Source organism: Myotis nattereri (assembly GCF_964212035.1).
Source record: "Myotis nattereri genome assembly, chromosome: 18".
Classification (NCBI taxonomy): Eukaryota; Metazoa; Chordata; class Mammalia; order Chiroptera; family Vespertilionidae; genus Myotis; species Myotis nattereri.
The window spans coordinates 37,238,363-37,309,451 of record NC_138093.1 but is presented as its reverse complement, the minus strand read 5'-3'; the positions used below and the strand labels follow the sequence as shown (position 1 = coordinate 37,309,451).

Below are 71,089 nucleotides of genomic sequence, written 5' to 3'. Positions count from 1 at the left end.
AGCTCTCCGCTCTGAGGGCTGTTGTGGTCAAGCCCAAGGAAGAGGTCCTGGGAGTGGGATGGGATGTCCCTTCAGTATCTCCACTTGAATTAAGGATGGAGAAGGAGACAGAACAGTGGTGAGTGTGTGTGTGTGTGGAGGGAGAGAGAGAGAGAGAGAGAGAGAGAGAGAGAGAGAGAGCTTGCATGCAGGGAGGAGGGTGAGAATGGCAGCTCCCTAATGAAATACAGATGGCCCTCACACAGCCCTCTATGAATACCTGTTTCCCCTCCCCCCACCTTCCCTGGCGCCAAGCCTCGGCCGTTCCCCCCCCCCCCCCCCCCAGGCTGCCTAATGTAAAGAGTGAGGATTTCTCAGCTGTCAGGGCTGGCTAGAGGCTTCCTAGGAAATTCCAAGTGGCCATCCTTTCATAACCACATACAGGGGTGGGCAAAGGTAGGGTTACAATCGCAACACAAATAAATAATACAATAATTAATAAACAAGAATAATACAAGAATAAACTCTGTGTTTCACATACTCACAGCTGTAAACTTAGTTGTGCCCACCCCTGTATGAAGGCCTTCATAGCAGCAGCCCAGATCCAAAATAAACAAATAGTTCCTATTTTTAAAAGCTTCCTAGAAAAGACAAATCCATAATCACTGTTGGTTATAGGTTCCGCTATGCCAGTTCTGAGTGCCTAATTTAAGTCTTTCTTACCTCACCTTCAGCTCACTTATTTTTTCTATTTGATTCCCAGATATATCAAGGGGCAATTGGCCCCTATGTTCCAATGATAATGCGTTAATTTAAAGCCCTTGATTCAGTATTCACCACAGCACTCCCACGCAAAAGGTAACAATAGAAGCAGAAAGCGGGCTCAGACTCCTTCCTCTTTCCTCTCAGTGTGTGCTTCTATGGCCCACAGCTCTGGACACACCAATTGACTTCAATCAGAACACAAAATAGTTCCCTCTAACCCAGCGGTTCTCAACCTTGGCTGCACATTAGAATCACCTGGGAGTCTTTTTAAAACCCTGATTTCTGGGCCTCATCCTCCAGAAATTCTGTTTCTTTGTTACTCATGTTGTGGCCTCACCCCATAACAAAGAAACAGACTTTCCGGAGAATGAGGCCCAGAAATCAGGATTTGAAAAAGATTCCCAGGTGATTCTAATGGGCAGCCAAGGTTGAGAACCACTGCTCTAACCTGAGATCAGGTGCCGGCCAAGTGAAGAGCAATAGGCAATATGAAGAGCCTCATGTGACAGATTTTTAAGGGCCCTTCTAACTCTAAGACCATCACAATATCTCACACTTCCCTACCCACTCATATGGCCCCAAGAACGAGATCTGAGAGAGAACAGGACCAAAGTGGTTCTGTCAGGTTGGGATGCAAGGAGGAAACTCTAACATCTGGGGAAAAGCAGATTCCAGCCAAACTTGCCTTTCACCCAGGAGGATCTAGAGAGGAGCTCAGAAAAGCAAAGCTGCCCTAACCGGTTTGGCTCAGTGGATAGAGCATTAGCCTGTGGACTCAAGGGTCCCAGGTTCAATTCTGGTCAAGGGCATGTACCTTGGCTGTGGTCACATCCCCAGTAGGGAGTGTGCAGGAAGCAGCTGATCAATGTTTCTCTCTCATCGATTTCTCTCTCAACGATGTTTCTAACTCTCTATCCTTCTCCATTCCTCTCTGTAAAAAAAATCAATAAAATATATCTCAAAACAAAAAAAAACTTTGTTTTAAAAAAAAAGAAAAGCGAAACTGATGGTGTATGTAAAAAACCTACAACCAGGACACAGAGAATAGGCCTTTCTTAGCACACGGACCCTAGACAACTCCAAGAACCTGACACCCAGAACGCAGTGCTAGCCAGAAATTGTATTGCTTTGAGTGGCTAGTGACAAAGAGCTTGTTAGGAGGCCCCTGTGTCTGTAGAAAGGAAGCTCTACTCTATAGGCCGCCATGAATCACTCAGATGCAATACAAGTGTTCAGTTCACTTCCCACCAGGTGTGGTCAGTGGCCTCTCAGATGCAGACACACACCCTCTGCTTTTCATAAATATATTGCCCTATGCCTAAGAAATCCATTAGACCAAATTTTGCCCAAAGCTTCATTGTCTCTTAAGAGATCATATGTTCTCTTGTATGCATACAAGCATAACCCGTGTACACAGACAATGGGGTGGTAAAGGCCTGGGGCGGAGGGGATGGGACAGGCTGGAAGAGATTAATATGAAGAAAAGGAGGACCTATGTAATACTTTTAACAATGAAGATTTTAAGAAGTACGGAGTAATAATTTTAAAAAAGAGAGATTATGTGTTCTCCACAAGCTGAATGAAGAGGCCAACTCTTCATCTCCCTCCAGCAGCTTCATTCCTTGTGTGCAATGTTCTCGCTTGGCATTGGGGATACAATAATAACAGATAATAAGTGACATGGTCCCACCCTTAAGGATCCTGTATGTAAATACCATGTAGCAACTACCCTGAAAGACATATGGGAGAAATGACAACATTAATCTCACTGCCCACCAAATAAGGTGTCAATTTTTCGGTTAACAACCAAGACCCTAACTCTGGAAGTAGAAAGATCCAGCTTCAATAGCAAGCCGTGCAGCTTGCTTGCTTGCTTGAAAACTCTGAGAAAATGACTTAACTTCTTAATCTTCCTTTTCCAAATTATAAACTGGGAGCAATAATAAATGCTATTCATAAAGATGAGCTGAGACTCCATGGTACTTGGTGTTGTCCCTTCCTCTGTTCATGAGTTACAATTCTCGATCCTATTGCCTGGGTTGCCCTCTTCTTCTTGAATAGCCTTCCTTTATCTTCCCCTCACAATCCCTCTAACACCACCATCCCTTCCCACAATAGCAATGTCTCCATTGTAGCAAAAAATACTCCTCCTGACCAAGTTTTTCCAGGACTCCTATATTAACAATCTGTATCTACACACTCAAATATGTTTTTATTGATTTTTTTTAAATATTTTATTGATTTTTTACAGAGAGGAAGGGAGAGAGAGAGAGTTAGAGACATCGATGAGAGAGAAACATCGATCAGCTGCCTCCTGCACATCTCCTACTGGGGATGTGCCCGCAACCCAGGCACATGCCCTTGACTGGAATCGAACCCGGGACCTTTCAGTCCGCAGGCCGACGCTCTATCCACTGAGCCAAACCGGTTTCGGCAAATTTTTTTTTCGAGAGAGAGAGAGGAAGGGGGAGGGATAGAAAGAAACATCAATGATGAGAGAGAATCATTGATTGCCTGATCCTGCAAGCCCCTGACTGGGAATCGAACCATGACCTCCTGGTTCATAGGTCGACACACAACCACTGAGCCACACTAGCTAGGCCCCAAGGCCTTTTTTTTTTTTTTTTTCAAATAAGAGATGTCTCTCTTGTTTCACTCTATCATCCATAAATCAGATGAAGCTTCTTTTTATCTTTATTGTTGAAAGTATTACTTGATAAGTGTGAATAATGTCTCTAAACTAGGTTTTCAATTAAAAATAAGGAGGGAAACAAAGAAAGTGAAAGTTTTAAAGGGACAGGAAAGTTGAAGTCAAGCCATTCAAAATGATGGAAGGCAGTACATATTTTCCCTCTTTTAAACTAGGTATGCCATTTGTGTTCATGTAAACCCTTAAAAAGGTGAGTACATTTCCCCTCCAAAAATTTTTTGTACTGATTTAATTCTCCAAAGATCTGTGACTCAAACATTGCTCATGTTTCTAATTGAATGCAGGTCTTTGACCCCACAGACTCACTGGTGATGCTGATTCATTATTTCATTCATAAAGCATTGCTGGGATACATATAATAAATGCCAAATGTTTCTCCTGTTGGCCCAGAAACAAAAACAATTACATCCCACATCCGGCTATGGCCCTACTCACAGCTTCCCTAAAGGTAACAACTAGTTCATGTTTTGTGGAGGTTTTATAAATTTTTTTTAATCTTTCAATTATAGGTGACATATTATACTTAGGCATAAAACATAATAATCAGACATTTATATAACTTACAAAGTGATCACCCAATAAGTCTAGTACCCATCCGATAATATACATAGCTATTATAATCTTACTAGAGGCCCGGTGCACAGGGGGTGGAGGTGGGGTGAGATCGGGCCTAAACGGGCAGTCAGACATCTCTCTCACAATCCAGGACTGCTGGCTCCCAACCGTTCGCCTGCCTGCCTGCCTGACTGCCCCTAACTGCTTCTGCCTGCCAGCCTGATCACCCCCTAACCACTCCCCTGTCAGCCTGATTGACGCCTAATTGCTCCCCTACTTGTTTGGTCACCCCTAACTGCCCTCCCCTGCAGGCCTGGTCCCCCCCAACTGCCCTCCCCTGCAGGCCTTGTCCCCCTCATCTGTCCTCCCCTGCAGGCCTGGTCTCTCCCAACTGCCCTCCCTTGCAGGCCTGATCGCCCACAACTGCCCTCCCCTGCCGGGCATCTTGTGGTGTCCATCTTGTGTCCACATGGGGGTGGCCATCTTGTGTGTTGGAGTGATGGTCAATTTCATATTACCTCTTTATTATGTAGGATTGACTATATTAAACTAATTACTCCAGGCTCAAAGCCAAAGAATTAGACAATGAATCCTTAAAGAGTCAGTGATTCTGTGATCATAGACCAAGGGATTAAGAGCTTTGGTTTTACCCAATACTGGGAGATAATGGGTCCTTCTTCTCTCTTGTTCATCTCAGCTCTACTTCCCATTCTACCTGGAAGGACACTTGAGGAGAACATAGAAAAGTAGACTCTGTAATGGCAATAGAAGAAAGGTGTTCACCTTTTAAAATGGATCAGTTTAAACAAAAGGTATGACTATGAAGTGCTCAATCCCAGGGACTATGCCTGTCCTGACATAGGAACCTCTGGCTGACAAGTCCTAGCAAGGTCAACACACAATTTATCCGACACAAGTCAGTCACTGTCTACACAGGACCGGGCCTTCCAAATTCTGTCCTAAAGAACATCCAGTCCACCCTGAAAGCAAGGCCAGAAAGAAGAGGAAGCACTTTCCCTTGACTAAACCAGTTGATCTCCTTCAGGCTGTTTCTCCTCATGGAAAAGGTGGTAGATGAATCTCAAGGTCCTTCATGCTGCCTACAGTTCTAAGAAACAGTATGAATAGTAGTCATAACAATGACAAAAATATATATTTTTAAATTTTAATTTTTAATTAGATTATTTTTTTAGAGCAGTTTCCAGTTCACAGCAAATTGAATGGAAGATTTAGAGATTCCCCACGTACCTTCTGCCTCCACAGATGGTTAGCCCCTCCCCCCCTTACCAACACCTCCCACCAGATGGAACATTTGTTTACAATTGATGAACTTATATTGATACATCATCACCCAAAGTTCATCATTTACATTAGGGTTCACACTCGGTGTTGAACATTCTATGGATTTGGACAAATGTAGAATGACACGAGCCCACCATTTCAGTATTACATAGAGTAGTTTGCCCTTAAAATCCCTCTGTACTCCACCTATTTCTTCTCTTTCATTCACCACTGACAACCACTGATATCTTTACTGTCTCCATAGTTTCGCCTTTTCCAGAATGTATACTTTTTAGACTGGCTTCTTTCACTTATTTAGCAATATGCATTTAGATTTCTTCCATGTCTTTTCATGGCTTGAAAACTGGTTCGTTTTAGTGCTGAACAATATTCCATTGTCTGGATGACAAAAATATTTTTAAATTTTTCTCTCATTTTATCATCAGAACTATCCCAGCTTGTAAAAAGAGTGATTATCATTATTCTCCTTCTACAAAAGGAAAAACCTTGATCAAAGACACTGAAGTGGAGGGGCCGAGGCGAGCCCCAGACACAGTGTTCCGACTGCTGTCACCAATGCAAGCAGGTGTCACACAGAAGGTATTCACGAAGAGGTATAGGTGCCCTGGCCAGTTTTGCTCAGTGGATAGAGCATCGGCCTGTGGACTGAAGGGTCCTGGGTTCAATTCTGGTTGAGGGCACATGCCCAGGTTGCGGGCTCGATCCCCAGTAGAGGGGAGGCAGGAGGCAGTCGATCAATGATTCTCTCTCATCATTGACGTTTCTATCTCTCTCTCCCTTTCCCTTCTTCTCTTTATATTTTTTAAAGAGGTATAGGCTACCTCATTACAATTTGTCCCAAGAAGTGAGATTTTGAGACTTTTTCTTACTTCTCTTCCCTGACTTTGCAAAACATAGAAAACGGATGTCCAGAATAAACAAAATGACTTGTTCAAGATCAGTCAGCTGGTTATTCACAAAGCTGGTACTCAGTTCCAGGTCCTGACTCTTACTCCAGTGCTCACTTATTCTGCCATAGTATCGCCAAACCACTCTTGAATACCCAATGTAGTCTCTATGCACAGTGCAGGGAAGGGGAGGGAGTGGGAGAGCAAAATGCTTAGTATTTAGTCTTAGCTGATAAAGAGAAAAATTAAAAAGATCAAATAACCTCTTCCTGGAGTCACTGAATGCTCAAAATGGAAAAGAAGATTTTAAAATAATTAAGTCTCATTTTTAACCTAATGCATCCGTTGAATTTTTACCATATATTCTAATTACTTGTATAAATGAAAAAAGCACTAGTTTGAAAATTAAATTGATAATGCTAAGTGGTGAATGTTTGCACTTTACTTTCCATATTTCTGCAGTCTATAATTTTTGTCAAGCCTCTTCATCTATAATTACATAGATTAGTAAACTCATACCCATACAAATTAAATTACTTATCAGTATTATAAAAATAGACTGACTGTTATGGTCCAATTGGCAAACTACACAGACTTCACAGTCAAGACTGACCATGGTTTGAATCCCAGCTCTATAACTTACTGTGTGATAATGTACTGAAGTGTTCCTGAACAAACTCTGAGCTCAGATGCTCAGCCATAGCCCATTTTGCCCAGTGGGTAGAGTGGTGAACTGCGGACTGAAGGATCTCGGTTTAATTCCAGGCAAGGGCATATACCTTGGTTGCAGGCTCCTCTTTGGCCCGGGGCCCTGCTTGGAGCTCATGCAGGAGGCAACAGGTCCATGTGTTTCTCTCACATTGATATTTCTTTTTTTTCCTCTCTCTTCCTCTCTCTCTCTCTCTCTCTCTCTCTCTCTCTCTCTCTCTTTCTCTCAATAAAAATAAATAAATAAATAAAAATCAATGGAAAAATATCCTTGGATGAGGATTAAAAAAAAAAATCACAATAGTAATAATGCCTACCTTGTAAGGTCTTTATAAGTAATAAATGAGTTAAAAGATTTAAAAAATCCGTAGTACATTAGTGCCTGACAGCCTCTATTTTTAGAGAGAGTAGGTCCTGCTCAGGCTCTTTCCCTTTACCCTCACCCTTTCCTCAACTGCCTTCAACCTTGCAAATGCTAAAATGTCACTAAAGTCACTAATAGCTTCCTAGTCATCATATTTAGTAGTCACACTTCACCTTCCGGCAGCATTTCACACTAACAACCACACCTTCCCTCCCCCAAATGCTTACCCCTCTGATTTCTGACAAACACTACCCTCTTCTCACTTCTCTCCTATTTCTTGGCTCCTCATATCAGTCTCCACCAGCATTCCTCTTTCTTCTTAAATGGCAGTGTTGCAAAGAGCTGTATTTATCACACAGGACAGGTAGGATAGGATAGGATAGGTTAGGATAGAGTAGGACCGGACAGAATTTAAGAGAGAGAAAGAGAGAGAGAGAGAGAGAGAGAGAGAGAGAGAGAGAGAAAATAACAGGAGACATCACCCTTTAATAATAGCACACACTGTTTCATAAAAGGTTTGTTTCAGGTACACATATGTATTTGTGTGTATATGTGTGCTCTTGATTGATTTCTTCTGTGGGTCAAAACATTGCCCTAGAGCAGTGATGGCGAACCTATGACACGCGTGTCAGAGGTGACACGCGAACTCATTTTTTGGTTGATTTTTCTTTGTTAAATGGCACTTAAATATATAAAATAAATATCAAAAATATAAATCTTTGTTTTACTATGGTTGCAAATATCAAAAAATTTCTATATGTGACACGGCACCAGAGTTAAGTTAGGGTTTTTCAAAATGCTGACACGCCGAGCTCAAAAGGTTCGCCATCACTGCCCTAGAGGGTGCATTGGTTATCTTCTATTTTCTCCCTGAATTTGATTTTAAGTAGTAGCGCAGCACACGCTACCAACGATGAGTTAAAAACTCTCATATCTGTCCCTGAAAACCAGACACTTCACCTACTAGTAAAAGCCAGATTGCTCTATTTAGCGGCTTTGACATAGCCATCCCTATATGATTCACAGGCATCCCAATTACAAAATGTACAAATCTGAACTTCCATAAAATTTATTTATCATAGAATCATAAATTTTCCTTTTTATTCCCATAATTCTTCTACTTTTTGTAATACACTAATTTAGTTAATGGTAGCACCACCCACCGACACATTTATTAATTTGTTTATTCCACAAACCCTGTGGTATATACCAAGAAATGTGCTAGGCATGTGAGACACAAAGGTAATAAAGACATCATATCTGCCCTCAATAAAATCATTCAGAAACAGAAAATAAATAGAATCATAAAACGAAGTTGCCCAACTGCAGAGACACATCCAGAATACTACAGTAACAAATGAAATGGGCAAACTAACCTGGTCTGAGGGGTCTAAGAAGGTTTTCTAGAGCTACAGACCTAACCAAGCTTTAAAGTGAGAACAGTTGTTAATCTGAGGGGGGGGAAGAGATTGGGGTGGGGAGTGTGTGTGTGTGTGTGTGTGTGTATGTGTGTGTGTGTGTGTGAGAGAGAAACGAGGAAGAAAGGCACTCTATGAAGAGAGAACATCAAGAGCAAAGATGGCCCTGCCGGTGTGGCTCAGTGATTGAGCGTCAACCTGTGCACCAGGGGGTCGCTGTTCGATTCCTGTGGGGCGTGCAGAAGGCAGCCAATCAATGATGCTCTCTCATCATTAATGTTCCTATTTCTCTTTCCCTCTCCCTTTCGCTCTGAAATCAATATATATATATATATAAATAATATTTTTAACATATTTTTTATTGATTTCTTACAGAGAGGAAGGGAGAGGGATTGAGAGTTAGAAACATCGATGAGAGAGAAACATCGATTAGCTGCCTCCTACACGCCCCCCACTGGGGATGTGCCCGCAACCAAGATACATGCCCTTGACCGGAATCGAACCTGGGACCCTTCAGTCCGCAGGCCGACGCTCTATTCACTGAGCCAAACCGGTTAGGGCAAAAAAATATGTATATATTTTAAAAGCAAAGATATAGCCCAAACCATCTTGTTTGTATAAGAAACTACAAGAAATGAGGAGTTGCTGAAGTCTGAAGTCCCAGGCAGGGAGTAACAATGTGTCTAGAAAGACCAGACCACGGAGACCTCCATGTGTCGTGTAAAGGCCTTGGATTTTAATCCTGCAGGCGATGCAGAAGCAGGGAAAGATTTCAAGTAAGGGAGACCTGTGACTTTATTTGCATTTTAGACAGATTGCTCTGGTTGCTGTGTGGGGAATAATTTCAAGAGTGCTCTGGGAGAGGCTTTTGCAATGGTCAAGGTAAGTTTTAATGGAGATCGGGACTCCAGTAATAGAACTGGCTACACACAGTAAATTGAAACGGGATGATTGATTTGATAAAAACAGTATTAGAAAGAAAGAATTGGTCACCCAGGCACTTAAACTGGAAACTTGAAGCTTGTCAAAGCTTCTTGGCTCACCTTTATCCTCCAAAATTAATCATCGACAGAGTTCTATCAATCCTGCTTACCGCTTTCCATTTCCCTGGCATTGGGCATAGTTCAGGTGGTTCATCCTTTGTAATCAGAGCAATTTGAATATTTCAATACCCATTCCCTTGTCTACCTGCAAGCATTCCTGCTGTCTTCCTACTGATCTGCCACACCACAAACAGAACGATGGTGATTTTTCTTTTTTTTCCCCTCTTTTCTTTTTTTAAAATATATTTTATTGATATTTTACAGAGAGGAAGGGAGAGGGATAGAGAGTTAGAAACATCGATGAGAGAGAAACATAGATTAGCTGCCTCCTGCACACCCCCCCAGTGGGGATGTGCCCGCAACCAAGGTACATGCCCTTGACCGGAATCGAACCTGGGACCCTTAAGTCCGCAAGCCGACGCTCTATCCACTGAGCCAAAGCAGTTGGGGCTATGGTGATTTTTCTTAAAGGCATCCCCACTCCATGTTTGTCCATCCACGGCCCAGAGAAGAGCCTAAAGGCCCTCTGTGGTCTGATTCATGACCTTCTTTTCAGCTTCATTTATTATTGTCTACCACTCCCGCCCCTGGTCTTATGTTATGTAATGCCGAAGTACTTACAGTTCCGTAAACAAACAAACAAAAAACTGTTCTGGTTCCATAGTAACCTGCCTTGGGAGGAGATAGTTCCACTTTCTGGAATGCCCTTCCCTTCTCCCCACCCTCACACCTGTCTGGAAGACTGCTACTCCTCTGTGAAGGCTCAGCTCAGTCACCTCATTTTCTACATCCCCTCTGACATCCACCATCACCCTGCCTGGATTGGATCACACCCATCTTCACACTGTTACTCACCCTGTGCCTGTGGCTACTGGCGCACTGAGAGCGAGCACTGTATTGCAATCGATTCTGTGCATGTCTGTCTCCTCCCAGTTCGTGAGCGACTTGAGTTCCTTCCACCCTTGTCAGTCTGAGTGACTAGAACAGATCTCCATCTCCCAAGCACAGAGATGGTTCCCATCGTGCCACAATTACTTATTTTTATAACAGAAATATTAGATGGAAACTGTTCAAATGCGGCCTGAGAATTTGAGACTTCCGTTGTCCTACCTCAGAGTGGCAAGCTGAAACATCCAGCTTTCTCCTGTCTACTGAATATGTCCCTTTAGATGGGTTCCCATAGGCTTAAACTCAACATAGTCCAAACAATACTCATCTTCCTCCGTCCTAAAATGCTACACCCCTCCAATTGGTTCTCCTGCCTCCACTGTTTCTGTCCAGGGTTCAGCATTTCCCAGCCACTCAACGCCCAAGCTGAGAGCCACTCTGCCCTCTCCCTCTGTCTGGCTTCCCATAACCAGCATCAAATGTTGCACCTCCTTTCTTCCCCAGTGCTCCTGCCCCAGCACAAGACTGTTGGACTTAGTCCCTGGATTTCTATAATCATTCTTTAACAGCCTCCTTAGATAAGCTTTTAAAAATATATTTTAGTCACTCGACACATAGCATATGGCCACTTTAAAAAATTAAGCATATAATATACACAATTATAGCCCCCTCTTATGCCTTAAATCTTATTCCCACCACAGGAATAATAATTTCTCTGCCCAAGTTTAACATGTACCTGAATAATAGTGTTATCGGGAAAATTGGGGTACCCCTTTCCACACTGAGTGCTGGGGTTGGAGACCTTATGGTATCTCAAGAAAAAGAATTTTCTGAGACTCACTGGGAGGATGAGTGATTTTTATTTTTGTGGGATTATAACCCTGGGTTCCCAGAGTCCCATTTACCTTAACCCAGTCCTGGAAGAAGTGTAGCTGGGGTTTCAGCACCACTAGAAGCAAAGCCAGGGTCCAGAGTTTCCGTTCCATGTTGCAGCCGGGTCCAGCTCAGCATGAGGCTAGTTACCGTCCATCAGTCCATGGTGTGTGGGGTCCACACGGCCGTGGGGCATGTGGGCAAATACAGGGGAGCCAAGAGAGCATGTTCCCTACAACAAGAGGCCCAAGAGAGTCAAGAGCATTAGAGCACAAGAGAGCTAACTCCTTTGTTTAGGGGATTAAATATCCTAAACCTCATGCCCTTGCAGTGGCCATGTCTATTCTGGTCAACGGCCTGTTCCCAGGTGTGACTGACAGACAAGTACCTTCCCTGTGTCACCCCAACTTGACTGGGCAAGCTTCTATCTCCCCTCTGTTGGACCCCTGGGGAGTGTAAAGTTGCAGCTTCTTGGCAAAGCTGCCCAAATGACCAAATGTCATGCTTATAATATCTGGCCTGCCCTTTGCCCCTTTCCTGTTATTGATAACTAGGTTAATGACAATGGTATCTATTGGATATTATCAAGTGCCTACTATGTGCCAGGCACTATTCAAAGCACTATTTAAAATTTTTTAATTCTTTATTGTTGAAAGTATTACATATGCCTCCTCCCCCACCCCCACCCCCATTTCAAAGCACTTTAACTAGATTAATTTATTTAAGCCTCATCATACAACCCTAGTGAATATGTACTATCATTATATTCACTTTCCATACAAGGAGAATAAAATCCTGAGAGGGTAAGCATCTTGCCCCAGGCCATGCAGCTAGTAAGTAGCTATTCGTTCCCTGAAACACACATTTACATATATATGAAATGTAACGTATGCAAATGTCTGTTAGTAACAGCCTTTTCCCACCTATTTTAGGCAAAGAGAATAATAGTATGTGTATTTTCTTTGTATTTTTACTTACCAATATATTTATCTTGGTTATCTTTCCATGTTGGCACATAGAAATTTACCTCATTATTTTTAATGGTTATGTGTTATTATAAAGTCTGAGTGTGGTATAATTTATTTAACCAATTCACTATTGAAGGACATTTAGGTTGTTTTCCATTGCTCACTACTAAAAACAATGACGTGAATTACCTCTTTCTATGTAAATCACGGCATTTGTGTGTGAATAGATCTATAGAACAGATTTGTGTAAATAGTATAACCGGACAACCAGAGGGTCCAGGCTGCCTGTCACCACTTGAGCCAATTAGGCTGAGACAGGGTTGACTCCTATATGAGTGTTCATTCCAATACTGCCCTCAGCATGGAGAGCAGTTGGTCACCCACAAAAACCTGCTCTGCCCCCCTCGCCAGTGGGCTGGTTATATACACATACAGGGGGGAGAGGACAGCTCCGTGCAGCTGGAGCCGCACGTGTCACCGGGAAGGGGGAGGGGAGGGTCTGCAGTCCGGCCTTCAGGAGGTCAATGTCCGATGACAAGGCGGCTAATCTATGATGTTACAAAAGGCGCAGCCCGTTCCTGGCACCGGAGAATGGTCAGCGCTCCTGAGAGAACTCCCAGAGGGGGTCAAGGCCCAACACAGCCACTAGATCAAAGCGTGGCCTGTCCTTGGTCTGTTCTCAAAATGTAGTTCCTTTCCGAGTAATGGACCCATCGAGGCATCTGATCTTTCTACAGCCTTGCTGCATCCTCCAGTGTCCGGGGTCTGTAAGAAAACTTCTCATCAGTGGTTAGTGAGGTGAGTAATTATTAGGCAGCTGTGGCTCCATTCTCATTACATGTCCTTCCCCACGCTCAATAGCACTGCTGGTATTTCCATATTTAATTCTGATGCGTACTGCCAAAATGTCTCCAAAGATGCTTCACAGATTTACATTTCCACCAACAATAAATGAAGATGCTTGTTTCCCCAAATACTTGCCAACACTGGATATTACTCATCATTTTAATTTTTTAACCATCTAGGGTCTCTTCGCTGCTTTAACTTGCATTCAAAATTCAAATGCAGTTAATCTTTTTTTTCAGATATTTATTGGGCAATTTTATTTTTTCTAAGAATTCCTACTTCTATCTTGTGTCCAATTTCCTCTTCAATTGTTTTTCTTTTTGTGTTGTGAAACATTCAAACCTGTAAAAAAAAAAATTGTGAATTTATTTGAGCCAAACTATCAACAATTTCCGGGAAACAAAATCTCAATGGATTGAGATCATGCTCCAAAGAATAGCAGTTTTGCACCTTATTCTATATATTACAATTAAAAGAGAAGACTTGCAATCATTGGTGATAGATCAGGGAGGCAGAAGAAAGCCAAGCAGGGAAACCTCTGGGATTGGATGGAAAGTGAAATGGTAGACACATACTTCTTCTACATAGGTGGGTGCAGGGTACTTAACAGTTAACAATTGACATGATAACAATAACAATGAGATTTATGGTCTCCACCCTGGAGCATTGGTTGTGCCCCGAGGGGTCTGGAAAAAGGGGGCGTTACCCTGACAATATGAAGATTGACTTTTGTCAGGGAAGATTCCAGCCTAGGATATAACTACCCATCACAAACTGCTTTTAGTTAAAAAGTTTTCATTTCAGACCATCTTTTGTAGTTACTTTAGATCTCTGAGTTTTCAAGGTCATCATACAGGCCCTCCCTGAGCTTGTCAGGTTAGCATATGGCCCCTTTTCATCCACAGATTTTTATTGGATATTCTGCATATTATCAATTTAGTGCATTGCTAAATATGCTGTATATAAAAATTGCCCACTCTGTAATTTACTTTCAAACTTTATCTAAGGTCTCTACAATATGTGTCTTGCTTAGGAAGGCTTTTCCCACTCCAAGATTAAACATTTTTCTGCAGTTTTTAAAAATGTCTTTTAGTGGTGTGTTTTTTTAATTTAATTTTACTTTTTATTTATTTTATTTTATTTTTTAGTCATTTATTTATTTATTTAATATATTTTATTGATTTTTTTACAGAGAGGAAGGGAGAGGGATAGAGAGTTAGAAACATCGATGAGAGAGAAGCATCGATCAGCTGCCTCCTGCACACCCCCTACTGGGGATGTGCCTGCAACCAAGGTACATGCCCTTGATGGGAATCGAACCCGGGACTCTTCAGTCCCCAGGCCAATGCTCTATCCACTGAGCCAAACCGGCTAGGACTTTAGTGGTGTTTTGTTTATAAAATTGAACACTTCAGTACATCTGAAATTTATTTTTGTATATGGTTGGAGGGAGGGCTCAACCTACCCCACCTCAACTGGCAAACAGATAACCAGTTATTCGAATGACATTCATTAACCAGTCCAAGCCCTGGTAGTATATGATGAAGGTAGTACTTTTCTTATACACTAAGTTCTCACATTGATTTGTCACTATGCTCTCCTGTCCCATGCAACTATTTGTATATTCCTGTGTGATACTTCAGTGTTTTCGTTGCTTTAATTTAAAGTAACTCAGGATAGCTGGAAAACCCTCTTCCACCCCAAACCCCAAGTGTTTACAATCGTGGCTATTCTTTTGACTTTATTTCCCACAGAATGTTAGAATTGACTGGTCAAGTTTCATAAAATGAACTGTTGGGGTTTAGCAAAGGAGTACATTGAATTTACAGAGTAAGAGGAAGAAAAAATTAACATCTTTACCATCCTGAATCTGAACGTTAGGGGCAAGAAAGGAATATTGGGGACTGGCTATGGTTATGGGAAATATTGATCATGCGCTGTTAACCATGATTGCCTTGTGTTGGTTAAAGAAAGGACATTCCAACCTGCCTGGGAGCTGTATGTCCTTGGGACCTGGGAGTCAACCTTGGAATGCGGTCCATTCTCATGGAAAGATTAACACCCTTGTTGCCCAAAAATGGAGTCCCACTCCAGCATCCTACTTCCCCTTGCCTGTAATCCAATTTCCCTGTGTAATCTTTGTCCTACCCTAGATAAGCAGCTGGTTTATGGGGGGAGGCGGCTGAGCAGATTTTTGTGGGTGACCTGCTGCTCGCCCATGCTGCTGGCAGGATTGGAATCAACAGTCTTTTTCTTTACCTCCGGTGCGTATAACCGGTTTGTCACTTCCCGCCGACCTGATTTCTGCCATAACATGAAGATTAGTCTTTACATACCAATTCAATCACATAACATTATGATAAAAATAAAATTCTTTGGTGTCTGGTTTTCAAGTCTTTCCCTCTCAAGTTTGATTTAAAGCCCCCTCACCAACTTTATTGCCCTTTATTCTCATCCACAAAGTTTTTCAAACTGGTGTACTTACTGTATCCTAAAAAAAACCCTTCATTCCCCTTGCTAAACATGCTCTGCAATTAGGAGAGGGACAGAGCAGGTTTCTCCTTTGTCTATACATCTTCACTCAAGCACTGGCATTTGGGGCCATCCATGATCCACCACTACCCTTTAGCAAGACAAAAATAGCTGTGTGTTTCCTTATTAACTTAAAGAGATCTGACTTTGAGAGCAGAAATAGGGCATTTCTGTGATTAAATAATCAATGGCAGCATACTGCCTTTTCAGCATTCATAGGAGAGCTCCATGTTGAATAGGGCAACAGATAATGGGATTTGAAATTTAGGGACTTACTCGCATCCAAACTCTAAAAATGCATAATGTTTCCAACAGAATCTCTGACAGATGAGATAAATATTAGAAAGACATGAGAAAAGGTTAGAACTGAGATAATACTACCCAAGAGGAGGAGGCTGACATTACAAAGAGATATCACCTCGTCCCTGTTAGAATGGCCTTTATCAATAAGACAAGTAATAACAGGTGTTGGAGAGGATGTGGAGAAAGGGAACCCTCAGACACCATTGGTTGGGATGTAAATTAGTGCAGTCACTGTGACAGAAGACCAAAGAAATACCAAGCCCGCTTCCTGGAGAAAGGGAGGGGCCCCGTTCATTAACACTAGTGGACTCTGGGAGTAATTTCCAAATCAGAGTGAAGAAACATGCAGAGACCTGTCTATATATATCCCGCTGGGGTCTTTGCCTTGCAGATATGCCGCCTGCCCCCTTGGTGGCCCTGCAGGAAGGCCCCCATGTGTCAGGCCACATCCGATGATCTGTCCTGGGGCCAGCAATAAAGACACCCCCCCCCGCCCCCAGGGCAGTGCATTGTTTACAGTTTTTATGGCCTGACATGCCTTGCAAGACCAGTTTCCTCCTCATCACTATGGAAAACAGCATGGAGATTCCTCAAAAAATTAAGACCAGAGCCACCATATGAGTCAGCAACCCCCCTTCTGGCTATCTACCTAAAAAAAATTTGAAAATAATTCTTCATAAAGTATATGTACTCCTATATTCATTGTGCAGCATTATTCGTGGTAGCCAAAACATGGTAGCTAAGTGTCCTTGGATGGATGATTAGGTAAAGATGATGTGGTACGTACATACAATGGAATACTTCTCAGCCATAAGAAAAGACAAAATAATGCCATTTGTGACAACATAGATAAATCCTGAGAATGTCATGATAAATGAAATAAATCAGATGAAAAAGGACAAAAAACATGATTTCACTCATTTGTGGGATATAAAAGAAAAAGCAACAGATGAACAAACGAACAGACTCATAGATACAGACAACAGAAAGGTGGTTTTCAGAGAAGATGGGGTGAAGGAATGTTAACTCGGTAAAGGGCATCAGCCTAAAGGAAATTAAACCTTGGGTGGTGAGCACACAACGGAATATATAGGTTATAACAGAGTTCACACCTGGACGTTATATAATGCTATTAACCAATGTTACCCCAGTACATTTAATTTAAAAATTAAAAACGGGGTCATATATTTAAAATAATTAAATAAACTTAAACAATGTTTTATGTACACGTTCTTTTTAAAATATATATATATATTTTTATTGATTTCAGAGATGAAGGGAGAAACATCAATGAGAGAGAATCACTGATCAGTTGCCTCCTGCACACTCCACTGGGGACGAGCCCACAAGCCGGGCATGTGCCCTGACCTGGAATTGAAGACCTCCTGGCTCACAGGTCAACGCTCAACCACTGAGCCCCCCGCCAGGTTTATGCACATGTTCTTAACTCAGAGGAGTTGAGAGCTATTCTGGCCAAGAAGCTGGGAAGAGGCTGCATTACAGCCAAGCGACCACACGGAGGGAGCAGAGGACCAGGAATGGCGAGGGGTCAGAGTGGCCACAGGAGGGCAGCAGAGAGCAGTCTGAACAGAGGCGCCCTGGTAAGAATGAACGATTTATTGGAACTTGAAGCCTAGATCCAAAGCAGTACTTTATATTCAGACAGTGGGCACAGAGCAAGATTCCGTGGCACACCCAAGCAGAGCAGGAAACATCTCACACCCGTGCTCCAAAGCAAAGGGGCACTAACAAACGAGCCCTGATTTCTCAACTAGGAGTTTTGCGTAAATGCCCTCATTTAATCCTCACAGGGTGCCTACAAAACAGACAATAATCATGTCTAATTGTTAGCAAATGAAAAAAACTGACCTCAAGTAAAGGAAGCAGCCCCGTTGGTATCCAAGCCCGGTGAGTCAAACTTCAAACCCATCTCTGTCTCAGCCCTGAGCTCTCTCTTCGATGAGCTGAGTCCGGAGAGGCTCCCTGCGGCTGGACCCAGATCTATTTACTCTTCTCAGAGCAGGACACACAGGCATCCCTGGAACTTCACGGTCCACACCAACAGTACCTTCCCAGGAATGCAGCGAGAACCCCTCCATGTGCCTGCCTCCACTTCCGGCTCAGCCACAGGAATAGCAGCGGCAATGGTCAGCCGGACAGGCACGTGCATGTGGGGACACCAGTCCACAAACAAGCCATGGGATTGGAAGCTCTGGTGGCAAATCGCATCAGATGTCACCTGGTTAGGCCACACTACTCTAGTAGTAGCAAGCCCTGGGCTTAGAAAGCTCTTAGGACCAAAATGGAGCACCGGTAACCACCAGTGAGCCAAAGAAAACAGATTTAAAAAATCAAGAATAACAGAAAAACATACAAGAGGGCCTGAAATAGCATCTCCTGTTCAACTCATTACCGTCAACCTTACTCACCTACCAGGACCTGTTCTGAACCCAACTACCTGAGAAAAAAGGATCAGAGATTCTGAAATGATAAAAGAATTGACAGGAGGTTAAGACACTTCATCTCTTATACAGGAAGTTGAGGGGCAATTTAATAACAGTCTTAAAGCCTCTAGGGGGACATTATTTAGAGGCTAGTGAAGAGAAAAAGATATCTTCTTCCATGAACCAGAGGGGAAAGCCTGAAATGGCAGTGGGGGGTTTATGTTGGGCCTAAGAAAAAAGCTCTTGATTGTAAAATCAAAAAACGTGGCCACCCTTTTCCAAATGTGCTCAGTGAGAGTGTGCTCTTTCCTGCATTCATGCAAACATTTAATAAGCACCTGTTATGTGCCAGGCCTTCTGTGCAATTTCCTTTTGGTTCCTGGTGAGACAACTTTGAACAAAACTGAGGTTACTTTTCTCATTGAGCCTGTGTTTACTAGGAAAAGGGTACAGACAACAAATACACAAAAGATGAATTAAAAAGAAAACAGGAAAACACAATAAGGGATTGTGAGGGAAGGCCTCTCTGAGCTGACATTTAAATCGGATGTGCAAGCAAAAGAAGCCGCACAGAGCAGGGAGGGAAGGTTCCGGTTCAGGGTGGCCGGCCTGTGCGGAGGGTTGGTGTGGGCATGAGGGCGTGTGTTAGAGAAGCTAAAGGAGGACGAGCATGGCCCCAAGGTCACACAGGTCAGAGAGACGGGCAGGGGCCAGACTGCAGAGCGTTTTATAAACAAGCTGAGCCGTCGCTGGCTAGGAAGAGCCACGGAACTTATTTATTGAAAGACTCAGTGACACATTTTGGTTTTAAAACTTCATATAACTGTTCTAACGGACTCTCAGCGCGTATGGCTCTTCCCGCAGTCAGTGGCTCCTTGTGAGGAGACACAGGCTGTGCTGTGCTGCTTCTCAGGAGGGTCAGGGCCTGCAGATCACCTGGTGGCACTTGCTAACAGAGAGTCTGGGGATCTTGGTCCTCAACCTCTGGGATCAGAATCTCCTTGGTGCCTGTATTATTTTTAGCAGGTGCCCCATGAAATTATTACCATCAGGCAAAGATGGACATACTGGTTTGCAGGAATAACCAGGGGCTTGGAAGACACACCTAAATTAAGATCTCAGCTCCGCCATTTCCGGAGCCTCATTTTCATCACCTGTGAAATGGGAATAATCCTGTTTACAAGTCATAGGGCTGTGTTTGGAGACTAAATGAGAGCATATGTGAAGTGCTTAGACACACAGGAGGACCTCCATTAATGCTGAATGAATATATGATACCTATGCATGAATAAAAAGCTAAATATGTAGAGTTACCCTTTGGGATGTTTGCTGTGTTGAGCCTGTAATGTTCCTTAACACCGGCAGAGAGCCCAGGATCCTGGACCAGACACCAGCCTCCATCCTCTGGCTCCTACTTAGCCTTTCTCCTTTCCTCCCATTCAAATAGCCTAGCTTTTTTCATCACCAGTCCCTCCCCCTTCCCTCTGCTACCTTCCTCTAAGACAGTGGTTCTCAACCTTCTGGCCCTTTAAATACAGTTCCTCATGTTGTGACCCAACCATAAAATTATTTTCGTGGCTACTTCATCACTGTCATGTTGCTACTGTTGTGAATCGTCATGTAAATATCTGATATGCAGGATGGTCTTGGGCGAGCCCTGTGAAAGGGTCGTTCGACCGCCAAAGGGGTCGCGACCCACAGGTTGAGAACCGCTGCTCTAAGACATAAATTAACTCACTCAATTTTTCCTCCCCCTCCAGTCTGCCCTGGAGATGACCCCCAGCTGGTTGCCAGGGAGAAGTTCTGAGGAACAGTTGCCACTGGGTGCAGGCTGTTGCTGCCAGGCACTGCCTAAGGTGACCACCCATTCCAGCGAGTCAGGGACTTCCCCAATGTCAGCACTGAAAGTTCTGGAAAGGGCCTCAGTCCCTGGCGACCGAGGAAAGCTGGCCATCGATCTAACCCCAACCCCACACAACTTCATGCCGCTGTGCACCGCTGTCCGCACCTGTGGGCTCCCCACCATGGCCACACCATGTATTGATGTCTGGGTCCTACAACCATGTTCCAAGTGTCATGTCCACCTTACCCGTAGGTTCAGACAAGACCGCACTCAGCGGGTCCTATGCAGTGTCATGATACCGGATGAGTGGTCCCCGGGAGGCTCAGGCTTCTTAAGCAAATGATATGTATCCTCCAGTCCATCCCTCCACCGCTGCCGGAGTTATCGCTCCAAAATGCAAATCTGGCACTGACATGTGCCGGCTTAAAACCCTCCAATGACGCCTTGTCTGCAGAATAAAGAGCAACCTCTAGCCTAAGTTCCCTTCACACTCTAGCCACACTGACTATACTGTTTTCCGCTTTCCTGCTTTTGCATATGCTGTTCCCTCTTTTGTAATGCCTGGCCAGCTCTTAGTCATTCCTTAAAATCTTCTGACAAATTTGGAAGTCGCTGACAAATTTAATCTCTGCCTCTTCTCTCATTCTGCAGTGACTTACATATAATGGTACCGCAGCATTTGTCACACGGTGCAGTAATTATGTGTTTGCTTTGTGTCCCTACTAGACTGGAAGTTCCTTGAAGGTAAGTTTCATGACTTATTGACTCATCTTTGTATTCTCAAGATCCCAGTGTTTTAGGTTGTTTTTTTTTTTTTTTAAACATTCACACCTATTTTATGATTCTGGAAAGAAAAACCATTACTATCAGATGGGTTTGAGCAATCAAGTATTTTGCATCCCTGAATATTATCCTATCCTTGACCCTTGCATTATTTCTCACAGATAAAATGAACTCAAAAATGTGTGGGAGTTGAAGTGGGATAGTCTTTCCATTTTGTAATGGAAAAATAAAACCCGAGAGTGGATAACTTTTTTATACACTGCAACAAAACAGCTGGGACAAAACACCCAATTTCAACTAGCATTGTGCATTTCATATAAAAATTCAATAAGCTATAAATGAATGATCAGGAGTTTATTCTGGACACATGATTTTTTGTGTTCTTATACATTTACCAGGTGTGACTATAAAATGATAAAACTCTTGTTTGATTTTGTTTGTATTAACAAATAGACCAGAATGATACTGTTCAGAAATTCCTAGGACTACTTTTGGGGAACTGCCTTAAGAACCAACATATTAGTACACCCAGAAGCCATTACTTATTACTTACAACCAAATCTTGCTTTTGTGTTACCCAACATGAATCTAATGTTGAGTAATACAACATTTATTCTTAAGACTTGGATCCAAAGACATTAGGCTATTTTCAAAATTAAAAACCAATCTGAAAGGATAACTTCCCACAACTGATCAACTGATGATGTGCAAAAGTATGGGGCAGGCTCTAAAGTCAATTCTAAGAATTATAAAGTGTTCCTTGAGTGAGTAGATGAAAATATGTGTACATGTATATTACAATGATTCACCTTATTTTGGATACATTATATCCATAAGAACATATACATACCAATGAAATGTGTTATATAGATACTGAGGCCCCGTGCACGAAAACTTGCATGGGGATGGGGGGGGAGTCCCTCAGCCCGGCCTGCACCCTCTTGCAATCCGCAACCTCTCGGGGGATGTCTGACTGCCAGTTTAGGCCCCATCCCTAAACTGGCAGTCAGACATCCCTCTCGCAATCCGGGACTGCTGGCTCCTAACCACTTGCCTACTTGCCTGCCTAATCGCCCCTAACCCCTCTGCCTGCCTGCCTGATTGCCCCTAATTGCTTGCCTGCCTGCCTTATTGCCCCTAACCACCTCTGCCTCAGCCTCTGCCACTGCGGCTTCGTCTGGAAGGTCGTTCGGCTGTCTGGTCTAATTAGCATTTTATGCTTTTATTATTATTGATATGTGCTTCTGAAAAAATGGTTTATAAAGCTTATGTGTTTGCACAAAATTCATACACTGGGGGGAGGGGGGTGGTCCCTCAGGTCTGTGCCCTGTCTCATAGTCCGGGACCCCTCAGGGGATGTCCGCCTGCTGGCTTAGGCCCAATACCCCTGGGGATCAGGCCTGAGCAAGCAGTCAGACATCCTTCTTGCAGTCCGGGGTTCTCACAGTCCAGGATCCCTCGCTTCTTACCGCCCTCCTGCAGCAGAGGTGGGAGATGCTCCTGCCATTGCTGCTGCATTTACCAGCCATGAGCCTGGCTTCTGGCTGAGTGGCGCTCGCCCTGTGGGAACACACTGACCACCAGGGGGCAGCTCCTGTATGAGTGTCTGCCCCCTGGTGGTCAGTGCACATCATAGCAAACAGTCGTTCCGCTGTTTGGTCGATTTGCATATTAGCATTTTATTATACAGGAATATTTCAGCTTAATTTACTAGAATTAACTGAGAATCTATTCTTTTTCCATTTCTACACTGAGCAGGATTAACAAATTTCATGAATATATCACTCCTGCCCTCAAAGAGCTCACAGTTAGAGAAGAAAAACACATAGACTAATCATTGCAACACAGCAAAAAGAAGTGTAACAGTGGAATTATATGGTCAGTGTAATGGTGGCACCCAGCAAGGAGTGATTCTCTCTGGGCAGAAGGCTTCCCAGAGATGGTGGCACCTCATCAGTGTTTGAATGGATAAACACAAGCACAAATTTCAGCAGGCTTAATAAGATGGACAACCCAGCCCTAACCGGTTTGGCTCAGTGGATAGAGCATCGGCCTGCGGACTGAAGGGTCCCAGGTTCGATTCCGGTCAAGAGCATGTACCTTGGTTGCAGGCACATCCCCAGTGGGGGGTGTGCAGGAGGCAGCTGATCGATGTTTCTCTCGTATCAATGTTTCTAACTCTCTATCCCTCTCCCTTCCTCTCTGTAAAAAAAAAAAAAAAAAAAAAAAAAAAATCAATAAAATATATTTAAAAAAAAACGATGGACAATCCAGGTATAGGGGACAGTATGTGCAAAGCCCCTGAAGCATGAAACCACATCGTGTACTTTGGCAATTACAAGTCGTTTGATATTGCTGGAGCACGAATGCAAGTGGGGAAAAGCAGAGACTACAGATACAGATACACATAACCGAAAATGTGTATTTTTGTTTGTAGATAATTATGAGTGTCTACTCTTTCCAAAATACATCAATCAGCCCGAAATTGAAGCAATAGTAACACTCATATTTACAGCATGGCTTTTCTTTTCTTTTCTGAATTGATCACAGAAATGTCCCTGGCTTCCACTCATATCTGCTCTATTCCCCGATTGCTCTCTCGCCTCTCACACATTTCTCCCTGTGCTCTAGAGCGAGCGCTCCTTTTCCCCTTGTAATGTTTCCTCCCACATCGATATGAGTCCAGTCTCAGAGGCAATTCTTCTTTCTATTTTTCCTTCAGAAGCAAGATCAAATAACCTGTCCTTTTACAAGCCTTCTTGGCTAAGTCTACTGGTGAAAACTTTAGGCTTTGGAGGAAGACAAATCTGTATTTGAAACCCGGATCTCTTCTTCGCCGTCTTTGTGCTCTTGTGCCAACAGCTTGGCTTCTCCAGGCCTTGCTGTCCTCATGTGCAAAGTAATGCACACCGCACAGAGAGCGTGTGAATGCTAAAAGGTGTAACACATTGAAGAGCTTAGTATATAGAACCTTGGCCTTGAATAGTCATTGCTGATCGTAATTCACATTGTCCAGTGATCTTCATGTCTACGTCCTGTGCATGCATAGGTGGCTCCACTGGCGTTTACCTTGACTTTGCCTGCCTGCTGATGCCATGGGAGGCAGGGCGACGGTGCTGCACAGCCAACTCCAATGACGCCCTGGGTGTGCAGGGTGGCCAGGCTGGGAAGGAGAAGGAGGCTTTTACTTCAGTTTGTTTCTTTCTAGTTTGATTGTTTTAACTTTATAAATACACTAGAGGCCCGATGCACGAAATTCGTGCAAGGGGCTTGGTCCTCACAGCCGCAGCGGCTTGCCTCGGACCTCGCAGCCCTGGCTTCATCTGGAAGGTCGTCCGGAAGGACGTCCAGAAGGTTGTTTGGCTGTCCGGTCTAACTAGCATATTATGCTTTTATTATTATAGATAATTTTAATGTTTTTAAGTGTCAGTGGGTTTCCTGGGCAGAGAAATTTGGGCTTGGTGTTTGGTTGGTTGGTTGATTGGTTGGTTTCTACTTTTTATTACTATTTAGTTGATAAAATCTCATAATATACTTTGGAGAAACTCAGTATGTTAGAAATCACTCCAGTTAGAATTAGGATTTTGAAAAAGGTATTTGTTGGTGGAAAAAGGAATGAGTACCAGCTTTCCAGTCAAGCAGAAATTAAAGAGTGGATTTGGATTTAGTATTTACAAATTGCATAATCTAGTTACACCTTTGTTTCCTCATAGTTGTAAGGCAGCTAACAATGCCAACCTTATTAGGATGCTTTCAGGTACCTGCATGAGATCGTGCACATGTCAGCTACCCAGTGCAAAGTCGGCGAACAGAGGGTTCTCAATAAGTGCTACCTGTGGTCATTTTTATGACGTGCAAGTCGCTGTCCTAGTTGCTGGCTTATAACAGGTTAGAATTAAGATACTGGTTAAAATTGACAATTAAGTTGGGTTTGGTATTAGGATTATCGGTTAGAGTCTATGATAGATTAAGGCTAAGACCGAAATTAGAATTCAATTAAGGTTAGAATTAAAACCCGTACAGAGCTTACCATTAAGGATGGGGTTCATTAAAACTGAATAGTAGAAGCAAGAAGCAGAATAGGGAGCACTGGTTTAGTCGGGTGGAAAATTCAAGAGGAAAACAATGTGGAAAATCTACGTAGAATTTACTGATAAAGAACAAGTCACACAGAGAAGGCTTAGCCTGCGAAGCAGAACTGAGCCAAGTTGCTGCGTTGTTTCCCCCGCTCCAGGTGCTGCCATCCCCCTCCCAGAAGAATATGTAGTATTCACCCCACTCAGGCTGAGCCCCTCCTCTCCCCGCACAGAGGCAGCGTGGGGAGCGGAATGCCCAGGGCCCACACAGCTGTGTCCAGTCCAGCACTGGTGCCAGCTTCACATTCCACGCCCCCAGTGACCCAGGCTATTGCTGAGTGGACAGGGCATCCAGGAGCCAAAACCTGCATTCCCTCCACTCCCCTTCTCTACTCCCAACCCCCAGTTTTCACTGTGGCTACCAGTTCTTTAATCCCACAGACTACCTACTCCAGACTTTGTGCAAATCTCTGGGAAACACAGATTGTAGCCACAGCATTTTGAAGTGGTAAGTAACCGTAGAGATCACAATCCAACATGGATACTTTTATTTTACCTACTATTACGGGTAGCCCAGTCTTCTTTGTAAAACCCCATTCCTAACATGCCTCAATAGGGCACTGTAAGATGCTGGGTGCACAGGAATGGTTACAGATAAGGGGTTATTCCAGTGTAGACACCCACATCTGCAGGGGAAACTACCCTCTACTCTGAGCTAGGCAGGAGGGAGGAATTCCTCCTCTTGTACAAACTCTACAAATTGGGATTGTTTCTACTTATTCCTCCTGCCTCCAAGGGTGGTATGAGTCTCCCCTATCCAGTCCTGGTAACCCTTTCCTGTACGCGAGCACAGAAAGTCACCTAACGTCTCCGAGTTTCCTCTTCATCGTCTGTTCAACAAGGGGTATTAATTAGGTAATCTTAAAGGTCTCTTACAACTCGAATACTCTTTTATTCTGTGATTCTAAAAGCCAACGACTGCTTACAATTCCCAGGGCCCAAAGCGCTGCCAGACTGATGCTGATGATGCAGAAAAGGGAAAGGGAGCCAGGAGGAAAAGAGCATTCCAGAGTCTCATTTGCTTGTGCTTAATACTCTCTCTCCAAAACAACACTCCTCCTCTCCACCCACACTCGGTTCTCCTCCCAGGCGGCTCCAGCACAGGGCAGGGCTGGACCAGCAGAGCCAGGAGAGAATTCAGAGAGAACAGGCAGGAGGAGACCACTGCAGAGCACAGATGCCAAAGACCGTTAGTCAGAGGTGCTTGGAACCTAAGCCCACATCCTGCCATCCCCACCCCCCTCGTCCCCAGTCTCACCCCCTTGCCCCCATCCCCACATGAACCTGTCCTCTATTAAGCCCACTTACATGATCTCTAAGCCAGTGGTTCTCAACCTTCTGGCCCTTTAAATACAGTTCCTCATGTTGTGGTGACCCCCAACCATAAAATTATTTTCGTTGCTACTTTATAACTGTAATGTTGCTACTGTTATGAATCGTCATGTAAATATCTGATATGCAGGATGGTCTTAGGCGACCCCCGTGAAAGGGTGGTTCAACCGCCAAAGAGGTCGCGGCCCACAGGTTGAGAACCGCTGCTCTAAGGTTTCTTCTAGCTCCAAAGCTAATACTCTTTATCCATCAAGATCCTTTAACAAGGATAGCCTGATCCTTCCCCTCTGAAGTCCCGTTCTCTTTTTGAAAACATACCTGCTCCTTGCTTTTCTCTGCACGATAAGCTTATGCCAACTTGGCCTCACCTCTTTTAGATAGTCCAGTTTTCCTACGATCGCCTCCTCCTCCACCCCATGGACCATCCTCTCCCCTCTCTTACACCCAGGTCTTTACATCCCTCAAGCATACTACTCCCTCCATCTCTGCCTCTCAGAGATTTCAAGGGGCCAGAGAACCCAGGGAGGAGGAGTGGTTCGGAGTCACTGGCAGGTGTCAAGGCAGGCAAGGCAGGTGGGCCGAGGTGGTCAAACACTGTCCTGCCAATGATTCTTAACAACGACTCAGCTACTCAGGGAACGTCCAAAGGCAGGCAGCGCTCTTCTCCCAGAAACCATAGCTAAGCTCTAGAAGCCCTGAGGGGAAAGCCGTGGGGCAGCATCCAGACACCCTGAAGGGTGCCCCTGGAGAATATTCTCTCTTGGCCTCTCCATCAGGGACTAACATTTACATAGAGCTTTACTGTTTACAACATACTTCCCACATCCTCGTCCTTGCATCCATCACAGAGGCCCGAGAAAGCCTGTCTGAGAGGGGAAAAGATAACCCAGACATGAAGGATTAGCAGGCTGAGGCCCAGTCATCAGCACAGGAGGGGACTGGTCCAGGAGGTGAAAGACATGGACCCAAATCCCTGCTCTAAGGACAGAATATGGCCTCATGGAGAGGGGAGGCACTGTGAAAACCACGGTGTTCCATGTCCTAAGAAATACTTGTGTTTTCTACTATTCACTGTCAGTAGAACCTTGAGTAGATCAGTTGATACCCTTTAGACCTAAGTTGTACCTGAATAAGAGGTTGGACCAAATATTTTAAAAGAATGCTTATCAATGCAAAATTATTGGATTCAGAGATTATGAAATTTAGAAGTTGATTGCCAAAAGCTCAGTTTGAGCAAATTGACTCAGAAGGATCCCTTTCTGAGCTAGACCAAGGCTCTTCCAGAGATACTCACACTCAAGAACCACCACCCCAGGGGCTTGGCACTCCTGGGCCACGGGGAGAACAGACACCCTGCCTCTCCTCCAGACAATGTCTGGCCTCAGCGCCAACAGCTGCATTAGTCACATACACATTGGTCCTTAAAGGAGCCGCCTTCTGAGGGCCTGTAGATCATTCATTCAGGAATCTCACGCGCTAAAACTTGAAAAAGCAGGATCCTCTGAAAGATTAAGAAAAAATGGAAAAATATTGGAGGGAAGGACTGAGAGTAAAGGGGGACATAGGAACGATGAAGGGGCAAACTTCTGCGTTGCTTGGTAGGCCGCTTGGTTGGGTAGGAGTCTGAAGGGAAGCCACTGCTTTGGGGGAGGCGGTAATTTCCATGACAAGGGATGGAGAGAAACGTTAAGTCTCATGACTTGTGGGTTTGTTGAAAGATGTCTTTCAAGGGAAGTCCCCTGGGGCCACCGATTGTTGCCCTAGTGATCACTGGGGGCCTCTGGGCGAGAGGAACTAGGGATGTTAGTGTTTAGGAGAAGGTCAAGGTAACTGGTTACCCAATGGGATGATGTCCCTGGGCGCACTGTTGATGGGGGACCCCCAGGGCTCTTTGGGATCTCAGTTGCCAAAGAGAAGAGGGAGGGGCTGGAGGGCCTCGGGCTAGTGGGCACACCCTGGTCCAGGCCTGCAGTGGCCGCTCCCGCCAGCTGGCCCAGGGCCATGCCAACTCCTTCCCTGCACCCCAAACCGGAGAGGGGTGCGCGCGGGTCCGTGGCGGGGCCAGCTCCCTCCCTCGGCTCCACACCCGAGCCCGGCTGGCGGAGCTCCCCGGGGAGGGGGCGGGAGGCACCACGCCGGCGCGGAGGGGGAGTGGGGGGCGGCGGGAGCGGGGAATGCTGCAATCCGTACCCCCCCGCGCCCAGCCCAGCCCCCCGCCACCCCCCTCCACCTCCACCCGAATGGTTTGCTCCGAGCGTCCTATTTAATCCCCGCGACTGCAGCAGCGCGGCTCCCTCCCGGTCCCGTCTCGGCCCCGGGTTTGCAGCGGCTCCCGGGCGCCCTCCGGTCGGCGTCGCTGTCCACCCTCCCCGCGCCAGCCCCCGGGGACCCCGCCGCCCGCGCCCCGCGGGGAGCCCGCCGCCAGCGCGATGGGGGCCCCCTCGGCCCTGGCCCTGCTGCTGCTCTGCGCCTGCTGCGGGGCGCCGGGCTGGGCCAACCTCTCCCAGGACGGTGAGTGCGGGCGGGGCGTCGCCGGGGGAGGGGGCGGCCGCCGGCGGGGGTGCCCGCGGCCCCCGGGGCCCAGGGGTCGGTGGGCTTTGTCTGGAACCCGGGGTGCGAGTCGCCAGCCATCGGTCGTCCCCCGGTGTCTGTCGGAGCATCCGTGCCTCTGTGGGTCGTGGGTGTGCCGGGTGTGCGCCTCCTTGCACACCGCCGACGTGTCTGCGAGCGCAGCGGGCGGGGGTCCGTCACGGCAGCCGGGGGTGTGGGTGTGGGTGTGGGTGCGGGTGCGGGTGTCCGGGCGTCTGGCTGTGCGCGTCTCTGTCGGTGCCTGCGCGGCGTTCCTGTGTCAGTGTCTGTGTGTGTCTGTGTCAGGGTGTGCGGGGGGCGGAGTGAGACAGGCAGGGCGTGTGTGGGTTGTTTGTGTCGGTGTGTCTGGAGGGCTGGGTGGCCAGCGCTAGAGGCAAACATGCCTGCTCCCCCACCCGCGGCGGACCCGTGGCCAGGGCAGGGGCCTGAGCCGTGCTGTGGAGGGGGGCGTGGGCAAGGGGGGGGGGGTTCTCCTTGGAGCAAAACAACAACACCGGGCGGATGGGGCCCGGGAAGGCGACGTCGCCAGCGGTGGCCGAAGCTGGGAGAACAAACCCCAGAAGGGAGCGGAGGAGGTGGAGGTTGATGAGGCAAAAGGAAGGATCAAGATATTCGGGGAGGATGCATGGGAAACCCACCGCTTCCCGGAGCTAAACATTGATTTCCCCAAATTTGGGGCGGGGTAGCGCGCTCACCCCCCTAACCCCTGTCTGCAACTCAAACCCCCTGTGGTTTGTAATGACAGGAGACGAAGGGGGAGTGCGGGGAGGAAGGAGGCGGGGCCAGGGGCGAGGGGACCTAGGGAAGCCCCTCCCGAGCCCGGGCCGGCTATGTAGGTCAGCGCTGTGTGGGCACCTCGGCTTCCTCACAGGCTGCTGATGGCTAATTGGGTAGTAGGGACAGTTTATAAGGAGACAGGAAGGCAGCCAGAGCTCAGGGCCGCGGGTCCCAGAGGAGGGAGGGAGGGCAGGCTACGGAGGGACTGAAGGAATGCATCCTCCAGTCACCAGCCCAGCCGGAGCTGGGCCGAGGGAGGGGGTGGGGGAAGAGGGAACGGGACCTTTGAGAGGGAAGGGATCTGGGGTGAGTGAGGGGGAGGATGGTAGCTATGCCCAGCCAGATGCCAGAGAGAAAAACAGAAAGAACCGCAGGGGAGGAGAAAAGGGAGGCGGCTCCTAGGTGATGGACTCAGTGGCCAGGAGGGATGGGCACAGGGCGGGGTCCGGTGGAAAGGGAAGGGATTGAAGCTGGGGAGGATGATGTAGAGAATTTCATTTGAAGAAAACAGGCCAAGAGCCAGAGCGCTGGAGAGATAATCACTCCATCCTAACCTCCTCCCCCAGCCCTGTCTCCAGCATGATAAAGGGGCTTCCCCCGGCGGTGGGGGACACTGGGATCTCCTCCCTGCAGCAGGCTGGCTGACTCCTTCCACCCAGTATCCAGCAACACACCCCAAAGGGAGCTCCCGCCTGAGTCACCACAGAGACAGCAGCCTCCCCTCCCGCTGTGTGGATCCCCGTCCCCAGAGGCCTGTACTGCTGACCCAACTCACCCAGAAGGTGTGGAGAGTCAGGAGGGAGGGCAAGTTAAGGGCAAGGCCCTGAGAGGCCCTGGGTGTTCATACCACAGTAACAACCCCCTACTGGGCTTTGACTTTCAACTCAGCCCCTGGCCTTCCCATCCTGCCAGCTACATGTGGGAAGTATAGGACAAGTGTGGCCCACATGGCAACTGCTCAGCAATGGGAACTAATGGTGCCAGGCTGGACCCTAACCAGAAAGAAGTCCTCCCGGACAGCTGTGAGCTCTTCAATCCTAGAATGTAAACACTGGTGAACAGAGTACATCTCTATGTTGGCTACGGCTTCACCAACCGCACTCTTCCTTTCTGGCCCTCAACTTGGGGGCCCAGCTGCCACACAGGCATATGGTTGAGAGGGAGAGAAATGCTCTATCCTCATATTTAAAATACAGCGGAGATGGGGAAGATGGGGAAGAGGTCTGTGAACTAGGAAGAGTCAAATCAAGCATCCTTTTCTTCGTAGAGCATTTATCTGTCCAGACAGTTGGGCTCATGTCTGGTGTGCAGTGTCTCAGGGTGCTCGGATGTAGGAGAGCAACAACCACTTAGGATCGTTTATCTGAATTAATTTCATCTCTTCATTTTTGGATCTAACAATGCCAGTTCTGATAGTGGGAGGTGGGTGCATAGGTATGATGCTCATTGGTGAAGCCATTCAGACCAGGATCAGGTAGAAGGGATCTCTGGTATCCCTCAGTGGGTCTTGGGGGAGGGGGGGTGGGCAGGAAGCTAGGCAGTTCATAACATACCTGGTAATGTTTGACCAAAACATGGAGATATGTGGTATGAAGGTTTAAGGAAAAGATACCTTAATACACCGCTGCTTGAGTGGCCCAGGGTCTGTGGTAGAGTGGCTATTTCCACTTAGGATAAGACAAACAGAGTTCATGTGCTGCTGAGGTCTGTTGCTCCCTGGAGTACAGCATACATTTCTCCGTCTCCTAAGGCTGAGCAGGGATGAGAGGCTGGAGAAGGGCAGCAGTGATATCTGAGCCCAGCCATTAGTGCTGTGGCTAGAAGCTCAGAACAGTGTAGACATTCAGAGTTTTCCACCTGCCCCTCCCTTCTCACGTTTCCCCACTAGGAGTGGCAGAAGTTAGCAACTCCGGGTGTGGGGAATACAAGCCCCATGGACTTAATTTGTCCTGTGGTTCTGTCTCTGGTGAGCAGTTTGACATTCAACATTGCGACCAGCCCTCCTTGGGTTCTTCGCCAGTGCCTTCTAGCACTGTGAGAGGTGATCCAGTGCAGAGATGGATAAGTGGGCAGCCTCACTCTGCTTTAGACCCGGTTACAGCAGGTTAACCTGGCACTGCGCTGCCCCACACATGAATTTCTTTTCCCTTCCCAATGACCTTCTATTCGCTGCCATCCATTCTGCAGCCCCCTGGCCAGGTGCCCAGTGTGGAGATCATGCCCAGTGTGCCAGGGGAGTCCAGAAGGCATTCGCTCCAGACCAGCTTCCATATCTGCTTGGCAGACCTACTCCACCCACTTTCTGTTCCTAGTTGCCGTTGTCACTGTTCTGTTTTCTCTTCCTGTTCCTGTTCCTGTTCTCTTCCTAGTGCAGCTGTAAGCCTTGGGAGGATATGCTTCTCTGGTACAGAGGAGTGGAGCCCACCAGAGAGTCACTGGTCTCCACTTGAGCTAATTCCATGCAGAGCAGCCTGCCTGCGTGGGCCCAGCTGTGGAAGGTCAACCATCCATCCAGCTGTTACTCAGATTCTCTCCCAGCGTCCTCTCTAGAACTAAGCACGTTGGTTTTAGTAGTTTCCTCCGGGGCAGTGGTTTTTGGACTCTTTTTTTTTTAAAGATGTAAACTTCTTTCTCAAATACATAAAAAGATAAAGGGAAAATTACTCCTGTTGAAAGAGACAAGTAAGAGTAAAAGTAGTCCTTTTACTCTTCTTCTTGGCTTCCCCACACTCCCCGTGATCCTTAAGGCACAACCGGGAGTTCTGCTACATAAGGTCTGAAATCCTGTGCCAGAGACTGACAGTAAAATGAGTCAGCTCAATACTCTTAGGCTCTCTCTCTCTCTCTCTCTGTCTCTCTCTCTCTCCCCCTCCCTCTCCCTTCTTCCCTCTTTCCTCCTTCCCTCCTTCCCTCCCTGTTCTTCTCTCCCCCTCTCTCCTTCATCTTCCAACTGAGAGAGAAAGAAGGTACAAATCTAATTTCAAGAGTGCCTTGTTGGAGACATTCACTATCCACTTGGAGAGTGACTCATAGTTCTGCAGCCATCACATTCTACAGATGGCTCTGTGTGTGTGTGTGTGTGTGTGTGTGTGTGTGTGTGTGTGTGTTCTGGTCATTTTGAAATAGCAGATTGGGTAGTTGAGCTATTGCTCTGTAAAACTTTAGATTTTATTTTGGCACTCCTTGCTGTTACCACTTTATTGCAGTCCAGGTAGTATGTAGAATTTGATCAAAAGGTGCTTTTCCTTAAGTCACAGGCTAGGAAAAAATATCTGCATAGTTATGGGGCTGTGACTAGTTACATTCTTTGCTGTTTCCTATTCTAGTAGAACTATACTGGCCCAACTGTCCCTTTTGCTATCTACTTCTAAGTAATGGAATTTCACCTAAGGATGGTTTCTAGACTCTAGATTCTCCCTGGAAACAAATTGTGGATTGGACCAGCTCCTTACTTACTAGTGAATGAAAAATATTGGGTGTTAGAACGTTTTGGTAATTGTATTTTCTCCTTTGATTTTTTTCATGTTAAAATGTAATAATTTCACTTGGACCATTGGCTATAGGTCCCTATATTGGCACATTTTGTTTCCTGGATGAGGTCATGTCCTAGAAGTCCATCCATAAACTCCAAAGTCAGCAGTAGTGGTGATTCCTTACAAGGGCAGAACCAGGTAATGCTAAGGGCTCCTATAACCCAAATAAAAACCCAGTTCAATCTTCTTCTATGACAAGGAGATCTATCCCTTCTGGCACTGAGAAACCAAGCTCTCAAGAGTCTTGAACACATGAAGCTGTTGAGGTTTTTACAAAATAGAGGCTCGGTAAAGCTACACATTCTTCACGGAAGCAACAAGGATTGAAGACCAAGCAGTTTCTCTCTTTATGAAAATTTCCCTCAGCCTAAGGAAAGTGATCAAATGCCCCAATCAACATAGCAGCCTCGAAGTCCTGGAAACAATACCCTTCTTAAGAGGCATGCTCCATTTCTCCTTTTCATGTAGGATCAGGACTGGAATAGTCACATCAGTTCTGCACACCTTCGAGCACTCTAATTCAGATCAGACTCTATCTTGTAGCACATTCTGACTTCCTCGTGCCCGGTGTCTCTGAGGGGACACAGGCTTTGTGGCACTGCTTACCTCATTAGATGATAACTGCAATTTTATTCTTAATTGGTTGTAGCAAATTAAAACCCTTTCCACCACTAATACTTAGGTAATTTGTCGTAATTACTGAAGCTCATGTTGACAAATTAAGTCTGGTGATAGTCCTCATTTTCACATACTCTTGGCTGTACGTATGACAGGTTCAAACACAGTACTTGAGGAGGCCTATCGGAGCGAGTGGTGGGTATGGACCATGATGTTCATAGAAGCCCTGGTGTCTGTTCCTTCAGATTGATTCTTAGAGAGCTGGCTGCTTCCCCTGTTCTTTGTGGAATAAACTACCTGTGCTTTGAGCTCTCCAAGGTGCTGGCTACTGATGGCGACACGCCAGACTCTTCTTGTTGCTGTCCATGGTCCTACTGTCCCTTCCTGCTTCATAATCTCTACTCTCCACAAGACACACCTCTGAACAGTGTTGGGATCTCCCTCCCCCACTACAAACGCACCCACGGTATCTTGGTGATGGTCCCTGACTTGATCCACCAGGAAAAGGGGAACAAAACCTTGAGCTATATATGTGGAGAGCCTTCACAACCATCTAGCCAACTGTAGGAGGGGACAGAAAAGACAAGCAATTGTGAGGTTGAAAAGAATTGTTGTTTGAAATGTTCAGGGGACTAGAGCCTAGAGAGTGACCTCAAAGGGCCTCAAAAGAACTGGATGTTTTGTCATCTATGGACTCATATATGAAAAACAGAACTACAAATAGTCATGTTTTAGATCGAGACAGGATTGCTCATGTACAATAGCCACACATACACTATAAATGGGGAATGCAAAATGAGTCTTACTCAGTTTATAAGCACAAGTCTCTTAAAACCACTTGAGCTTGATGGCCAATGCTAGCTATCCTGTCAATGAGCGTTTCTTTTCTTTTCTCTCAAACTTAGAAGTAAAAGCAAAGACAACCCACAGTGATGGGTTATCAGAATAGATCCTGGAGGGACCCAGCATATGAGAGGCACAGAAAACAAATATCAAAACCCTGACTCATGCCCCCTCTTATTACAACCATCTTGTACAGAACTAAATGGGCCTCAAATACATTAACCATCCCATCCATCCAGAGTCCAAGTGCTTGGCCAAATCTCAGGAGATGCATCTGTAAACTGGATTCTGCTACTCTCTCAGGGTATCTGCCAATAAGTGGATGACATCAAGGGTGGCAAGGAGCCGAGAATGCTCAGCCCCTGCCAGTCTGGGACTAGGCAGCTAGTTTCTCCCATCACAGGAGAATTGCACCAGCTTCTCTCCTTCTGAGTGCTGACTTCCCTGTATCAATGTCTGCATAATAGTTCATATACAAATTAACACCAATGAATGACTTACAGCAGAGTCAGGTTTGGGAATCAGGCTTCCAGAATGAATTTCAGGGACCCCTCTTACATTTCCTCATTTGAAACAAGGAGAAACTTCATTCTTCAAGGACAGGTAATAGAAGTGATTTATCTCTATGAGCAAGCCTTTAGGAAGACAGAGTTAGGGTTACAGTAACAGCTGGAGTATCTTCCATCTACTCATCTCCCTGTGCCCCTATTCTCACGCATAGCAGACATGTTTCAGAAAGGATTCTAGTGCAGAGGTTCCAGCATTTTGTTCAACATCTGTGTCCTTCTATGTCAGTGGTTGGCAAATGGCGGCTCGGCAAACCGTGGCTCACAAGCCACACACGGCTCTTTGGCCCCTTGAGTGTGGCTCTTCCACAAGATACTGGCTCTTCCACAAAATACCGACTTCTGCGCATGGGCCACAAAGTTTCAATCGCACTGTACGTGTGCGTCTGCACGTGGTATTTTGTGGAAGAGCCACACTCAAGGGACCAAAGAGCCACATGTGGCTCACGAACTGCGGTTTGCCGACTACAGTTCTATGTGAACTCTTACCTCTGGGATTATTTAACCCTCTCATCTCTCCATCTTTCTCCTAGAGGTCTTCTCTAAGGATTTTTTTTTCCTTACCCCAGCTAGACCTACACTAATTGTGTATTGATTAATAATCATAAGCACCTTTAGCTCATTTACTTCCAGTTCAGGGTCAGAACAGTCAGATGCATCACCTTGCCTTAGGGGAGAAAAAAAAGAAATGAAGGCTGGTGTCTCAGCCGGTCATGTCCAAGTTAACCATGACTTAGCTCTCCACTTCTTTCATCTAGTCCCAGTTATTGGCAAGGCAGAATGAAAACTGGTACTTCCAATGCCAGATTTCATTGGGACTAAGCAGGTCCTTGCTTCATACATTTCTTTTTCTTCTGTGCCCTGGTTCTCTGCTCCTATTCTGATTCTAGAATTCTAGCCAAAGGCTCAGGTGGGGTAAAAAGCTACAGAGGTAAACTGGTTTATTGAGGCTCTGGCTTAAATGCCTGGTACTTCTTGGAAACCCAGCAAGGCTCTAATAAATACATTGATGACAAGTAACTTGAGACTTAGTATAGCCTAGGTCAGCCTTTGAAGAGCCACGGGCCAAGCTCTTCTATTATTATAAAATGCAGGGCCAGTTATACCATCTGCTCCTAATCATCCATCATCTGTTCCTCAGAAAATGCAAAAATGACAGTGGGACAACTGTACTTACCCGTTCCTACCGGTTCTTACTCTAGTTCTTAAAGATGAAATCTTCCCAAACACATATGTTTTCTCCCCCAATTTCTATCCTGTAATATCAGACAAATATAAAAAGCCCCATCACAAAGCCCATGGGCTCACACATTCTCATTTATCCTCAATGGCTGCTTAATGCCAACGCTCTTCTGGTTTCCAAGCCCTGGAGTCCAATGTCAGTAACAGATGGACTGAGCCTCAGCCCCGGGGAGGAGAGGATCTGGCCCTCTCCTGGGGAGTGTGAGCAGAAAAGAGAGCCTAGATTCTGCTTTGGGGAGAAGATCTGCATTTAAGCCATATGGTTTTCTGGAAATAAGAGGTTCTGGTTATTAATGGGCTTGTGAAAATGGCTCTGTATCTGGGTCATAAGAAAAGCTGTGTGCTTATGTCTGAAAAAAAAAAAGAAAACATATATGAATAGTGAAATTTGTAGTGTGCCATGTATGTTGAGGGACACATATTGAAGGGAAAAAAGAACATAACCAAGTTGGAATATATATGCACCTGGGCACAAAAAATGAGTATATCCCCACATTGGAAAAGAGACACCCAGTGAAGGTTTAAGACGAGAGAGGAAGAGGAAGTCAGTGCTATTGGCCACTCCGGGGACTGTGAAGTCTGCAGATTTAGGAGAATGTTTCTGCTTCACAGAAGAGTTAAATTCCCAGGAAGGCACAAAGTAAGGCTGATTGAACAATGTGCCCCCCTCTGAAAAAGACACATTTTTTTAAATTTTTTAAATATATTTTTATTGATTTCAGAGAGGAAGAGACAGGGAGAGAGATAGAAACATCAATGATGAAAGAATCATTGATCCACTGCCTCCTGCACGCCCCCTACTGGGGATCAACCCCACAACCTGGGCATATGCCCTTGACTGGAATAGAACTGGGGACCCTTCAGTCCACAGGCCTTTGCTCTATACACTGAGTCAAACCAGCTAGTGCTGATATCTTAATGTGGGATTTTTTCCACTTGTTTAGGTCTTTAATTTTTTTTCAGCAATGTTTTCTGGTTTTCAGTGTACAAGTTTTTCACCTCCTGGCTAAATTTTATTTTTAAGTATTTTATTATTTTAGATGCTATTGTAAATATTATTGCTTCCTTCATTTCCTTTCCGAGATTGTAGGAACACAACTGATTTTTTCATGTTGTTTTCGTACCCTGCAACTTTGCTGAACTTGTTTATTAGCTTTAGTAGCTTTCTTGAGAAATTTCTATATTCAAAATCATACTGTCTGTGCAAGAGATATCTTTACTTCTTTTTTCAATTTGACTGTGTTTTATTTCTTTTTCTTGTCTAGTAGTCCTGACTAGAATTCCCAGTATAATGTTGAAACAGCAGTGGTGAAAACGGGTATCATTGCACAATCAAATTTTTCTTGCACAATTATTTTTGTTCCATAATGACAAAATCCATTTATGAAAAGACACATTTTTAAGTGTCTTTGTGCCAGGAAGGCACAAAGTAAGGCTGATTGAACAATGTGTTCCCCTCTGAAAAAGACACATTTTTCAAGTGAAAGAAAGTGAGGGGAGTAGACTGAATCTTGGATAGGATCGGGAGAAGAGGGGAACCCGAGTCGTGTGGGCGTGGAGCATGGAACACATCATTTTCCATGTAACGTTCTAGCCACTGCCCTGAACCTGGCATCCACACCCTGACAGATCGCCCAGGGAAGGGAAACCATGAAAACAAGTCAGTAAAATCAGAACCAGCAGAGATAGATGCTTTCTTGCCTGACTTCTAACAAATTAAACTTTTTCATAGCATAGTAACGTACCGCCCCAGGTCATCAGGCTGAGAAGACAGCCTGCTGAAAGAGGGGATTCATCCATGCACTCAAACATCCCTTCGGGAGGGTCAGTGCAGGCTCTGGAGCCTGGACCGAGACCTCTCACCCTCAGGGGATCCGTCCATCCTTTCCGTCTCCCCGATGCCTCTGGGCTTGCGTGCCCTTTTGCAGCCCCAAATTCCCCACCGCTAAACTGAATTCTGCATAAAAGTGATGGTGTTATGTGTCCTTTCCAAGTACTTCCTACGATGGGGGAGGTGAGGATTTCCCCCCAGTTTTACTACATCCATCTGAAAACAGCAAGATACATTTAGCGGAAGGTTGTAAGTGCCTGCACTTGGTTCAAGGGGCATCTCCAAGTTCAGATGAAGTCTGGCCTCCTGACTCCATTGTGTTAGAATGCAAATCCCAGGTCGTTCTGGTCCTGATTCCTGAGTGTGTGAGCGGGGTGGGAAGGAAATGAGGAAATGGGGCCATGGACCCTCCAAAAACCTCTCAGGGCTGAGTGACTGCAAGGCCGGCCTTAGGAGCTCACCTGGGAAACACCTGATTAGAATCGGACCCCGCTGCACAGGACCCGTCCAGTCCTGGGCCCTCCCTTTGCTCTGTCTTGTCTCCCCTGCTAGCCTTAGGCGCTCAGTGCCAGGAGCAAGGCGCTGAGGCCAGGAAGAGGCTCCTTGGGAACAGAGCCCCCTTCCTTTCTGTTTCCTAACTGCAGTCTTTGCTGCAGCGCAGTATTGGCCTCAGAGGGGCTTGTTTTTGTTGGGGGCAAGCCCCGGGCTCCCTCCCAGCACTAATGCACGTAGAACACTGACTCACTATCAAATCACAGCAACAGCTGTCCCCCCCTCCTCCTGTGCCACCCACTTCCCAGTCTCTGCTCCCAGGAATCTTAACGGAGTTTCTCAGGGCCTCCTCAGCCTGCTGCAAGCCCAGCCTGCCTCCAGCTTTTCTTTCTCTCTCTAGCTCAAGGATAAGATATGCTCTTCTGCTTTTTTTTTTTTTCCTTTAAATCTCTTCTAGTCTCTGAAAAATCTCTTCTAGTCTCCGTCTCCCATTTCACAATCAGGCTAGCATTCCTCCAGCTCTGCACCATGCCGATGCCAGGACACACACACACACACACACACACACACACACACACACACAGCCTGTCCTTTTTAACTCCTAAGGGCAGGAAGTGGCTTCGGCCCCTTGGCCTCATCTCTTGTGAGAACTGAGATGTGCCTGTCGGGTCCTGGAATTTGTGAAGATGCGACTCTGTGCATCTTCAGGGGTTACATCCATAGCTCACTGCACCTTCTCTAACCTGCCCGGCATTTAGTGTAATTTCCTTGAGGGCAAAGGTCCTGGGGTTTCTCACAACAATACATAGGGAGGTGGGGACCAGAAAAAGGGTGGATGTCACTGGAAGTGAAATTACACTAAATGGAAACGTAACCTTTGAATTAGCTGGTGGGAAGACCTGCTTTCAAATGGCAATGAGTTCAGGAGGCCAGGCTATAACCACAGCTCCCACCTGCTGCCTGTGTTACTGAGCTCAAGTTCCTAAGCCCCTCTGAGCCTTAGTTCTTCATCTTTAAAATAAGAGGGTTGCCCTGGCTGGTGTGGCTCAGTTGGTTGGTGCATCTTTCTACACACCAAGAGGTTATGGGTTCGATTCTCAGGCAGGACACGTACCCAGGTTGTGGGTTCCAGCCCACGTGAGGGAGGCAGCAATTGGAGTTTCTCTCACACACCTCTCTCTCTCTCTCTCTCTCTCTCTCTCTCTCTCTCTCTCTGTGTGTGTGTGTGTGTGTGCGCGCGCACATGTATGTGTCTACCCACCCACTTCCTTCCCTTCTTCTCTCTCGAACCAATTAAAAAAATAAATAAATAAGAAGGTTGCACTAGATGCTACTTAGGATTCTGGTCAACTCTAAAAGTTTATGCTTCTAAGAGTCACAGAAGGGAAAATACTTTGGGAAGAATTAAGTGTAACAGAAAGGTGAGAAATTACTGAACTTTGGTAACAGGGGTTTAAAAGGATATCATTCCATCCTGTCTGGTAGAATAAAAAAAATCTTAAAAGTAACCACATCTGGCCATTAGGGGTTGTAGAAAATGACCAGACATGCAAACTGATTGCAGGGTTTTAGGAAATATAAGGAATATTCATGACATATTAAAGTTGGAATAACTGGGTTATTGTTTGTTGTTGGTGGATTTTTGGGGGTTTTTGTGTGTGTGTGTGTGTGTGTGTGTTTTCAGTGAAAAGGGGGTTAACACCTAGATGAGCTTTTTGTTTTAACCCCACCCTCAGGCCCACCACAGGCAAGCTAGCTAGCTACCTGCAAAGTTCCCTTCTCTCATCCGGCCTGGAAAAGCTTAGCCACGCACCATTCCAGGCCTAGGAAACAAAGCCTTTCATTTGCAGCAACCTGCTTAGGATGGAACCAAAAGGTGTCTGCCAATGCCCAACAATAAGCCTGTTTGAGTCTCTATCAGCCCCCGTCGAACCTAAATCCTGGATCATCTAACAGTGCAGGTTATGTAAATCCTGGCTTTCTTGCCCATGCTTTTCCAAGCTGCAGGGCGAAGCAGCAGGTGAGGGTCTTCTTAGAGTGAAGCTTCTATTCCCACCTGTTTTCACTGACATCCTGTAAGCCTCCTGGGAGAATAAAGTACGGCCGAGAGTGGCGACTTTAGGCCCAAGAGGCTGCTGGGAGCCAGAAGGAAAGTAGGTAAACAAGACTGCCGAAAAACCGGACAGCTCGGGGAGAACAATGGAGGGAGGGAACCAGGAGGAGCAAGAGCTCAGCAGTCCAGCCAGAAAGAGGGTGGAGGGGGCAGCGAGCTGGAGGCAGGCAGGCCAGCCGGCCGCTGAAGCGTGACTGAGCGCTGAAGTTCTGAAGGAAATGTGACCTGGAGCATATCCGAGCTAAGCAAGGAGATCCTTTAGGGGATCACACAGCCCTGTCCCCGAGGAACAGCAGAAAGAGAAGGAAAATGCACAGACAATACCTGAAGCCACAGATAATCTCAGATGACAGTGTGACTCCCACCTCTGTGGCCCCAGCTTTTGTTTGATTGCACTGTAATGCTGGGAATATCAGGGAGCTGGGAATTTAAGGAAGGGCAGACGGAGTTTGAAAGGAATGGAGGGCAGGAAATAAGAAATATTTCGATGCTCAATCTCTCCAAATCTTATACTAAGAAATTGCACCATGACTTCATAGGAGTAGTGTGGTTTATGCCAGTCCGAGGGCATCTGGAGAGTTAAGGGGAGTTCTTTTTTTTTTTGATCAGGGTATTGTGCTCTGAAGTCTGTCAAGTCAAAGTGATTTCCCAAATCTTGGAGTTTTTGCCTAAATCAGGACTCAGCTGGGATTGGCTCTGGGCATAAAGCTCCAAGGCTAAGCTCTAATTCTGATTTTGCCATGGCTGTTCTCTGTAGTGTGTGGCACAAGATTTTACTATGTGTCTGAGGTCAGGGAAGAATTTGAGTGAAATCACCTGGCCAGGGGCCCCAGCATGGGAGTGGGTAAGCCTTTCGAAAAGTGCCTCCCCTGCCCTAGCCGGTTTTGCTCAATGGGTAGAGCATCAGGCTGATTCAGGTCAAGGGCACATGTCTGGATTGCAGGCTCGATCTCCAGTAGGGAGCATGCAGGAGGCAGCCGATCAATGATTCTCTCTCATCATTGACGTTTCTCTCTCTCTCTTGCTCTCGCTTTTGCTCTCCCTTCTCTGAAATCAATAAAAATATACTAAAAAAAATAAAAATGTGTTCCTTAGTATTCTGGGCCACAGCTCTCAACGTATTTTTCCCTTGGAGATAACACTCCTCCACCCACCTGTCACAGTAGTCATGAGAAATAAGTAGGCTGAGATGAAGATTATTTTTAACTCTGCGGTTAGAGAAATGCTGACTCATCATCACCATCACCATCATCAACTCTTACTCAGGGAGCTGATTTTCTCTGGTCTGTGAAGTGGGGTCTGGACCCAAGCAGTGTCAAGGACAGCAACAGTTTATGTGGGAGAGTCCTGCCCCCTTGTCCCACCATCCTAAATGTGCACCTGTGCACACTGACCCTCAGGCCAATGTACCTTAGATTCCCAGAACAGACAGGGCAAGGAAGATATACAATCCAAGCAATCAGGGATTATACTGGCACAGAGCCTTCCCTACTAGCATCATCTAAATCGAAGAGATAATACACTTTTAGTTATTGGAGTCACTTATTTACTTATTCAATAAACATTTATTGAGCACTTACTATGTGCAAGGTGAAAACCTCAACCACAGGTGCCAGCGTATGCTTTAAGGAGGCACATTAGTAAGTTTCCAATTCTACCTCTGCTATTCTTAATATGAACAATCAGGGCCATGTTGTCCTTTAAGATGGTGGGAATCCTAAAGATACTTGAACCCATGGGAAAATAAACCAAGAATTCGGAACCTCCAAGGCAACTGAGGGCAAACAGGAAGATAATGTTAGTTTTTAGCATAGGTGTTAGAGTGCTTTGAAAACATGGGGCCATAGTTTTAACTGGACACATCCGTAACTTTGATAACTGAAGAGTCCCATATTGTAAGGCTCTTAAGGGTGCACGAAATAGCCCCCAAAGTATAGATGAAGATATATTAAGAAATCCAATAAAAAATACAGCCAGTGGGTACAGATGGTACCACCATCACCACAAGCACTCATTTCCATCTTGCTACCCTGTTGTTTTTTTAATCACATTGCAAGTGAGAGTGTGAGTACTGTTTGGGCGAGCCACCCTTGGCCAACCGTCTTCCCCCTGTAACCCTTGCCCCACAACCACAGATACAAAGGCGTGTCTGTGAAGGAAGGCAGTGTCATGAAGATGTGCAGAGAGCCGGGGCTTCATGGTCAGAGAGATCTAAGTTTAAAGCCTGCCCCATCTCAACACTTTTGAATCCATCATCTAGATGAGCTACTTAGCTTCTCTTAGCCCTAGTTAGTCTCTGAGTCCTAGTTAACTCATCCTTAACGTGTAGAATACCAACTAAATGGGTCATCCTGGAGTAATGCATATAGAACAACTAACCTGGATCTTGAGACACAGAGGGTGAGCGATGAATATTGATCCCCATCGCCTTGTACACGTCCAGAACCTCACCTCTGGATAGGCGACCCTCCTGGAGGGCCAATTTGTGTTTACCCTGTTGTGTTTGCTATTGCCTCTTCACTGGCAGATGTTGAACCTAGTTCTCACAGGAGAAAATGCACACTCAGCCTATCTGTTTCATTTATTAAATACATATTTTCAAGGCCCGTCTATGTGTAACATGCTGTATTAGATCCAATACTGGATGCAAAAATGAATCAGATATCAACCCTACCTGCATGATCTGTATAATTTTGGAGGGAACCCAAACATGCAGTACAAAGTAGAGTGATGCATAATTTAAGGAAGGCAGACAAAGTGTTGTTACTCAGAGAAATGAGAAATTATTTTCACCGGGGACAATCAGGGGAGACGTTTTGAAAGTGATGCCACAGAAAATAGGCTTCAAGGATGAATAGTGCTTAGATGTGTGAAGACGGGTGAAGGGCATTATCAACAGTTATTGTGGGAATGGGGGTGTATGCGAGAAAGCAAAGTGGTTACAAAAAGGATTCCAAATAGAGTCATATGTCTGGGATATGGGTGAGTGAAGCAAAGGAAATACACAGCTGAGAGGCACATTGGCCTCAGCCTGTACAGGATCTGAAAGGCGAGGCTAACAAATCTGGATGTTATCTGTGGACAATGGGGGAAGTGAGTGAAGTTAGTGAAGGGTCCCGAGCAGGGACACGGTATGATCAATATGACCACCTATTTTTCTACGAGAGGGTCCTGTGGTTTCAATCTCTTCATTCCTTCCAAAGCCCCTGCCTGAGAAGAATTTTCACTGTTTCCACTTCAAAGTCCACATGGCCCTTTCAGAACCCTCTCAAGTTTTCCTTTCCAGTCTTGACTCTATGGATGGACTTGTGTTGATGTCGTAAATAATTGGCACGATCTAAATTCAAAGGAGGCACTAGCCTTTCACAACCCAGGGAATAATTTCTTCTACTTATCCTGTTGATAGAATCATAATTACTCATCTGCTCCCACGGAGTGGCCATTCATAATGTTATCATTACAGGTGTACAATTTTACACAAAGAGAAAGAAAACTTAAGTATTTCACAAAATGAGAGGAAGAACTGTCACCCCAGGTGCAGAAATACCACATCTACCTCTTAAGCAGTTTCTTTAAAACACTACAAACCAGAGTTCCCTATTCGCATACAGGGACAATATATCAAGCATATTACAAATATGCCGTTTATTGGAGATCATTTGTTTAGTTATCAGTCCCATCACCTGAACAATTTAGTTAAGTTTGAATGACCCAATCACCATTTCATTTATTCATCCTATGCAAAAAAAAAAAAAAAAAAAAAAAAAAAAAAAAAAAAAGCCAGCAAAATGCAGGAGGCGGGAAGGAAGGGAAGCCGGGAGAACAGAAGTGAGAATACAGGGAAAAAAAGGAGCAGGAGAGTAAAGACCAAATCCATGCTGTGGGGCAGAATGCCCACTCTGCCTGATTAGGAATAGGCATAGCACAGTGCCAGCTGCGACAGAATGCATGACCAGACCAATTAAATATACCAGAGCCCTCTATGAGCTAAATTTCAAACACACAGACATGAATAAGGTAAGCCCCCTGCTCTCCAGCAACTCAGGCTTAAATGAGAAGACGGAGAATTAAACAAGTAAATTGCAATACAATGGCCGAAATGCTGTAAGGGAAAGGAGCTGTTGAAAAGCTTTGAGAGCACCAGCGGAGAGAGGAGGAGGGTCCTTGAGAGTTGTTATGTGTACGCTTTCAGGTGAGTCCCTGAACCTCTTTAAACCTCGTCTCAAAAAAGCGATTATGTCTAGTTGCTTATCTTTCAAGGTTGTTTTGACATTCAGTGAATTCATGGTTGGAAATGCACTCTGCAAACTGCAAGCCCTATGCCGGGCTATTTCCTCTGTTCATTTGAGCAAAGGCCTACTCAGTGCTTATTCTGTGCACTTGGTTCTAATACCGTGGGCTGAGCACGGATCCTCCCCGGAGCCTCCTTTCCCTCCACCCCAAGTTTTAGCACCACCAGTTGGCTTCCTGCTGTGTGTGGAAGCAGCACACCCACAAACACACAAACCACTGAAAAATAAGACGAAACACTCACCAGCTTCAGGCTGCCTCCTTCCTTGATGTCCACAGAAGGCAGCAGGGTGAGGTCCGGACACCCAGGGAGGGTCTCTGCTGGGTGGGAGAGCCCTGGTCCTCCCTCTCCAGGCCACCTTTCTTTCTCTGGTCCTCATCTTCGCTGCCTTTCTCCGTCCACACGTGCCCTGCCCCCTTTCTGCCTGCTTCTCTCTACCTGTAACAGATTTTCTGTTTTCTCTGCTTTACTCCCCCTCTCATTTGCGCATTAACACTTCTGTTTGAGAACAGAGTAATTTCTAAATCTCCGAGAGCATGTCTATGAGACACTCTGGAGAGGGGTGCCTCCATGAAGGCCTGCGAACCCCTGAAACTATCTCTTAGACCCCCCCTCCAAACGCCAAAAATCTCTTTAACTCCTCCATCTTCCCCCCCCTTCCCTATCTCCTTTCCCTTCCCCCCACCTTCCCTTCTGATGCATCAGTTCTCTCTCCCCTTTCTTCTCCAAGGACCCTAAGCCCCTGTGCCACTTCTCTTTTTAGTCCCACACCCCTGCCATTCTGCCCCTCCCCACACCTCCCCTACGCATCCCCTAGGTCCCAGCTCCCCCTTCTCCTCCTCTCGCCCTTTCCTCTCCCACCCACCCTCCCCGGGGTCTCTAACAAGCAGGCTGCCCCAACTGAAGTTGTGCCGGAACTCCGGGTCTGGACAAGCAGCAGCTCAGAACTCTGCTCAGCAGCCGATGACCTCACTGAATCTTGCGCGCGTGATTGGCTACTTCTGGGCTTATGGCGGGAGACTGAAAAGATCCCCTTGTTTCTTTGTCCCTCTGCCCCTTCAGGTTGGCTTGGGGGAATAGGCCTTTGGCACAATGTAGTCACAAAATGGTTCACGGGCTGCTTGCTAGGAAGAGAGGGATTTGTTGTGCCTGAGGAGTGAGCAGAGTCAGTGAGTAAGTGGGCAATTGGACTGAGGAGGAAGGAGGCCAACTTGAGAATTGGAGCCCCCAAGAGGAAGGTGGGCCTCTGGGAAGGTGGTGGGCACCTGCCCTCGCTGTGGTGTCTGTCTGTAGAGGTAGGGTCTTAACGGAGACAAATAGAACTTTGGATTTGGACTGGGCATTCAATTTCTGGTCTTTGTTTTCTATTTATATGACCTTGGGCAAGTCACTTCCTTCTGTTTCCCCTCTGCAAGTAGTAGTAGTCATGCCGGAGTGCTGCTTTTACAGGCCTTTTAAAAGGATTAATGTGAAAGTATTTTCTAATTATTAAACCTCTCATTATTTCGGTAGATAATAGAGTGAAGCAGAGAGAATCCTGGATGAGGAATGAGAAGTCTTGGGTTACCTTTAATTGTCGCTGTAGTGACCTCCACTATGTCACATTTAACCTTTACACGCTGCCAAGTGGGAGAACTGGACCAGTGGCCTCGAGGAGCTCTTTTGGCGCTAACATGAGCTGGTTGACTGGCAACACTTAGCATCCTCCTGTAGCTCACCCGTGGGAGGAAGAGGTGCTGCCTTTTCCAGTACTTTAGTTAATGTCGCCTTTTTGTGAGAAACCCGCCTTTTCTTGGGCCATCTGGTGGACCTCCTTTGCACAGGGGCCTAGCTCTCCCCCACCTCCACCAATGAAAGTATAGATCCCACACGACAGCAGCGCATATACAGGGCTCATCCTTGATGGAGATTCTCTCCCCAGGCTACTGGCAGGAGCAGGATTTGGAGCTGGGAACTCTGGCTCCACTCGACGAGGCCATCAGCTCCACACTCTGGAGCACGCCTGACATGCTGGTCAGTCAAGGTGAGAATCCAGGCCTCCTCATCTCAGTGTCTCTCGGTGCCCGCAGCCATCCTCATATCACCTCCCACTCATGTGGCCTTCACCCTGTGTTCTCCTCCTCGACTTCCCATCTGACATTGTAGTTCTTAGTTCTACACCAACATCTCTAGCACCTGCTCCTTCTTCCTTTATAGTACAGAGACCTCTGTGTCCCCTACACTTTTTTTCTAAAAAGTGGAATGATTTCAGGAGGAGTGTATTGCTCAGAATAAGAGGTCTGGAAGACATAGTCAGCGTAGAAATTTTCATAAGGAACCAGGGACAATGGAATTGCTAGTCAAAAATTGATATATAGCTAGCAGTAAATGAAAGGCTTCCCAAATCTTTCATTGAGATAGTTAAGGAATATACCACTCCCAAATTTACCCAGCCAGCTCCATCTATGGGTCATTAATCTCATAGTTTTAATTCTAATTAGATGATTACTTGAGGGGCATTCCAATGACATAAGCAACTGCATTGAGTGTTCAGAAGAATGAAGTTCTAGTCCTAACTGGAATCATTGATAAGTAGAATGAGCTTAGGCCCTCACAGCACCTCCATTGTCTCATTGTCTACATGTAAAATGAGGGAATTGGATTCCATGATCCCTAAGATCCCTTTCCGTTCTAATTCAGATTCTAAACCCTGCAACTAATGGCCAGGCTCTATCCTTCAGTGTGGAGACAGGTTTCCCAAAGCCCTGAGAGCAACTTCAGCACTTCTCTACCGGGAGCACTCGGTGGTTGGAGCTGGAGGGAGCACTCATGGTAGCTGGAGCTGGAGCTGTGGTGACCAAGGAAGAAAGGAATAGCAGACAGGGAAGGGGTATGGTCGGTGCCATGGGGAGCATAGGGATTGTCTGAGTTACTCCATTAGGAAACCTAGGAATTGTGTTTCTTGGCCTCTTATTCAGAGGAGAGTCATGCTGGCTAAGTAATGTCGCACCATAGAAGAAATACTGTAGATGTTTCCGAATCAGCTGGGAGGTGTTTATTTTAGTCTGTGAAGGTCAGTGCTATTCAGTCACAGAGTCAGTCCTGAAGGGGAGGGAATCAATCATGGGCATCAGAGACAATGCTGTGGGGAGGATGGAGCAATGCTACTGGGAGGAGGAGCAAGGGTCAGGCAGCCCCAGGGGCTCACAGTTGACGCCTGACTAGAAGACATATTTGGGATTCCAGTGGCGCATCCATATGATATCTGATTCGTCCTTTTTTGTTTGTGTGTTTAACATGACTAGGGAGAGAGGAATTAGAAAACATCTTTCCATCACATCGAAGGGAAAACTAGTCCTCTAACACCGGGATGGTGATGGGCTTGTGTGTTGGGAAGCGGGGAGCACAAACACTGAAGAAATATGTTAAGGGAGCAGCTATTGTTGGAGGAATGAAAAGTCGGTGGCAAATGTTTCCGTTTTTTAAAGCTGTTTTGTTTGTTTGGGTTGAAGTTGTATCAGCTACCGCTTATGTAAGTGAACGTGTTCGCTTTTAGTTTGGGGATTATTAGTCACAACTGCTTCTCCTGTTCTTGCTTCTCTAGGCAGGTGGTGGCAGGAAGGCGAAACGTAGGCTGACAGATACATCTGTGAATGTATAGACTTTTCAAAGGTGAACGGTAGACCTCTGTCAGGAAAGACACATGTGGAGTGGCATGGGTAGATCTGGGGGGCTTTTACTCCTCCAAGTGTGTGGGGCCATGTCAGTTTATTAAGCAAACATTCAACAAGTCACTGTTGTCCTGTGCATTCCAAACAAGGAAATAAGGCCCCCCCGCCACCACCTCTGTTTCTGCCCCCTGTTCTTCCTCTGTGACGCCTTAAGAGACCAAGCCCTGGGCCTTGGCTGGTCTGAATGAGACTTTGGCCCAGAAATGGGTGGAGGGACTCGGGCTGGCTCCGGAAACTAACCCTCTTCTCCTCCTACAGACAGTCAGCCCTGGACATCCGATGAGACAGTGGTGGCTGGTGGCACCGTGGTGCTCAAGTGTCAAGTGAAAGACCATGAGGACTCATCCCTGCAGTGGTCTAACCCTGCCCAGCAGACTCTTTACTTTGGGGAGAAGAGAGGTAGAGCTGTCTCTCTCTGTGGGGACCGTGGGCTGGGGAAGGGGATTGCAGCACCGAGGGGAAAGGTCCCTATAGCCCAGAGGCTGAGACAGGTGAAGGTATGGCTATCTGAAGAAACAACACGCCATGGGCTCCCTGGCTGGTTTCAGAGAAACTTCGTTATCACAGCTCTGACCTGGGCCATTCATGGTCTTAGGGGGCCTGAGTGGACTTAACCTCAAAGGAGCAGGAAGAGAGCCTAATCTGTGTTGACCTGTGAGTCTCACATGGAAGCCCTCGAGATCCAACATCCTTTTCTGAGTCTATCTGAGGCTACTGTGTAAAATGACCTAAAGACTGTTGAAATGCGGCAGCAGGGTTTTCCTCCTGCCCCAAATCGCACTATGCCCCTTCCCCCCAAAATGCTGACCTGGGATGGGAGATAAACATGAAAGGTGCCAGTAAAACCTTGCTTTCTGCTCTCCCAATTCCCCACTAGCCCTTCGAGATAATCGGATTCAGCTGGTGAAATCCACACCCCATGAGCTCAGCATCAGCATCAGCAACGTGGCCCTGGCGGACGAGGGCGAGTACACCTGCTCCATCTTCACGATGCCCGTGAGAACTGCCAAGTCCCTCATCACTGTGCTGGGTGAGGCTCCCCAACCGCAGGGTCACTGCCGCATGCTCCGTGCAAACAAACCTCTCTAGGTGGGTCCCCAAAGGAGTCTAGAGCCGGGCAAGGCTCCGAGCCTTTTGGAAAAGTTCAGCCCACGTTCCCTTTGCAATGGAACAAAATGGAAAGAGCACTGACTTCTAATAATTTCTCCTCTACTTACCGTTTGCTCTGGGACAAGCCTCTTACTCTCTCTGAGCCTGAGCTTCCTAACCTGTAACAGAAGGATGCTGATGTCTGTTCCACCTGCCTCCCGAGACTATGTGAGGGAAATATGGGAGGCGCATGCAGTGTATGCTTATAATGTCCAGGTTGAATACCACAGTTGCTCACATGCTCTCATCCTATATTTTATCCTATATTTCAATTCCCTTCTTTGTTTCCCTGAGCTTCATACTACTTCTGTGGCCACCCCGTTGTCCTCTGGGTTGTCAGGTCACATATCATGTCTTAGGTGTGGTGTATCTCCACACTACCATGCCTCCTTCCCGCCCTCCCCCACCCAGATCTTTCTTCCTGGTCCTTAGGTAGGAGATCAAAGAGAAAGATAACTAGTTTTCTACCCATCATAAACCACAGTAGGACCGAGGTATCCTCTCCCCCAGAGAGGCCATCTCAGCAGGGAGAGCCAAGTATAGCCTCATGGCCTCCCCTTCACCTCCTGCCCATCCCCTGTGCATGGCAGGAATCCCACAGAAGCCCATAATCACCGGCTACAAGTCACCGTTACGGGAAAAGGATTCAATCACCCTACACTGCCAGTCTTCTGGGAGCAAACCCGCAGCTCAGCTCACCTGGCGGAAGGGTGAGCAAGAGCTTCATGGTAAGTCCCTCCTGCCTCGGGGTTACAGGGGGAGGTGTGCTGGGAGGCAGAGAGAATGAGAGAGGGAGGGGTGCGTATCTGTATGTCCGTGTGTACACAAAGCATGATGCAAAAGGAAAAAGGGGGAATGACAGATATTCTGTGTACACTCATGGGTGTATGTGTGTACATATCCATTTCACAACTTCCTAAGTTTGTCAAAGTTGAAACTCACCATCTGTATGTCTACAGTGGGGCCCACACACTATCTGTGTGTTAGGGCTCACTCTGTTTCTGTGTGTGTGTGTGTGTGTGTGTGTGTATCTGTTTCTCTACTCTAGGAGAACCAACCCGAATACAGGAGGACTCCAATGGTAAAACCTTCACTGTGAGCAGCTCAGTGACGTTCCAGGTTACTCAGGACGATGACGGGGCCGACATCACATGCTCTGTGAACCATGAATCTCTAAACGGAGCTGACAGATCCACCTCTCAACGCATTGAAGTTTTATGTATGTCATGGGCTTATGGGTGAAGACGAATCAGGTATGAGATGAGGTGTGGGGAAAAGGAAAGTGGTGGTGGCTGTACGTGAAGAAATAGGCACAGAGAACGCAGTAGGTGAAAACAAAATGAGACAAGAGGTGGTAGGATAGGCCAAGGGTTAGCAAACTAGTTCTGTAAAGGCCCCAGCAGCAAACATTTTAGGCTTTGGGGGTCATATGGTCTCTCTGTCAACTACTCTGCTGTTTTTGCAGGAAAGTAGCAAAGATAATATGTAAACAAACAAACAAGCATAGCTGTGTTCCAACAACATTTTATTTACAAAACCATGTAGCTGGCAGAATTGGACCCAATGGGTAAGCTTGCCAAGCCCTGGAGTAGGCCAGTATGATGCAACCAGCATGTAAGCTGTCGTGCTAACTATAGCAAATCAGGAAGCAGAAGACGTGTGTTCTAGTCTGCGCTCTGCTACTTATGAGCCATGTGATGCTAAGAAAATTGCTTCACCTCCCTGAGCTCAATTCTTTACTTGCTAAATGAGAAGATGAACATGGGGATTACTGAGGCTTCTTCTTGATCTAGCTTTTGATGGTTTCAAGAAAATGCAGGCGGTAGGAAACACAATCTCTCCGGCATCATTACTCCCAGGTCTTTTCCTACGTCTTCCTCTATCTACCACAGCTCTTTGATTTTTCCTGGGATTCTGACCCAACATGTCCACGATCACCGTCACTACTCTTAACCTTTCCCAGGATCCTCCTCCCTCCATGGGCTCTGCCTTGAGGACGGACAGTGAACTTCCCCCCTCACTTGAGGAAATTTGGACATTTTCAAAAAGAGCTTTTCCAAGTGGAGGAACCAAGGGGGAAGGAAAATAAAGTCCAAAGCTGGAAGGTGAAGAGTTGTAAAATAATGTATTTTTTTTCTAATTCATCTAAAGGCTGGGTGTTTTTCCAAAATAATTAAAACCCTTAATCTCTTTCTTGTGGGAGATACAGGCCTGACTTGAGGGCTATTTAAGTCAATTGCTAAACTTGTTGCTGAAACTTGAACATGAGGTAGGTCTGGGGTCACCTCACTTCCCATTTAGCAGACTCTCAATTTGGAAGCTGACGACCCGGATTCTGGCTGGGGTGCCTCTACTTCTGTGTTATTTTCACCAAAGCATGTCGTCTCTTAGTGGCTCCTGCTTACGCCACTGAACTTTCTTGAGGATAAATGAAATAATATCTAAAGAAATGCTTTGTAAACTTGAGTTCTATGTTGCTGTAATTTGTTTCTCTGATGGGTCGTTCTGGCGTTGGGCTTGTTCCTCTGAGCCTGGGCCCAGGCCAGGGCTAAGGAAGCTCTCCCCTGTCGGAGTCCCACAGACTTCTGTTAGGTCCCGGCCATCTGGCAAGGACTCTCCAGGGAGCTTTGTGGCCCACCTGTGATCAGCGGTCAGTCGACAAATGCTGTACTCCAGGCACGATGCTGGAGGTTTCTGCGGGGCCTGCTTCTCTTTGTCCTGTTTGATTTGACTGAAACGCGTTCATTAACTGGTTAGGTTTGGTTCTGTCTTAGGGGCAGCTCGGCCTCTTTACCTGCTCTTCTAAGCCAGCGTCTGGTTGGACTGTTCTCCGCAGCCATCTGGACCGAGCCTCCTCAGCAGCCCTTTGGTGTCAGTGGCAGAGGCCACCATTCCCTTGCATAGCCCGTCTATATTGTGTCAGTCCCTTTTTGCAGCCAAAATATGCCCCCATCTCTTGCTGCTTCAAAGCTCTCACTTCATGTTTGGACAGACCGTTAAAAATTATGTTTTGTTTTCTTCAGCTGCTTTAAGTTCCCCTACAGAACAGAGAGGATGGAGAGGTTGTGAGCTCAATAGTCAAGTGCAAGTGTATTTGTTCTGTCACAACTATGCATTAAGTCCCATTGATGCGCTGGGCAGCGTGCGAGGCACAGATGCACCGGTGGCATGCCTCCCCAGCTCTCTGTCAGACATGTCTTGGGTCCTCACCAAGGACAGACCCCCCAGCACCCTACCTCTGCCAGGCGGCAGCACCAGTCCCTCCCACATTCAATGGCAATAGCGCTCTTTGCTCACAAGACGCAGGGGGAGCCAGGCCTCGGTTCACAGCCACGTGGCCTCCCGCGGCATCAGGGGTGGGAGCTGTGGTGTGTGACAGGATGCTTTGGAGATCAAGGCAGTCTCCTGAACCCTGTGGGAGCTTTGCATTGACACCATCTCCTTCTCCACAGACTCACCAAAGGCGGAGATCCGGCCAGACCCTCCACATCCCCGCGAGGGCCAGAAGCTGTTGCTGCGCTGCGAGGGGCGAGGCAATCCCGTGTAAGAGGAGTCATTTCCTGGCCGCCAATACAACCCCATACTCTCAGATGGACATCTTCACATAATGTCTTCCCGTCGCCTCCGTACTGTCCGAGCCTCTCATTTTCCCTGACGCTAACAGCCATCCTGTTTCCACTGCAAAGCAGCAGAAGTGGGGAGGGGCCCCTCCCTGGTTCCCATAAGGAACCCCAAGAGGTCACCCTCCCCCTGCCTCTGAGCAGCTCAGTGTCTGGCCCCTATAACCTCTCGAGCTTTCATCCAATAGCCCCCGACTTCCCTGCTCCGTTATTTCTGTTTCCCTTTAACCCCCTGACCTGTTCTCTTCTGAACTCTCAACAGCCCCCAGCAGTACCTCTGGGAGAAGGAAGGCAGCGTGCCACCCCTGAAGAACACCCAGGAGAACGCCCTGATCTTCCCTTTCCTCAACAAGAGCGACAGCGGCACCTACCACTGCACGGCCATCAGCAACCTGGGCAGCTCCAAGGCTCGCTACACTCTCAACGTGAACGGTGAGCCCACCTCCGTTCCCCTCCCGCATCCCTCTTCTCCCCTTCTCTGTCCACCCGGCACGCTCATCTTTCTGTCACCTGAGAGCGCCCCCGATGGTGCTTTGGAGTGGACTAGAGGGATAACAGCCCCCCGTTGAGGGCCTGAAGTCTCAGCTCCGGATCCACCCTGGCATGTGCAATAAGGAAAGACCCACAGGATGGAAGGTTCTCCTAGGCCTTCGTTTAGCAATGATGACTCAAGGGACACCATCTGCCAGCCCCTGCGCTCACCTGGCAGCAGGAGTCGTCACCCTGTTCACCCCCAGGGCCTCTCCCGTGCGGCTGTGGATGCCGGTCCCTTTGCAACAGGCTAGTCTCAGACTTGCTTTGTGACCGGGACAGAATGCAATCTCCTGCAGACCTGGGTCCAGGCCAAACGTGGAGATAAGTTTGTGCTCTGCTGAGAAATAGTCGGAATCTTTCCCCAGATACCACATCTAGAGGAACTAGGTGCTGCTTCTCCTCTGACCTTCTTAGCAAAGGTGCAACCTGAAAACCCAGGTCAGGAGAAGAGACGGGCTAACGCAGAATTCCCTTATGGAGAGTGGGGCAGGTGATTTTTTTTTTTTAAAAAAAATATGTTTTTATTGATTTCAGAGAGGAAGGGAGAGGGAGAGAGAGAGAGAGAAGCATCAATGATGAGAGAGAACCATTGATTGGTTGCCTCCTGCATGCTCCCTACGGGGGATGGAGCCCGCAACCCGGGCCTGTGCCCTGACTGGGAATCGAACCCTGATATGAACTCCTGGTTCATAGGTCGATGCTCAACCACCGAGCCACGCTGGCCGGGCTGGGCAGGAGATTTTTTTGCAGAACCCAGTAGCAGTGGAGTGGGGTCGTGCCAGGAAGTCTTACAAGCCTTTCCTGAGAATAGGGAAATGCACTGTCAGGGGAAGATCGAGGCTCCCTTGAGTGAAACATCCATTAAAGCCGGCCTAATCAAGCCTGAGGAGACAAAGTAGGGAAGAGAAAATATATAATAAGGAGTCAATGAGGCATCAAGACAAGCTGAGTCGGTGGAAAAACAGCAGTGCTCCCACGGATGGGCTCCCAGGGACAAGGGACTGAGTGTCTGGCTGGGGCGGATCTGACCCCAGGGCAGACCTCAGCAGGTGGGGACGGGCTCAGCACAGCAAACAGGGCCAGAAGCCTGGAGCCAGGGCGGGCACTGAGGTTCGGGATCCACCCCCGCATCTCCGCAGGCTAGCTGCATGATGATTGGCAGCCAGAGCAAGATCTTGAGCCCTGTGATTGGCCTCTTGCTGGTCCTCTGTGCCCTGTGCTGGAAAGTGAGTCTTGTTTAAACTGCTTCCAGTGCTGACCCCTGATGGTGGAATGAGTTACTGCACCTTCTTGCAGGAGTAGCCTAGCAGTATTGACTCCACCTGCCTGGAATGAAATTAAACGTCGTTCCACCGAGAGACGAGAGACGAGAGACCGGGGGCCTGTCGTGGATGACCCAGGAGGTCCTGTTGCTATGGGGACCTGTTTGTCTAGGGAATTTCCATTTCCCTAATCGCTAGAAAAATTACCCAGGATTTGTTTTTAATGTGGACTGTGTCTCACGTACTCCCCAGGAGAAGGGCAGTGGGTACCTTCCTGCTGCTTCCTGTCACTCACACCATCACACGCCCCCATCCTACCAGGGAGCCCCAGGGTCATCCTCCCCTTCCCTCCCGAGTGGAACATGAAAAACCAGAACACAAACCTTTTCTTTTTAAATAAGGCATAGGCAGGCAAGGCGCTTAAAGCCGGCCTGATCAAGCCCGAGGAGGCAAGGTGGCGGAGACAAAATACAGAAGAAGGAGTCAATGAGGCATCGAGACTCAAGCTGAGTCTGTGGAAAAACAGCAGTTCTCCCATGGGTGGGAGTCACATCGATGCTGAGGGTAATTTTGGACACATCAGCACTGCGTCCTGGGCCTGGGCCCTGTCTTCCCGGGCATTTGGGACTCTGCCCTGGCGGGTGCTGTCCTTGGCATGCCTGGCCCCTCTGTGCGGTGGGCATCGATCCTCCACGGATGCTGCTATGGAGGACAGGTTCGCTATCCGGTGGCAGAGACATCGGCCGTCCCTGGAAGCATCACGGCGGGACTTCATAACGGAAATCTTCAACTTCCCACAAGCCTGTGCATGGTGGGACGTGAACATGCAGTCGCAGGCCCTCCTGATGAGGCCTGCTGGAGGGCTGGGCTTTGCTGGAACTCAAACTCCTCCACCGAGGGGAGCTCTGGTCTGCAGGGCAGGGGGGCGCAGTCTCTCATTTTTAAGGTGCATCTGACGTAAGTGCCCAGTTCTGGGGCCCATCAGTCGTTTACTGCTCCCTCTCTGTCTGATCTCAGGGCAAAGGGGTCACAGGTTGAGAAGGCCCTGCAGAGAATCCATCTCAGAATATCAAGCGGACAGAAGCATACGAGGGATGGAGGATAGGGAAGGAATACTCTGAAAGCCCAGAGATTAGACGAAAGAAATATAGAAACAGGCAGACAGGGAGAGAGGGAGAGCGTTCAAGAGATGACCTAAACATTAAAGTGATGAACTTGGACTTTGTTAAGGCCCAACCTCAGGGCCATGAATTCAACTTAAAGGGTTAATTGGAGGAGATGTATCTATTTATGCACGAGCACATTAATGCTTGCAAACGTTGCTGTGTCCCACACACTGTGTGAGACACGTGGTAAGGCCCAGCTCCCTGGCTGAGCGACGCCACTCCAGCCACTCCATTCTCCCAGCGTCAGCCTGTGTTCTCTGCTGTGTGAGGCTCCCTGTGTCCCGGCCGGAGATGCTGGGATATTGGGTTTCTCGGGCCTGACCGTGTGCATTGCCCCTTCTCTCCAGACCCCAGTCCGGTGCCCTCGGCCTCCAGCACCTACCACGCCATCATTGGCGGGATCGTGGCGTTCATTGTCTTTCTGCTGCTCATCCTGTTCATCTTCATCGGCCACTACTTGATTCGGCACAAAGGTCAGCTGTGAGGGAAGGATGAGGAGAGGTGGGCGCGGGGAGGGAGGCCGGTCGGCTCCGGGAGGCGGGCGGGAGCTGGCTGCAGGGAGGGCCTTCGGGGACCCGGCAGCCCCTCTGAGGTTTGAGGAAGAAGAACGCAGGCACCTCGGTAGCGATGGAGCCCCCAGGCTCCTCAGTGCAGCCTCACTGCTTTCATCATCCACAGAATCAAACCTTCCCACTCAGCCAGCTGCTGCTCCCACGCTGCTCCGCCACCAGGGCTCTCGCCTTCAGCAGGGAACTGCACAACTCTGCCTCTTCTTGCCATCTCTGGACACTTTCCTGCCTTTCTGTCTGGCCTCATGTTCCCTGACCTTCGACCTCCTTGCCCCTGGCCTCCACAACGTCTCGTTTCTTTCTTCCTCTCTCCTATATGCACGCCATCTCAGTACCCTCTCTTCACGTGCCTTCCTCTCAGATATTCCCCTAGTAACTTCTAGCTGCAGCCAGGCTACCCGACTGAGCAGGTGCTGGCCAGCTCTCTACTGCATTGCTCAAGGAGCCGACATGCCAATTTCCCTTAGCACCACCTTACACACAGAGACACACACATGTACACTCACGCACACATGTAAATATGTGCGCACACATGCAGATGCATGCACATGCGTGCATATCTACACACAGGCCTGCAGGCACACCAGACATACACAGACACATATATGCATATGTGCACACACACGCATGTGCATGCATATATATACACATAGACATACACTGTACACGCATACACAGACACACATACAGACACAAGCACATCTGCACACACACGCTGTTATTTTTTTGCCAGTATTATTGAGATTCTCTATTTAAAGGCAGCACTCATGAATTCGTAGGGGTGTGGTCGGGTGAGGGGTGTTGGCGGCAAAGTGCACGTTGGGTCTGATGGGAGGAATGAAGCTCTGGCCAGGAGCCACGGCCAGGAGCAGGCGTGGATGGGCGGGTGGGAGCGTGGGCCGGGGGCGTCAGAGGTTTGGAAGCTGCTCCTGGAAGAGGAGCCTCTGTGCCCCCCCAGGAACCTACCTGACACATGAAGCGAAAGGCTCTGACGACGCGCCAGACGCGGACACAGCCATCATCAACGCGGAAGGCGGGCAGTCGGGCGGGGATGACAAGAAGGAGTATTTCATCTAGGGGCCCGCTCCCCTGCGCCCCTGCAGGGACCCCACGGGCACTTCTGGGGCCGTGACCACCTCGGACTTGTACAGAGCAACCCCGGGGCCGCCCTCCCGCTTGCTCCCCAGCCCCCACCCCTGTACAGAATGTCTGCTTTGGGTGCGGTTTTGTACTCGGTTTGGAATGGGGAGGGGAGGGGGGGAGGGAGGGCTGCTCTCGGCCCTTTCCTTGGCTTCTCTGCATTTGGGTTATTATTATTTTTGTAACAATCCCAAATCAAACCTGTCTCCAGGCTCGGGGGGCCGGGCCCGGGGCGAGAGGAGCAAAGCCCCAGGAGCTGGAGGAGGAGGAGGAGGAGGAGGAGGAGGAGGAGGAGGAGGAGGAGGGGGAAGAGGTCAGGACAGGACAGGAGCAGGGCTGGTGTATGGGGGGCGGGGGTGGGGGGCTCGCACCAGCCCTCCATCCTCTGCGCAGAGCAGCTGCTGCCTGGACTTCTCTGGGACGAGGAGGTTGTGAGCAGAGCCAGAGGGGGACAGACCATGCCTCCCTGCTCCCCCTGTTCCACGTCCTTGGAAAAGGAACGAATGGGGTTCCTGAGGAGGGGACCTGCAGATGGCGGGCAGCCACGCAGAGACCTGGGGCGTCCACATGGGGAGGACGTGGTCCCCGCCAGGAGGGATGGATTTGGAGAGACAGGATGTCGAGATGGCCCACCTACGCTTGTCCCCCGTGATGTATGAAGCCAGGCCCTTTACACAGGAGCTGCCCTTGGGGGTCGCAGGGCAAGGTGGCCCCTCGTTGCTCCAGCAGCCGTGGAGAGGCCACTGTCTGCTCCCCTGCCCAGGGGCCCTCACTCACCCAGCCCTGGACTGTTGCTGGGCAACCACTCCTCTTATGGCATTGTTTACCAACTCCTCCTCCTGCCCGGTGCCCCTGCCCTCCAATTCCTACGCTGTCCCTCAGTCCTTCCCCCTTCCCAGCAGCCAGGCAGATATAACCACAAAAACACTAAAAGGAGCTTCACTGCACTGAGCTGTTTCCTGCCCAAACAAAGCAGATAATGTGAACTTTGTGAGTGTGTGGACGTGTGTGTTGTGTGCACATCTGTGTGTGAGAGAGGCAGCGAGCGGTCCTGGCAGGTGGCGGCCGTGGAACCCGTGAGGGAGGGCCTTCGAGGAGAGGGCTCCTAGCCAGCGGGGAGGCCTCCCGGGAGGTGGATTCATCCTGGCATCTCCGTGCCACCCCCAGGCCCCGTCAGTCATGGAGAAAGCAGTCCCGGGATGTGTCCGTGCTCAGTTGTCCATCGGGTCTCGCCCTAAAACACGGAGCATCAGACCTCAGCCCGGCCTCCCTTCTCGGAGCTTTGGAGCCAGTGCCACCCCTTGCTATGCACCCTCGGCCTCTCCCTGGCCCCGACCCTAGACGACCACTGGCACTTCTGGGCCCGGTGAGCCGAGGGCTGGAGAGAAACTTCCCTTCTGCCCACCCCCACCCCTCCTTTTGATTTTCTGTCTTCCTCCGTGGCCTGAGCTGGTTGCCATAGAGATGAGTTGCTCAGGCTCCCGGCCCAGCCAGCCGCCCTGCCTCAGATCCCGGATGCCCCTGGGCACCGCTGTCACCCTCGTCCGGCATGTCCTCCCTGCTGACACCCAGGGGTGTGCACAGGGGGGGCCGCTGCACCCGCAGGCCTGCCCACCCCCCAGTGCAGGTAACACCGTGGCTTTTCCAGCAGCCGGTTGGGGCCCTGGGCGCACAGCAGCCCCCCAAGCCAAGGCTCTCCCCTCGCAGCAGCGGGCAGCCGGCCCCCAGCCCCGGGCTCCTGTCTCCTAGCACCCGCTCCAGGGAAGTTGACTTTGCCTCTGAGGGAATCACTCTGTCCATATTACACAGAAGCCATATTTGTACGGGGAGTCGGGGAAGAGGGACCATTGTGTTTGTGTGTCTGTCTGGGGTGGGGGTGGGGCCGGGCGCAGGGAGGGGACCGTATATCTTTATAACCTTTCTAACTCTCCTATGCTAATCTCAGAGGGGCACCCTCAATATATCGGATCACCGTGTCGCTCGCTCGGCTGCCTCCTTCTTGCCGCTCTCGCTCCCGTGGGGATGCGTGTCTAAGGGCTGCTCGCCGGCATCCCCCGCGCCTGGTATTTGCAGGGGTGGCGTGGGCCTCGCTGGGCCCCTCTCCCAAGGGCATCTCTGTACGGAAACAATACAACTCTCCGAGGGAGAGAAGTGTGTTCACTCCCGTTGGCTGGGTCCTTGCTTTCCTGAGTGTCTGGGGCGGAGCATCCGACGGCTCCCCCTGCCTTCCTCCAGGCAGGATGGGAGGAGGTGGGGGTGAAGGTAAAGATGCCACCGACATCATTCCAGGACGGTTTCAACAGGTCCCCCAACTCGTCCCGTCCCCGTCCCCCCCCCCCGCCCCCCCCCCCGCCCATGGTAAACCTGAGCTAGTGTCCCCGGAGATGAGGGGATGGTCATTACAAGGCACCCATTCTCTCGCCCCTGGGCTTCCCTACTCCACCTGCAGGTGCCCTGTGGGCATGGAAAGGAGGTCCCTGGCAGGACTGGAGTTGAAACACCACATGCCTCCTTGGACCAACGAAACTGTCGCCTAAGCAGCCCCCCTACCTCCCCATTCGGACCCAGACACGCCATTACTCATCTCTTCCAATGTCCAGCCTAAGCCTCCCTGACTGAAGAAGTAGATCGTGGGGGCGGAGGGGGACGAATCAGCAGAGACCCTGGGAAAGCACCTGGGGGACAGGGGTGACCTAAGAGCCGGCGTGTGTCGCTTAGGGGACCCTCCCCGGAGACACTCTGTCGCCATCTGGAGAGAAAGGGCCTCTCCCCACACGAGGAACTTGACACAGGGCTGAGGTCCCCGCCGGTGCAGCAGCTGCACAGCCTCTGTGTCCCCCACGGACACGAACAGAGGTTCCCCCAGAGGCCACAGGCCCCTTGAAAAGACGCTGTCCCGTTGTCCCCAGAGCCTGTCTACGTTCAGACCACGTGTCCTGCTTGTTCTGGAAGGTGCCTTCACTGTACCCAGAGGTGATGAGGCGCATGCCCAGTCACGCCCTGCAGTAGCTTCGGTAGGCAGCCCTCCCCCTCCCACAGTGAAAGCCCCAGATCCAGACACCTGCGTCAGGCGTGTGCGCAGGTACACGGCACACGCCACCCCACAGGTACATGGCACATGCCACCCCACAGGTACACGGCACACGCCACCCCACAGGTACATGGCACATGCCACCCCACAGGTACACGGCACACGCCACCCCACAGGTACACGGCACACGCCACCCCACAGGTAAATGAGCCCCGCTCACTCCCGGACTCCTACACAGAGCCCAGCCTCACCCCGAGCACTCCTCACAAACGAGTGGCTTTTGAACCATCTTTCACTGGCTCAGGTTCAAGGGGTGGAGGAGCAGTGAGCGTCATCAGCTGCCTTCCCCTCCAACTTCCCAGCATGCCTCTTATCTCTGCCTCACACTTCACCCCTGGCCCCTCTTCCTTCCTTGAACCCAAGGAATCCTTCTTGCTGGAAAGCCCTTGGCTTCTCAGCCTCCCTTTCCACCTTCGGGAAAGTACCACCTTCTGGCCCCCACCTCCTTCCTTTTCCAAGTGCGGGACCCCACCAGGGGGATCCGACCTCCAAACAGGAAGCCGAGGGCCAATGCCCTGTGTGGGCCTCAAGCTTAGACAGGCAGTGGGCGTGGGGTGAAGGCTTCCTGAGTGCCCCCACCCCGTGCCACCCAAGGGCCCTGCCCAGAACTGATGGCCTTCATTAGCCCGGCGCTTATCTTGGAACCACAGCAGGTGACAGAGCTGCCCGGCCTCCCTCTCTGCCTGCGTGAGCCCAGCAGTGTCATGGGGAACTGCCTGCACCCGGTGAGTGTGGGGCGGAACCCACAACTCTGCCCCTCCTACCCCTCTGTTTCCCCCCCCGCTGTCTTTTTCGTTCTTTCCTTCCCTCCTCATCTCGTATCCCTTCCCTCGTCTCCCCTCTCTTCTTACCTCCCGACTCCAGGTCCCTATGCTTTTCCTCCTCATTTGTCTTTCAATCAGTACCATCCAGGCCCCTGGCTGCTCTCCCTGGGACTCCCCTGCCCGCCAGCCCTGCCCCCTGCCCTGCCCTGGCTGATCCATGACTCTGCCTCTGCAGGCTCCCCAGTCTCCACTGCGATGTCCTTTCCCACCAGCCCCACTGCATCCCCACTCCAGCCCCGTGTTCTCCACCCCAGGCTCCCCCCTGTCTCCCTCCCTCCCCTCCCCTCTCATTCCCGAGACCAGCGGGGTAACTAGACGTGTGATTGTCCCTCTGGGGACCCTCCAGGTGGACTCCTCCACTGACAACAGTTCGAGTAGCTTTTCCTTTGATCCTGATGAGTGGAATTATAGTGAGACCTATGACTACTCTGGAATGGACGCAGCTGCCCCCTGCCGCTCCTGCAGCCTGCTGGACGAGTCCTCACTGCCTTTCTACGTCCTCGCCAGCGTCCTGGGCATCCTGACCAGTGCGGCTGTCCTCTTCGCTCTGCTCAGACCCCTCTTTCACCGGCAGCTCTGTCCTGGCCATCAGCTCCTCCTCACACAGTTAGCCGTGGGCAGCGCCCTCTTCAGCATCGTGGTGCCCATCCTGGCACCAGGCCTCCGTGGTGCCCACAACACCTACATGTGCCACCTGGCCCACTTAGTCTGGTATGGCTCAGCCTTTGCCCAAGCTTTGCTGATAGGCTGCCATGCCTGCCTGGGTCCCAAACTGGGTGCAGGCCCGGTCCCACGCCTCATCCTGGGGCTCACTGTGGGCCTTTGGGGACTGGCCATCCTCCTGGCGCTGCCCATCACCCTGGCCAGTGACACCTCCAATGGACTCTGCTTGTCACCTGGCCAGGGCATTTTGAAGTTTCTGCACGCTGCCAGCTGTTTTGCCATCTTTGTCTTGTTGCCACTGGGTTTATTGGGAGCCAAGGGGGTGAAAAGGGCCTTGGGCAGGGGGCCGTGTCCCTGGGTTGACGTGCTGTGGCTCTGGTTCATTTTCTGGTGGCTTCACGGAGTGCTGCGGGGATTGGACTTACTAGTGAGGTCCAGGTTCTTGGTGCTGTCGTCCTGTCCGACCCAGCAGGCGCTGGACCTGCTGCTGCACCTGGCGGAAGCGCTGGCCATCCTGCACTGCGTGGCCGTGCCCCTGCTCCTGGCCTCCTTCTGCCAGCGGGCGACTCGCACGGCCGTGCCCTCCTTGGCCCTCCCAGCAAGACAGTCCTCTCCTCTGGATGCCCTGGGAGGAAAATCTTAGCTCCCTTCCTACCTGCCAACCTGAATTAAAGTCTGTGCTGCTTTTATGGAGCTGGTGGTCTCTTACTTTGTCTGGAGACGTCGAGGAGAGGAAGGAAAATGGAGAGAGAGACAGAGATCGATTGATTTCACGCCAGATTGCCCTGCTGGCTGCGGCTGCGGCTGCTCTGCCTGGCTTGGGGAGTAAGTGGGGGATGTGCAAACATCCTCGGGGCACACAGGTGTTTTCTCCAGGTGGGAGGTCACCGCCATCTCTTCCCAGGGGGAAGGGAAAGGGCACCGGAATAGGAGGGGAGCAGCTAAACCTGAAACACCAGAAGAGACGGCTTAGCAGGTCAGGAAAGAAGAGAAACTGCTACAGAGAGCACATGAACGACAAATAGAAACCGGAGAAAGCAAAGCAGAGATGAGCCCACAGCCCGACTCCCCCTCCCTGCCTGGCCTGTTCTGCGGTCCTCAGTTCTCCGTGCCTTTTGTCTCCGACACCTGTTGGCTTTGTTTAGAGATCAGAGTGGCGGTGGGAATGGTGGTGAGGAGCTTCCTCGAACCTCACAGAGCCCAGGGAACATATCAAGATAATTCTGGAAGCCACTACCTAGAAGTCATTCTTGTGAGGTTGGTTCCTCAGCATGACCTTCATCCCCATGTGTGTGGGCATGTACACCTGCCTGTCTCCATCTGTTAAAGCTCACATCCATGTTAGATGCATACACATAATACTATGCTGCCATGTCTGCTTACCTCCCATTAGTGTGTGAATTGCAAACACCCATGTGTGTGTGTGTGTGTGTGTGCGTGTGTGTGCGTGTTCTCTTGCCTACCTCAGCCCCCCCCCCCCCCCGCCCCTTCATTCTGCTCTCCATCCCTGTTCTCAGGACATGGAATCGGGAATTATGACACACTTCCTACACGTATGTTTTCTGTACCCCAGTTTCTGTGCCTAATCTTTCCTGTAGAGGTTGTGTGCAGGGAACTAAGAGTCAAGAGGTGGTGCAACATGAGAAAGTTAAAGGGTTAGGGGCCTGACCTGATTCATTTCTGCTTAGAAGGCCCCAAACTCCTCTTTTGAACCCCAGCTCTTGGAATAAGCCTTTTCTCCCCACCCAAATCTTTTCTTCCATCTCTCACACTATCCCTGTGCCCTGGGTACCTCTTCCTTAAATGTCCCCCTGATTTTCTGGCTGCTAAGCTTGGTCCTGGAGGCTTTTTCTCCACCCTGACTCAGTCACATTCAGGTGATGATTGGAAGAACATGAAAGAGCCCCTCTACATAAGGGGAGCGACTTATACTGCCACCAAAAATTCCCCCTCTACCCAAGATATCTCTCTCTCTCTCTCTCTCTCTCTCTTCCTCTCTTTAACTCAGTTAAAAGCTGGGGAAACTTGAGAGGGTGCCTTGCATTGGAATCCAAACGTGGTCTTTCCATTTTTCAAAGGTGAGCTGTACTGGGCTCCTGCCCCACGCCAACTGCCTGACTCTGGGCTTGGAGAGACCTCGCCGAGGGCAGGAGAGGCAGAAAGGAGCTAGAGCATCTGAGGCGGACAGCGAGAGAGGCCCTGGGAAGTGTCCTGGGTGGGTGCGGTGACAAACCCTCCAAAGCCCCCCGCCTCCTGTCTCTTAGTGGCTACCAGGTTAGCTGCTGCTTGGTGCATGCTAAGTGGAAAGGTAAGATGTAGGGACAGATGGAGATGTGGGAGACATTCCGAAAGAGGAAGGAAGGGACAGGAAGTGAAGAAGAAAGATAATTTGCAAACCTGAATGATGTTAACACAGGTCCTGAGCGTGCTCCAGTCTTTTCTTTTTCTCTTATTTCCTTTTCAGCTTTCTCTCATAGTTGCCCCTCCAACCTGTGACCACCCGCTCAGTCCTACAGACATTGCCCAGCCACCTCCCACGGGGTAGAATGGCCTAGATACGGGGAAGGTGAGGGTGTCTTTGACTTGCTGACTTGCTCAGTATCAACCCCAGGCGAGGGAAACTTCATTGAAGACCACTGGCCTTGTCTTGTCTAACCCGGTTCAGGCCTCCAGTGAAAATCCCTCCTTGCTCAGTCCAATGAGCAAGAATCCCAGGTGATTTCAGCAGCCTCCCATCCCTCCAAAGGAAAACGGGAAGTGAGAGCCTGCGCCTATCAGCCTCTCAGAGGTCAGGGCTGGTTAGAAACCCCTCCCTAAAGTTACCTCCTCCCCAGTCTGCCCCTGCCCGCTTTGCCTGGTCCCTTCAGGGACCTGCTTCTCTGCTTTGCCTGGTCCCTTCAGGCCCTGCTGCTCCGTGTCATCATCTCGGCTGCGTTTAGAGAGTCTGGAAAGTCTAATGGGACCTGACCATATCGGCTTCTCTAAGGCATCCCTCAACATCCTGGTACCCAGCCCACTTAACCCACTGCGTGCCAGCAAACACTTCAGCCTTCTCCTGAATCTTTTATGCAACCCTTCAGGAACACAGATCCTGTTTTCTTAGAACCCTTAAGCCTTTAATCTCAGGGTTGGCAGGGACGTCAGCTGTATGAGAGTTACTGGGCCTCATGACTAAAGAAAAATCCTCTCTGAGAGACGAAATCCGGGCAGCAGGCTCCTGGGGGCACACAACACCCCGGGGGAGGGTCGACCTGCGTTTGTGTCTTTAAGGAGAGAGACTTGTTTTCAAAGGAAGGTTGGAGATCACATTGGTGCCCACTGTTCCTTTATCCCCAGCTCAGGCCCCTCCCAGAGGATTTAGGAAACAAGGAGCTTGTCCTCACCCCCTTTCCCCTCCCCCTTTTCCTTTCACCCCCCCATCCTCCCGGCCTCACCATCACCTTCCTTCCGAAGCCACCCTCAGAGGAATCCTAATTGAAAACTTCACTGGGATTTTAAACCCAATTCATCGCCAACTCTAATTGCCAGGGATTTGCAAGAAAACCATTACAGACTATCTAATTATTCTGACATCAGCAGCCCTCTGTCTGGGCACACGGAGAATCGCAGTTTTAATTAACAATGCATCTTGCAGATGAATGTGACTGTTTAGGTTAATTAACAAGTTCAAGTCCTTCTAAATCATCTCTGCACATCGTCTCTGTGGTTTGGGCAGGAAGGGCGTTTAAAAATAAGTTCCGCAGAAAGGCATGTTAGCTTTTATCTTTCCTGTAATTACTCGGGGAAAGGAAGAGGGAATCTCCAAGAGGGGGAACGGCCCTTGGAAGCGGGTTTGGGGAATTTGGAGGCAGAGCTTTAGGGGGTTTTAGACCTGATGTCAGGCTTCGATTTAGGAGTGCTTTTAGGCATATTCGAATCAACGGGAGGGAAGAGCCCTTGTGATTTTCAAATACCTCTAATGCAGTGGTCAGCAACCTGCGGCTCCAGAGCCACATGCGGCTCTTTGGCCCCTTGAGTGTGGCTCTTCCACAAAACACCACGTGCGGGCGCGCACGGACAGTGTGATTGAAACTTCGTGGCCCATGCGCAGAAGTCGGTTTTCGGCCTGGGCGAGTCTATTTTGAAGAAGTGCTGTTGATATTTGTCTCTGTTGACTAATGAGTTTGCCGACCACTGAGACAGACGAAACAAGCATACAAGACGAGTGTGGATGGGAGAGTTGGAAGGGGTCGACCTCAGCGAACGTACCTCAATCAGATTGAGGACGTTTTTTAGCAAAGGCCAGCTTAGGAATACCCTAATTAAGTTAATAACAATGTACCTACCTATATAGTTTAAGTTTAAAAAATTTGGCTCTCAGAAGAAATTTCAATCGTTGTACTGTTGATATTTGGCTCTGTTAACTAATGAGTTTGCCGCCCACTGCTCTAATGCATTGTCCAGTTGTTAGCGGACTTGGTTCTGGCATGAGAACCCCAACTTTCCCCTGGCTGCACATTTCTCCTCACCTTTCTGTGTATGTTTCTCCCACAGTCTGGGGACACTTTAGGCCGCCTCCTCCCTAAGACTTCACAGATAATGTCCCAAGTTCCACTTCCCTTCTCTAGGGCAATTGTGGGTACTGTTTTCCTAAGCTCTTCTCTGGATTAGGTGCTATCCACTTTGGGGGAGGAGGGATGATAAGTCTTGGGAAATATGATGAAGTTATGAAGTCTCTCTTTAGGGAGATATAATATTACACCCCTCATTTGGCATTTGGTTCTTCCCTCCTGTGCTCAGAGTTAGCCTCGGGCTTCTGCCTCTAGGACTTCCAGGACCAAGCATGGCTTGTCTCCCCTTTGCTCACCAAGCTTGAGAGGCCCAGGGGCCTGAAGAACAGTCTGTTCTTTGAATGGGCAAAGCCTGTTTCCCTTCTAAGAGTCTTGGCACTGGACGTCTCGTCTATGTGGAATGCTCATTCCTGTGTTATTCACAGTGCTGCCCTTCTTGGGATCTCAGTGCAAGTCACCTTCTTCAAAAGTGACCTTCCCTGCCCTAGCCGGTTTGGCTCAGTGGATAGAACATCAGCCTGCAGACTGAAGGGTCCCGGGTTCGATTCCCATCAAGGGCACATACCCGGGTTGCAGGCTCTATCCCCAGTGGGGGGCGTGCAGGAGGCAGCTGATCAATGATTCTCTCTCTCTCTCCCTTTCCCTTTCTCTCTGAAATAAAAAAAAAGTGACTTCCCTGACATCCCATGGGGTGTAGCCCCGACTTCCCCATGATTCTTCTCCAACACACTGGGGACGTTGTCAGTGTGGCCTTTATCGCACCCTGAAATTCTGTTTGTGCTTCATTTGCTTGTTTACGAGTTTGTTGCTCATCTACCACCTCCTCCCTCCACTGGAAAACAAGTGTAAGGGTACAAGAACTTGTTTAGTGACTGGAGCATAGTGAGAGTTCAGGAAACGTGCTGAGTATGGGAATTAATTTTGTAGGAATCGCACATGTTGCTCCACCCTAGACGGTTGAAAGTCTCGTGGAGAAGAGGAACACCTAGGCAAAGAATCAGTGCCGAGTCACTGCCCCCAAACAGCGCTCTCTCCCCAGGCCTCTGGGGTGCCCCTCCCAGGCCAGCCAATCATCTGGGGACCAACGAGACGGAAGGATGGTTCGAACACAACTTCTGGTGCGTGCACCTGCTTTGTGTGTCCACATTTGGCCGGCTGGCGCGGGAGGGCTTTGTCGCATTTCTTGACCCACACATTGGAGGAGCTTCCGGACACCGTGGGCTTTGGACAGTAGGAGCAGGGGTGGGGGTGGGGGTGGAGCTGAGAAGGGCTGTGGTTTTCCTCTAACCTGAGGAAAAGAGACTGCCCTCGAGTTCCAGCAGACAGTCAGCCATTGGCTCAGAACCAACATTGGTGTCTGGTCACCTCCCTAGATTTTATCACACTCAGTCAGAGAAAGCCCACACCCTCCTAGGGCCTAAAAGCCATTGTAGTCTCCAGGGTTGATGTTTCTTTTTCCTTATCACTTCTCCCTTCTCCTTAGTTCTAGCTTGGCACCCTGCCCCCTCTCCACCTCCCGCCTTCCCGCAATCTCCTTTCTGTATGTAGTTCTGGGTAACCCTCTAAGGCACTTGGGGTTTAGAGCTCATTTCATTTCATGAATGTACGGAGTGCCTACAAAGTTCAAGACACTGTGAGTGAGAGGCACCTGTCCGCGTTCTTCCTTGGTTCTTGGGATTTCCCAGCCCTCTCCTTAGTAACCCTGAACACACCTGGATCCCAGGACCCACTGAAAACCCACCAGCCCTGAGTCACCTGACTTCCCAGCCCAGGCCTCGACCACACAGCAAAGACCCTTAGCACGGCTCAGAGCCCCTTGTAGGTGGGGGCCCTGCAGCGCTGGCACATGCTGGAATGTTCTCAGACATTCTTACAGGTGGGTGGGTGGGTTCTGAAAGCCAGGACAATGAGGCTGATTACCCAGAGGAGAAGCCAGGGGCGTGGGGCATTGGAAAATAAAACTTTACAAATTAGTTGCCCCTTTTCTGTCTGTGGCCCGAGGAAGCAGGGAGGGAGAAGTGGACGCTGTTATCAGCCTGGAAGCTTCCAAGAATATGAGCCCATTTCTCCTCCTTCACATCCACTCCTTCAAGGCCCAGAGTGGGGTTGCTCACGCCACATCGTTGGAAAGCGCTGGGAATGTGAAAGGAGCCAACGGGCACCGCACAAAATGCAGAAATTAAATAACATTTAATAGGTTTCACGCAAAAAAATTTATTGCAAGGCAAAAGCGGGATGGAAGAAGCCTGACTCAACAGAAGTTCTCATGAAAAAAGAAGACAGAAGTTTCTTTTTTGGCCATGGGCTAAAGATGATTCAATAGCATGTGTGGTGGCCAGAAAGCGAATCAGACTCCAAGTGCATTAAGAGACACAGTGTACTAGTACAAGGACGGGGAAGTTGGGGAGGGAGGTAGGGGGGGCTACATCACTCACTTTCGCCCTGGACAGGCCATTTTTGGAACCGAGCGCGCAGCTCTGGTTACCACATGTTGAAAGTGACATTAACAAATTATCACTTTTAACCGGAGCGTGGCCAACATGAAGACAGTCCAGAGGCCACGGTACTGCTCTAAGGAGGGGCTGAGGAGCAGGCATGAGAGGGGTGGGACGCTGCTGCTGCTGGGAAAATATAGAAAATAGATAGCTGTCCTCATATAGCTGAGCGGCTGCCCTGTGGAGTGAGCATTACACGTGTAGGTAGTTGTAGCTTTACAACCAGACACATTGGACGGGAAGAAATCACAGAGATGGATTTTGACTACGTGCGAGGAAAGGCTTTTCACAATTGGATTACAGATGGCAGGGAGGGGCTGTGGCTTACACCCAGACACTCCCCACCCACTGTTCTCCACTCTGCCCAGCGTTCTTGGTCTCCAGTGGTGAGCGTATGAGGTGAGGCCTGACTCTTGTGCAGTTTACAGACAAATAGGAGAGACAGGCATTAGACGCTGAGCAAACACATCAATTACAAATGCAGTTATAAGAGAGAAGAACGGGTGCCACAGAAGAGAAAGCTGAGTTCTGAGTTCACAGTTACAGAAGGTCTCAGATGGAGGCTGGACAGTCACCGATATCAAAACAGAGTAGAGGGCCACCCCATGCATGGGAGGGACACAGGCAGAACCAATCCAACAGCTCTCCCCCAGGTGGCAGTGTGCCAGAACCGCCTGAGGAGAAATTTTCAATAGCTCTTTTGACTCAGTGTAAGATATTCAGAGTCAGGTCCTGGTTGGTG

The 71,089-nt window shown here is 48.5% G+C and overlaps 2 protein-coding genes across 3 annotated transcripts; both read left to right on the top strand.

Annotated features, from left to right (window-relative positions):
- Positions 1-28,989: 28,989 nt before the first annotated feature.
- Positions 28,990-60,884, top strand: CADM3 (cell adhesion molecule 3). Of its 2 annotated transcripts, XM_081112812.1 has the most exons (10): positions 28,990-29,190; positions 47,496-47,597; positions 49,543-49,683; positions 50,162-50,314; positions 51,024-51,161; positions 51,482-51,652; positions 53,886-53,976; positions 54,316-54,485; positions 57,363-57,488; positions 58,543-60,884. In XM_081112812.1, the coding sequence occupies exons 1-10, from the start codon at positions 29,109-29,111 to the stop codon at positions 58,659-58,661; spliced, it is 1,293 nt and encodes a 430-aa protein (XP_080968938.1). In that variant the 5' UTR covers positions 28,990-29,108; the 3' UTR covers positions 58,662-60,884. The 2 variants fall into 2 exon arrangements, with proteins under 2 accessions (XP_080968938.1, XP_080968939.1); XM_081112813.1 differs by lacking the exon at positions 47,496-47,597.
- Positions 60,860-63,995, top strand: ACKR1 (atypical chemokine receptor 1 (Duffy blood group)). Its single transcript, XM_081112815.1, has 2 exons — positions 60,860-62,540; positions 62,986-63,995. Exons 1-2 carry the CDS (start codon positions 62,427-62,429, stop codon positions 63,943-63,945), a joined length of 1,074 nt encoding a protein of 357 aa, XP_080968941.1. The 5' UTR covers positions 60,860-62,426; the 3' UTR covers positions 63,946-63,995.
- The last annotated feature ends 7,094 nt before the right edge of the window (positions 63,996-71,089 follow it).

Coding starts and splice junctions, on each gene's coding strand:
- CADM3 (XM_081112812.1), top strand. CDS start 29,109: ATGGGGGCCCCCTCGGCCCTGGCCCTGCTGCTGCTCTGCGCCTGCTGC. Junction 29,191..47,495: donor GGCCAACCTCTCCCAGGACG/GTGAGTGCGGGC, acceptor TTCTCTCCCCAG/GCTACTGGCAGGAGCAGGAT. Junction 54,486..57,362: donor CTACACTCTCAACGTGAACG/GTGAGCCCACCT, acceptor CCTTCTCTCCAG/ACCCCAGTCCGGTGCCCTCG.
- ACKR1 (XM_081112815.1), top strand. CDS start 62,427: ATGGCCTTCATTAGCCCGGCGCTTATCTTGGAACCACAGCAGGTGACA. Junction 62,541..62,985: donor TGGGGAACTGCCTGCACCCG/GTGAGTGTGGGG, acceptor GGGACCCTCCAG/GTGGACTCCTCCACTGACAA.